Source organism: Choristoneura fumiferana, chromosome 16 (genome assembly GCF_025370935.1).
Source record: "Choristoneura fumiferana chromosome 16, NRCan_CFum_1, whole genome shotgun sequence".
Lineage (NCBI taxonomy): Eukaryota > Metazoa > Arthropoda > Insecta > Lepidoptera > Tortricidae > Choristoneura > Choristoneura fumiferana.
The window spans coordinates 20012594-20068054 of NC_133487.1; the positions used below are offsets into that span (position 1 = coordinate 20012594).

The 55461-nt window shown below is 37.6% G+C and overlaps 3 protein-coding genes and 1 non-coding gene across 7 annotated transcripts; 2 read left to right on the forward strand and 2 right to left on the reverse strand.

Annotated features, from left to right (window-relative positions):
• Positions 1-1011: 1011 nt before the first annotated feature.
• On the forward strand, positions 1012-5879 carry LOC141436029 (uncharacterized). The gene is made up of 4 exons (XM_074098865.1): positions 1012-1412; positions 1507-1557; positions 1641-2042; positions 3631-5879. The coding sequence occupies exons 1-4, from the start codon at positions 1338-1340 to the stop codon at positions 3877-3879; spliced, it is 777 nt and encodes a 258-aa protein (XP_073954966.1). The 5' UTR covers positions 1012-1337; the 3' UTR covers positions 3880-5879.
• Positions 5880-10910: 5031 nt separating this feature from the next.
• On the forward strand, positions 10911-17285 carry LOC141436105 (uncharacterized). Of its 2 annotated transcripts, none has more exons than XM_074098958.1 (3): positions 10911-10983; positions 13016-13088; positions 16412-17285. In XM_074098958.1, the coding sequence occupies exons 2-3, from the start codon at positions 13016-13018 to the stop codon at positions 17161-17163; spliced, it is 825 nt and encodes a 274-aa protein (XP_073955059.1). In that variant the 5' UTR covers positions 10911-10983; the 3' UTR covers positions 17164-17285. The 2 variants fall into 2 exon arrangements, with proteins under 2 accessions (XP_073955059.1, XP_073955058.1); XM_074098957.1 differs by lacking the exon at positions 10911-10983 and adding an exon at positions 12433-12476 and having other exon boundaries at positions 16412-17212.
• Positions 17286-17307: 22 nt separating this feature from the next.
• On the reverse strand, positions 17308-27269 carry LOC141436106 (uncharacterized). 3 transcript variants are annotated; one of them, XM_074098961.1, is made up of 4 exons: positions 27161-27269; positions 21520-21653; positions 20574-20732; positions 17308-18472 (listed from the first exon to the last, which is right to left on the reverse strand). In XM_074098961.1, the coding sequence occupies exons 1-4, from the start codon at positions 27161-27163 to the stop codon at positions 18271-18273; spliced, it is 498 nt and encodes a 165-aa protein (XP_073955062.1). In that variant the 5' UTR covers positions 27164-27269; the 3' UTR covers positions 17308-18270. The 3 variants fall into 3 exon arrangements, with proteins under 3 accessions (XP_073955062.1, XP_073955060.1, XP_073955061.1); XM_074098959.1 differs by lacking the exon at positions 27161-27269 and adding an exon at positions 24894-25011; XM_074098960.1 differs by lacking the exon at positions 27161-27269 and adding an exon at positions 24894-25010 and having other exon boundaries at positions 20598-20732.
• Positions 27270-40569: 13300 nt separating this feature from the next.
• Positions 40570-40642, reverse strand: TRNAA-AGC (transfer RNA alanine (anticodon AGC)). Its single transcript has one exon. It is a non-coding gene; the product is annotated as a tRNA-Ala (tRNA).
• Between the last annotated feature and the right edge of the window lie 14819 nt (positions 40643-55461).

A 55461-nucleotide genomic window follows, 5' to 3' on the forward strand; every position in this document is an offset into this window, starting at 1 on the left:
AGCGGTCTCACTTCTCTTTGCAGCCCTGTTTTTAGTTTTTATGTGGTTTGAGCTGGGAAGCAAATCCAGTAAAGTAAAAGAATACCTGTGACTATTAATAGCTATACGTATGGATGGATATATACATCAATGGTACTAGTTAGGAAATGCAGACGGCGCTTCAAACAGTCTGCATGAATGAGACGAGAGAGGGCTCTCTTTTCCCCGTATATTATACTACTCTTTGCGTCGAACTTTGACTGGAATACTTTTTTTTTAAATAATGCAATGCTGCCAACAGCTCGTAACCTGATATCGCCATTTTTCACACTTGAATAGCCTAATGTAATGTAGCCAAATTCGAACGGAGATAGCTTAAAAAGTAGCTTGTGTTATTCCATTTCAAGTGTTAAACTTCATTACTGCAAGGGGCTGTTTTACCTCTAATTGTTAAATTTTATGAGTCAGTTAAATGTGATGGGTGCCGTCTTTGTTTACCCAGACAACACAAACAGATAATGGCATCACAAAATATGTATCACATAAAATATCGAAGGTTTCGAAGCTTTGCTTGCCATTTGGGCCTTTAGGTCTTTAGGCTTGTTTTGTGATTATTTAGTTCAATTACTATAAGGACCTTGTCCTTCAAGTAGCCTAAAAGGAGAACAGTCACCATTTAAAGTATTGTCGCCGATTTCCATTCAGAGCAGTCTAATTGGCATAAATTGTCTACGTTGGCAACACTGAAACAAAAGCGTTTTTTTGTACTAAAAGTTTTGGTGTTCAATACAAACAAAGACAACCTTATTTTCGCTTATGTATAGAGATGTATAGGAAACAAAAAAAATTATACTTAAGATACTTAAATGAGAATGGAGCAGCACAACACAAGTTTTAATAAAACAAAAAAAAGATTTATAGGCACAAAAATTAAATGAATAAAATAATTAATAAGCGAAAAAAACGCCTCTGTAACGTTCCATTCAACGCAATCATATTTATGTATTATTATAAAGTAATGGAAAATATTATCTCAACATTATTTAGTGACAACGGTTAATTAAAATAATAAACAAATTTCCAACATTTAAGAGGAATAAAAATAGTCAACCACTAGTAGATATTGTGCAGCTTTTTCCTCTGGGTTTTTCTACCCAAACTGAAGTTGTCAACTAACGTAAAATGAAGCGCAATAAAATAAATAAATAAACCTCCTTTGCTTGCGCAGTCGGGTACGTGTAAAAAAAAACATAACATAACCTATAAATATGCTGTAAAGGGCAATTTTTCAAATAAAATAAGTATTGTAGATAAAATAAAAACTTGTTTCGTAAAGAATAGTATTATAATTGGCCAACATGGATGATACGACTGCTAACTTAACAAATAGTGAACGGCCAGAATTTATTCCCGCGGATTTTGGAATATCGGCTGTAAGTTTATTTTTTATATTGTTACCTATAAAAATGTCTTTGATAAATACTCATTATGTGTAAAGTGCTGATTAAATTCTTTATTTATTTGTAGATGGGACAACCTGGTAATTTGGAGAAGTCGCCGGGAAATGAAGTTGAAAAAGTAAGGTTAAAAAAACAAATGCTATTTTCCATCATTTCCATATTACTCTATTACTCTATCATTAAAATTCCAACTATTTTCAGGAATGTCCGCTATGCAAGTCCGTCATACGCTACTTCTTTGTAAATTTCAATGAGAAAGTCCTTCTATGTGACAACCAAGACTGTGAATATCCATTTGGCTACGAAGACCTGGAATTTGTTAAACAGGATGACCAATGGGACAGTAACGATGAATTAGAGAGCATCACGACTATAATGAGTCGACCGACACAAGCTGGCTCTATAATATCAACACATGCTTGGTCGGACATAGACAAGCTCAACAAAGCATATGATTCCGAAGACAGTCAGCAAGAACTGCCAATAAAAGAATTAGAGAGTAAAGAGGAGAAGGAACTCAAGCTACAGGAGTACTTGCGAGCCAAGGAGGCTGAGCTGCAGACAAAAAGGAACATTCAGCAGATCAAGAAGTTGAACAATCAGGTCAGTCTCGTCTGTGTGTCTCAATCTGATTTAAAGTTGAAACAATGTATGCCATGTTTTTATTGATTTTCTTTAACTTCACCTGGTGGCTCGGCTCATTGAGCGAAACTACCTGGTAATCATCCTTTTTCAAATTCAAATTGTAAAATTAACAACCTTGATGAGTGACACAAGAGAAACATCGTAAAAACTCACTTTTTAACTTTCTTTTTTAAATTAGAAATATTTTTGTTACTGTTTTTAAGAAAACATCCTAAATTAAGAATTAATTTAAGAACCTTTATATTGTCTTACTGCACATAATTCTTTTTTTAAATATCAAATAGCTGGCAAACGAGCATGTGGGTCACCTGATGATATGTGATCACTGCCGCCCATGGACACCTAAAGCATTATTAGGACTGCGGGTGCGTTGCCGGCCTAAAAGGGGGGCTAATAGAGGAGGGGGGAAGGGGAGAGGAGTTGGGCCTTGATCTTAATTCTTGATTATCTTTTTAACAATATGAGCATGGCAACTAATTATAGTCTTTTGGAGAAATTACATTACAATTACGTTTCACCTGTTAAATCAATGGTTCTTGTTCAAGTCCAAAAAAACACCATAATTTGGTAATTATGTGTATTGAGCTCTGTAGCAAATCAAAGTAAAGTTACAGTCAATGGTATCAAACTACCCTCGCTTAGCCAACCTTATTGTCTAAATAAGGCAGACAAGTACCTGCATATTTGATACACAACAGTTCTTAACCCGTCGAGCGATTTAGGCACACGTGTGTGCCTAAGGAAACCTGTCTGAAAATGCGCTAGGTGCACTCAGTGAGTGTGTCTATCGCAGTTCCGGACAAATTTCGCTAGGCGCTTTTTGCACCCCCAAATCGCTCGACGGGTTAACCTTTCAGTTATAGCAACCATTAGATTTTTTTTCCCCTGCTACGGACCATTTATAGTTCAGAAAATACAGTTTTGATTAAAATTTATAGTATCCATAGTACAAGCTTTGCTTAGTTTGGAACTAGGTCAATTGGTACCAAGTGTCTCATGCTGATATTTTTTTTATAATTCCAGTTAATGTCTTCACTGTGACTGTCTTTTTGAACAGAACCCTTACAGGATCATTTGTGCGTTTGTCTGTCAATCCGTCCGTCTGTCACAGTCGATTTGCTCCGAATTTACTGGACCAAATCAGGTGAAATTGACAGATGTGCAAAGTAAATAAATATTTTTTTAAATAAGGGTCATTTTTGGGTGACAAATTAGGATTAAAAAAAAAGTTTTGCAAACCTTACTGTGTCATACATAATTTTTCTGTATTTCCAACATTCTCAAGATCATCATCATAGACATCATATTAGCCATAGGATGCATCATTCTCAACATATAATGGACCAAAGATATGGTCAATTTTAAAACTATCAAAGTAGTCTCAATTTGGTGAAGTCACATTAGTTTACAATAAAAGAAAGAAAGAAAGTAAATACATTTATTTAACGCCATAAAAACAAACATAGAATAAATACAAGACTGTATGTGTATACAAGACATACATGCAAACATATAATTAAACTAACAAACTTTTTTTTCTTAACAGCTGCAAAAAACCTATGACGAAGACAACTTCTCCTGCATCACGAATGAAAAATGGATAAAGCACCTCATGGTCCTCCAGGGTCTCTCCGGAGTGCCACTACTCAAAAAGCAGGAGATTGCCCGTTTACGGAGGGATGAAGCTGAGCTAGGTTCCAATGAACTGACCATCGGTATTAACAGTGGACAGAGTGAATCGTCGATTACGATCGAGATATTGAATAGAGATACATCAAAGTCTGAAGCTGCTTAGGTTTACTAATTAACATGATCTTGATCCCTGTCCCCTGTAGAATAGAATAGAATAGAAATCATTTATTTGTGACAAAGTAGCGTAGCATAACAAAAAGATATTAGAAATTTAAAAAAGTTGTATGTCACAAAATGGTCCCATATTGCCAGCAAAAGTGCCGGTCTGCCGAACGGCGCTGTACTGCCTTTGGTTTGATTTTTGGTTTTGGTTTATACAAAGTGCAAAATCCACAAGTCCACTTCAACATTTTGAATACCATGATGCCATCCTTTTGGATACCCTCTAGTCCATGGGTTACACAGTTTTGGTGTCCAAGGAATACAGTGGACAGAGAATGTGTTACACACCGAAAATCAAAATACCGAAAGTGTGAAGTTTTGATAGACGAGCGCGATGAAATTTATACACTTCTGTCTTATCAAATGCGAGGTATCTTCTATTGGGAGCACAGGGAGACGCGTGTACGTATCTTGGCTATTTATTGCGGACTGACGTCGCGTCTATCGTCACATACCCGAAATATTATTATAATCGAAAACACTACAAACACTACAAAATGTAGGTGAGCATTTCTATAAAAGTTTGTACATTCGCAAGACTCCGATTTGGGTAAAAATTTCCATAGAGTTTTGGTAACAAAAAAGGAAATTTCCATATAAACCAATTGGGACATTTTGAGAGACTACGACTCAGTATCGTTCACTCTACATACCTGCCTGCCTACCTGCAATTTTTTTTTCTGCAAAGTCGCAAATCAAATGTACAAACAAGTACAAACTCTTTTAGAAATGCTCAGGTAGGATCTACAGGTTTGTTTAAACTACTTTACTGCAAGGGTTCCCAATCTCTTTTATGCTGGGACTCTATTTACATGTCGTATTGTTTTGCGACATCTTTGTAAAATAAAATATTTGCGAATTACTAGATGCTCGTATGACCTAGCTGTAAAAATATGAAAGTTAGTTAGATAACCGTTGGGGGAGAAAAGTCCTGTAGTAAAGGCCACAGACCGGAAGACGAAGCGTTGGCAGGCCCCCCACTAGGTGGAACCATTGGATGCAAGTGGCGAGTTGATGTTGTGAAATCCATTTTGATCGTAAAACGGCAGTGTGGTGTTACAATGTCCGGTTAATCACTTTCGGTGATTTTAATTGGATGCTTTGTTTGTAGTAAGTATACCTTAAATTGTAAATTATATGAAAGTTGTACATATTTAGTGAATAAGATTTTTTTCCCTGTGATAAATAATATATTTTCTATGATTTTAATATTTGTTTTCTTTGGGATGTTTGTTTTTGTTTGGGACGCTAACGCAGACGCTTACATTTAAAATTATAATAAACTAGGCTTCATCCGCTTAAAAGCTTTAAACTCATAAAAGGCTGTAAAATCGATACCAATGTCGGTCTGCCTGCCTGTAAGTGGCATCGTAGCTCTCAAACGGACGGACTGATTTCAAAGCGATTTATGTATGTATGTAAATACTTTATTGTACATAAAACACAAAAATAATACAAAAAGAAAACAAAACAAAAGAGTACAAAGGCGAACTTATCCCTAAAAGGGATCTTTTCAAGGTAACCTAAACAGGAAAGGAAAACTTAAAGATAGGCGATTTGTTTATATGAAACTGCGTTGCCTTGTAGTGGTTATTAGTTATGTCTCATTAGAATAGGTGCAGCAAATTTTGTGATAATGAAATTTTAAATTACAATTTTTGGGCTCAAATTTTCTAAGTTGGTTAAGTTTTTTATTGCTAACTGTATAAGTTGCTCTGCTTGTTTACGTGTGTGTAATGTGTATTATCTAAGCACGTAATGTAATAACTGCAAATTAGGAAGAAAGTAACTACGCTGGCAGTTTACTTCAATAGTATGTAATGCTGACTAACAGCTAGTTTAGGGTTGCCATAAGTGTGGGGACGCAGACCGGGACATTTAAAAAAAAAGTAAAGGTAGAAAAAAAAGGAACTTTTATGACAACAAATAGGTAACTTTAAAGGTTTAGTCCTTGCCTAAACACAAAACAACTCATTCAATGCCGGCACCCGGCCAGTCGGGTTCTCTGTTCGTAGGCGCTTTTCGCTACAAAATGGAAAATGCACGTTGTCGGCTATGTTATAGCTTAGCTAGTTAGTCGTGTTTATTATAGATATATATCGTCGATGAGATTGCCATTTCTGTTATGGTGCATTTTTTCATGATACAGGGTGTCCCAAAGTACCACTTTCAAATTGACACCAGAGGTAGGCCAGCGCTAGGTTGTTGGTTCCTCTTGAGCTGGCCTATTCTGGTGTCACTGTGACGTGGTATTCTGGGACCCCTGTATTGATTTTGGCACATATGGCTTTTAAATTGAAATCCATACTTATATCAAAAAAATGCACATAATGGAATCGTCAATCTCACCGACGATATTATTATTTACGAAGTCCAGTCCCCTAGAAAATAACTATGATTTTTAAACCGGGACAATTTGCTTATCGGCCGGGACGCCGGGACACCATGCTTCAAACCGGGACATTTCCCGGCGTACCGGGACGTATGGCAACCCTATGCTAGTTGAATGAGTAGAGAAATGTTACCAAGATTCTTCGTTTTTTTATTATGAAAGGGTAACCGACCATGGGATCTGCCTTTGGTCTCACCTGCATGGTGAAATAGGGCTACAATTGATAAAATAACTAGCAACCCTGAGAACAGAATTTACTTATTAAGGGCAACTCATAGCCTAGCAACTAAAATCTTTAAAAATAAAGATTAGCTAGGAATATCATGTAACTAATTGTAAAATTGTTATGAAATAAACAGTTATAATTTAAATTTATTATTTAATTTAGGGGTCAATCACGGGTCAGTTTAATGTAAAAGAACCGGCCAAGTGCGAGTCGTATTCGCGCACGACGGGTTCCGTACAATTAGCTATTATATTATAACATTAGACAGCAAAAAACGGCAAAAAATGCGTTTATTGTATGGGAGCCCCCTTTAATATTTATTTTATTTTAATTTAATTATTTATTTTTAAAGTAAACTAAATATTCTGTGAATATTTGAAGCGTCTACATGTTGCCGTTATTTATCGAGCAAATTTTAGTATAATATTTATTTTATTCTGTTTTTAGTATTTGTTGTAAGCGGCAACAGAAATACTCTGTGAAAACTTCAACTGTCTAGCTATCACGGTTCACAGACAGACGAACAGTATCTTACTAATAGAGTCCCGTAAAAACTGATGATCAAGGGTCCCAGCAAGCCCTAAACTCGACTTAGAGAAAAATACCTTCCATCAGTAGTTACACACGAACACGCCAGAAAATCATTATCAAAGAGGGAAACGACCGTTCAAGATTAAACAGCGAAGCAGGCAGGGGTACAGTTACGATTTTATTTACAAGGGTCGGTAAGACGTGTCGGATATTTTTCACACGCTCCGCTGTGGGCCCTATTTCACGCTGACAGGTGCGATTCATCATCCCAGCCTATATACGTCCCAATGCTGGGCACAGGCCTCCTCTCAGAACAAGAGGGCTTGGGCCATAGTTCCCACGCGGGCCCAGTGCGGATTGGGAACTTCGCACGCACCATTGAATCGCTTCGCAGGTTTGTGCAGGTCCTCACGATGTTTTCCTTCACCGCAAAATCGTGTAAATTTCAAATGTAATTCCGCACATGAATTTCGAAAAACTCAGAGGTGCGACCCACGACCCTCTGCTTGAGAGGCGATAGGTCAAACCACGGCTAGTTTAGACAGGTGCGATTACTACTTTCATATGGAGCCGTTTTGAAAATCACCATCATTATCGTATAGGTGATATAGGCCTCCTCTCAGAATGAGAAGGCTTGGGCCGTAGTTCCCATGCCAGTGCGGATTGGGAACCACACACACCATTGAATTGCTTTGTAGGTTGGTGCAGGTATTCTCACAATGTTTTCCTTCACCGTATAAAGCTCATGGTAAATTGCAATAATTCGAATCAAAAATATATGTATGTATACACGTCATTAATTTTAAGTGCATAAAGTCGTGTACTTACAAATATTTTTGTTACTGGTAGCCGTTCCATATCTTTTCACTTGACTGTAGCTTCCTAGGTACCTAGTACCTACCTACCTAACGCAAACCTAATACAGCTTTAGGTACTCTCATATCAAGATTCAACGACATTAACAAAATGTCGACTAGGAAAAGAAGATCTTGTGTCACAATAAGTATTTAATTACTACTTAAATAGATTATGCGACTGTTGTGTTGTGTATTTTCTTTTGTAATTTTCCAAATTTCTGATTTTGTTTGTAAATTTTAATGAAGTTTAATGTACCTCACGTTGGTGGAATAGGGGCCAATGACTGTACCGAGGCAAGTACTAACTAATATGCGCAGTTTATAAAAACCGGGCCCACGCGAGATGGAAAGTTGCGTGATTGGGCCGGGAAAAACTGATCCAATACTACCCATTGAGGTGTTCTGCGGAAGGTAAGTACGTGAGGCAGTACCACTACCATGAGTTACAGTGACCATACTCGATAGCGACGGCGTAAATGATTTGTAAGTATGGAGAATTGTAAAGTACCACTACCATGAGTTTACAGTGACCGTACTCGATAGCGACGGCGTAAATTATTAGTAAGTATGGAGAATTGTAAATTACCACTAACATGAGTTAGTGACCGTAGGTACCTACTCGATAGCGACGGCGTAAATTATTAGTAAGTATGGAGAATTGTAAAGTACCACTACCATGAGTTTACAGTGACCGTACTCGATAGCGACGGCGTAAATGATTTGTAAGTATGGAGAATTGTAAAGTACCACTACCATGAGTTACAGTGACCGTACTCGGTAGCGACGGCGTAAATTATTAGTAAGTATGGAGAATTGTAAATTACCACTAACATGAGTTAGTGACCGTAGGTACCTACTCGATAGCGACGGCGTAAATTATTAGTAAGTATGGAGAATTGTAAAGTACCACTACCATGAGTTTACAGTGACCGTACTCGATAGCGACGGCGTAAATTATTTTTGTATGGAGAATTGTACTGTGCCTCTACAAATAATTTACGCCGTTGCTATCGAGTACGGTCACTGCAAACTCATGGTAGTGGTACTTACTGTTTTTCTTGTGATTGCTCGAGAGTGGACTGATATTTCCTGGGTAACCTACGTGCTGGAAGTGACTTGGAGTCAAATGAAACAGCAGACGTACTATATAATAATAACGACATTATTATTGCTCAAGTTACAATATTAGTAGGAAGTGGGATGATTAGTTATGAGTGAGAATTGCGAAAGTTTAAAACAATTGACTGAAAATATTATTATGAAAATATAGATATAAGTATGTAGGTAGGTACAGTCCAGACAATGTTTAGCAAAAAAAGCTGTTAAAATAGATTTTACCTAGTGATTTTTTGAAAAATCTGTAAATACATTTGTCTCTTTCTAAAACGCTTTTCTAGCAGTAGGTAAGATGCTACTTCCGACCGTAAAAGCTCGTGGTAAATTTCAAATGTAATGTGTTCTTGTGTGCGTGACCTCAACTCTTGTGGCACTGCCTATCTATTGCACAGGGATATCCACAGCTATCGAGTGTCGGCTATCGGCAGCTGACAGATGTGGAGCGGAGCAGGAAGCGGGCAGGACGCGGGCCGAACTTGACTTTCCCTCGGACGTCGGCTGCGCGTGCGGCTCGATTGATCATATTTTCTTATTTGATTAAATTATTGCTTAGATTAAAGTTTGCTCAGTTGACTTGGCATTCTTTTTCAAAATATTCTTAAAAATTATTTTCTATTCTATTCTATACATAGCGAAATTGATCATCAAATTTTCCACCTTGTTACATGCTTCAGTTTCCTTATCGTATGTACCTATTCTATTTTTACTTACGGCGCAATGTGTTAATTAAATAGTATAAGCTTAGCTAAAATTAGTTAATAGGAATATACCTAACTAGGCAAAAATACTCATTTAAATCAGCTAAGTACACTCAACCAGATGAAAAAAAAACATGTGCTACAAAGAACTAAAAGAATTTCCTTGCTCACCCGCGAGCTTACGATAGCTAAGCTTATGCAAAATATGCGTGTTCATGCAGTTGCATATTTTGCATAAGCTTAGCTATCGTACGGTCGCGGGTGAGCAAGGAAATTATTTTAGTTCATTGATATGGACCTCCGCAAAGTAACGCCTGATTCAATAAATTATGAGCTACAAAGCCTACAAATGTGTTGTAGGTACCTAATATAGCAACAAATCGTATGCTGCTTCTTCGCAAAGTCTATTATGCCTGCTTACTTAGTTGGATAAGGCATGAAAGTAGTTTTGATTTGACTATGGAGCGCCTTTGTTATTTTATCAAAAGAGCGATTATATAAAAGGCACTATGAATGTCGGACTTTTGCGATAAAAGCTAGCTTTATCGTTATTTGGAATGAAGTCATACTCTTAATCGGCTTCAAAAAAGGAAGAGGTTCTAGGTAGGTATGTTTCACTACACTGTAGAGTTACCGATTTCTCATTTCTCCGTCAATCTGTGAATAGATGTTCAACATTTTTTACAGGAAAAAGTAGGTGGGTACACACGATCTCAGGGAAATTGAGGGAACTCTTCAAATATTGTATTTATCTGTGTAGTAATCGAAATTTCAATTCAACTACGTAATACAGTTGAGGAAACTGAATCACATACGGGTGGAACCTTATCACACTAAACTTCCCTCAAATTTCCCTCTGATTTCTTCGGCATGTATGGGATGTCACCATGACATTAGTAGCGCAAAGGTTCCGCCCGGGCTCGAATCGTGATTCAGTTTCTTTGACTGTAGGTACGTTCACGTGAGCAAAACCAGGCTAGGTCATTATAGAACCAATGGCTACCTTCCGAGTAGCATTACAAAGGTTAATCCTGGAGTAGTCCATCACATAATTGTTTCTAGTTCACCGTAGGCTAAATTCTCATACTTTCTTCTTAGCTTGCAAGGCGTTACCGGTAGTGCATTCGGCGTAAGCAGGCGGCGCGCGCGCAACTTATAAAGCGGGCTCGCGCGCCGGCCACTTTCATTGCCGAGCGTACCGGCGATGCTGTAACGTGATCTTGAGGTAAGTTGACACTACACACACACACACATACAGTCAAGTGCAAAAATGTGTATCTATTCGAACCACTCAATAACCTAACTAATAAAAGTTGGAAAACCTGACTTGTCAGTTTAAATAAAACAAATTCAAATCGGTCCGCCCGTTTAAGAAGTGCCACAGACAAAAGACACACATAGCGATCAAACTATATATAACAAACTTTGCGTAGGGGCAAAAAATGTATTAAATTAATCCATCCGTAGATTAGATCATAGCTTAATAGCGGTTGCATTCTAATCGGTCCACCCGTTTCAGAGCTACGGTGCCATACAGACAGACAGACAGACATAGCGGTCAAACTTAAAACACCCCTCTTCTTGCGTCGGGGGTTAAAAACATGTACATAGAGAGAAAATGACAAGGTAAGCAATGGGCGACCTTAACACTTAAGAGCGATCTCTTCCAGGTCAGTATGGGAAAGTCTGAAACTATAAGACATACGAAGATCTATTCTTCAACCATGTCATCGATTTTGATAACAAGAAAAACTGCATTCATACATTTAAAAAAACTGTACTCAGCTCGAAAATCAAAGCCAGACGTTTCGAAAAATAAAACGTGCATTATTAAAGAATATGAAATACATTGCAGTTTATTCATTATATTACCTCGCGAACTGTGCATAAAATATAATAGTTCTGTCAGACCACATTTTTTAGGGTTCCGTAGCCAAAGCGGCAAAAACGGAACACTTATAGTTTCGCCATGTCTGCTGTCTGTCCGTCCGCGGCTTTGCTCAGGGACTATCAATGCTAGAAAGCTGTAATACCGTGTTTCAACTAGCCAAATAGAAATAAAATAATACCTAGTCATAAGTTTTATTTTTCAAAACAACGGGTTCGATTCCCGTTCTGAGTACATTTTTTTTAATCTATGTACGAATGCAGTTTTTTTTTACTAAAATCGATGACATGGTTCCAAAGAACAGATCTTCGTATGTCTTATAGTTTCATACTTTCCCATACTGACCTGGAAGAGATCGCTCTTAAGCGTTAAGGCCGCCCATTGCTTACCTTGTAATTTTCTCTCTATGTACATGTTTTTAACCCCCGACGCAAGAAGAGGGGTGTTTTAAGTTTGGCCGCTATGTCTGTCTGTCTGTCTGTATGGCACCGTAGCTCTGAAACGGGTGGTCCGATTTGAATGCAACCGCTATTAAGCTATGATCGTAGCTCTAACGGATGGACTAATTTCAATGCATTTTTTAACCCCCTACGCAAAAGGGGTGTTATATACAGTCCTGCCTCCTCCTTTTCCACGGCAACACCTTCACTTTCTTCCTGTTTCACACGCTGCTACGTTTTTGCCCTCGTTATTGTTCCACATTATCTTATTAGAGTGTTTAGTTCTTTGGATTTAAGTTATCTTCCGTTTTCTAGAAATAAAATAAAATGTTAGTGTTAAAATAAAATAAAATGCTGGCTCGTGCTGAGGCACCGACCGACTTCAGACTGGTAAAAATTATTTTCATGGTTTTTAGTGTAAATAATCTAAGATACAATAGTTTAATATCAACTGCTCGTCACCTTTTACGAAAGATTGCTTTTTCCGATGCAGAGACGTTCATTATTGAGGAGTCCTGGTGCTTCACCACCCGTTTTACCATATGCATTACGAGGAGCATAAATTGCTTAGCAACTGTGTTAAAGTAATTAAAATTCAACCCGTGAAATACTTGTTATTGAGTAGTAACTCCGATGGTCAACTGTGGTCTTCATCATCAGTTCCACTTCACCAAATCATGATTTTTCAAGAGCAAATGCACGAGTTACTACTAAATATAATCCAAGTTACTACAGGTGTCCCTATGGAACATTTGAAGAGTTCCCTCGGTTTCCTTAAGATCCAATCATCAGATCCTGATTTGCTTATGGGACCTAATTGAAGACATTCCTAGACGAACGCAAAAAAATAATCAAATCGGTTAATACTGACGGAGTTCTGAGGTAACAAACATAAAAATAATTTAACTTAAGCAATTGATATTTTTCAGATGCAGTGGCTAATCGGGATTTGCGTGTTGACGGCGGCGGTGGACGGTGGAGGTGGCGCCACTGGCACTGCTGGTAAGCTTCATTATATTATTTAATCTTCATCATCAGCCGGAACTGCCGGAAGACACTCTTGAACAAATGCCTCTATCCTAGCCTAGAACGCCACAATCAACAACAACTCGCTGTTTGCGTCTCGCAAAACTACAACTTTTTTATGGTTGGAAAATGCGTCTTACGTAGATGTATTTACCCTGTGTATCGAATGTGTGTTAAAAATGTCTCTCTCCTTATGAATCCAGTCCTGTTTGAGAAAATACCGTCCTAACTGCAAGCCCACAAATGGGCCCGCTCATCGTGAGTCCACCTAGTGGGAGGATTGCCAACACCCCGTCTTCTGGTTCGTGATCAGTGGTTGCGCTTCTGTGTTCCGGCATTTAGAGTGAGACAGCCTTAATTACTGACATGTGATCTTCTTTCTTAATCAAGTGTGGGAAAGAATCTGAAAAAAACCGGCCAAGACGTGTCGCAGACGCTCAAGACAGAATTTCGTAGCCATTACAAAAAAATCAAGTAATATTTTTCTAAGGATTTCGTATGGTGTACGGAATCTTCTAAGTTTAGGTATATTTTATACCTTAGGCGGCTATTTACTCTTAAACTACTAATAATTCTCAAGCAATCTTTGCCGCTATAATTTTCCTTTTAAATTTGATATGTTTACTACCATCCTGAATTTTTTCAAATTTTTCCACCCAACAGTTTAGATTTTAGAGCTCTTTAAAGTTGAATATTTCGCAAACAGAGCACTGAATTGAAAATCATCTTAGCAACCCTCCAATGGTTTTAAAAGACCTATCCAACGATACCCCACACTTAGGGTTAGTCAATAAGAAAAAAATCACACGGGAGGTACCCTAAAATAGTTTTTTTTTTAATATTCTACCACTTTGTCGGCGTGACATATGTATATTCTTGCCAAATTACAGCTTTCTAGTACCTACTAACTTCAACAACAAAATTGCTAGAAAATCTGCTTTCAAATAAAAAAAGCATCCATTGTGTGCGGGGGGAGGGGGGTTTAGAAAAAGCCTGGCGGCCGGTAACACACTGTATATTTAAGTGCTGAGAGAGATCATGTTTGCGTAATACGTTCATTACACGAGTTGTCTAATTTACCATCGTAACTGTTTTTGCTCGCCGTAGATGACCATAGCAGATTATTTCAATTTTATGACAGTTAATCTTTGTCAGCGGCTTGGCTCGCGTGAACTTAAGCTCCGACAGTCCACGCTTTTGATTTTTAACCACCGACGCAAAAAGAGGGGTGTTATAACTTTGACCGCTATGTGTCTCTGTCTGTGGCACCGTTGCTCGTAAACGGGTGGACCGATTTGAATGCGGTTCTTTTTATTTGAAAGCAGCTTTTCTGGCGATGGTTATTAGATATGTTTTTTCAAAATCGGTTCAGCCGTTTTTGAGGTATTGAACTTTGAAGTGACAAAGTTGGGGGTTTTTAACTTTTTGTTGGTTAGGTTAGGTTAGGTTAGGTTACTTCATGAGAATTCGAAAACTTTAATTGTGATTTTACGCCAGTGCAATTTTTGAAATATTTACACAATAATAGGGCAAGGTCCGCCTTTAGGCCTTTAATCTCATGTCCAGATTTTTTTTTAATTCGACTGGATGGAAAACGAGCAAGTGGGTCTCCTAATGGTAAGAGATACCGCCCATAAACATCTGCAGCACCAACCAGGGGTATTGCAGACGCGTTGCCAACCTAGAGGCCTAAGATGGGAGACCTCGCGTGCCAGTAATTTCACCGGCTGTCTTACTCTCCACGCCGAAACACAACAGTGCAAGCACTGCTGCTTCACGGCAGGATTAGCGAGCAAGATGGTGGTAGCAATCCGGGCGGACCTTGCACAAGGTCCTACCACCTGCATTTACCATCAAATCTGAAAGTAAATGTCGACAAGGAAAATTTATTCTTGTTTTACAACATAATTATGATTAAAAGATACAAATAATTGATTGTTACTCGACATGTCTCACTGACAAGGCCACGTTGGTAAGATAGCGGCCTGGTCTTTCTGGTTCAGATATTTCTTTCAAAAGTTTATTTATTTATTTATTCCTCTTAATGGCGGCCATAAGGCTTGGGCCAATGTCAGTTAAATTAAAGATAAATATATTCTTCTTATGCATGTTGTACGGTGATTGTAGTTTTTGCAACTTGATAGCAAAATTCCAGAAACCACGCGGAGACCACTTGCGCATTAAAAAATGTCAGACACGAGAGCAATATAGAATTTTGTGATCACTGTTCACTGTTAAGTTTAATCGACGCATAAAACACTATCAAAATTATACTTCAACTAGCCAAAGAAGCAGAAATACCAAAATTAGATATCGTCTACATCCGCCATGTTCGAATGCTACAAATCGAATCCTTTCAAAAGTTAACGGTCCCCTAAACACAAGCGTCGAAAGACAATTTACAACCATGACGTGTTAGTGTTAGCATGTGTTCTGGTCATTTCCTTAAACCGAATTTGCCACAGTCACGGTAAAAGCTCAGAACAAATATAGTTTATTTATAACCAGTAAACTCACGATGTTAAGTAAAAACGAAAGTTGCGTTTTACGATACCGCTTTCGCGTCGACCTGTGATATACCTTGGATAATAATCACTTAAGTATGGAAATAAAATATTGAATAATTATTACGAAATCGAGTTTTAGGTACAGAGACATTTTTAATTGATTTTTAAAAGTCATTATTTAATTAATTTTATGCAAAATTGTGACAAGGTTTTCGGATTACGGCACGACGAATACAGCACATTTAAAGGTTCTACTATTAGTATTATTACTTACCTACTTAGTTTTTGGTAAAAAATCATTTTTAAATTAATACAAGCTTTTTTTGCTGACTGTAATTTTTGTTGACTGTACTTGCATCGTCACCCAAACTACATTTGCATAACAAATTTCAAGTCGATGCCATTAACCGTTGGAGAGTTCCGTCCTGCAGAGACGATCCTGGCCAAACTACCAGGATGTCACTACTAGATTATTGTATTGTCACGCGATTTACATATGTGTTCCAAATTTCAAGACAATCCGACTAATGCAAGTTGATCGAATTTAACTTGCAAGATTTGATTACAGACAAACATCGGGACAGGTGAAACTAATAGTAAAAATACATTAGGCCCCTAATTTTTTCGGGTTTTTGTCAGTAAAATATAATTATAAACACAGTCAAAAAAGCCAATCACTTAAACTCAATATAATAGATTATCTGTTGGGTAACAAAATAACGGCGATAAAAACGATTCTAAAATCTCTTACAGCACATTTTAACTTACTTGTGAACTTATTTTCACTTCCAGATCTATCTCAATTCTGGACAGATGACTACAAAGTGTTCGAACAGATATACGGGAAGACTTCAGACAGAGAGCTCTACGGTTCCACTTTACCGCCTAACCTGTCCTTTGGCATTGACTTAAGCGTCTTGAAGAAACAGGCAACAGAGAAAAAAGAAAGATACGTGGACACTGGCGACGCAGACGTCCTAGAATCTCAATCTAACCTTTACTCCTTCGGAGACAACTTCAACCAACTCCTAACAAAACAGAGTTTAGACGCTTTTGAAAAATCGAGACCCACTAAACCGTCTTTTAAATTCATACCATACAATGACTTTAAACCTATCAGCCAAACCAGTGACCCTGAGACTTACAATTACTATAAGGCTTTAGAATTGCTTGAAAAAAAGAAGAAGGTCGAAGCACTCAAGGGTTTAGCAAGTTACGATCATCCTTCCAAATATGGGACCGCGAATCCTGAAGACACAGAGGCCTACAAAAGTATACAAGACATATTAGAGGCACATGAAAGTAACAAAGGTAACAGTAAGAAACAGAACAGTGAACACGAGAATCTCGCTAAATACGTCAGTTATGGGGTTTCTAAAAGCAGCAGGAAGAAGCCAGGTTCTAGTTCGAGGTATATCCATACCAATGACTTGCCGAAACCCAGATGTGTGTCCGGGAGGTGCCGGAAAAGGACCAGTAGCTCTGTAAGGGTCAGGTCAGGGCCTATAGTTAGAAAAATAAAGCATACCATTATTAGCGATTAGTTCGATATTGGCGCAAAATTTTCAATGGAGTTGAAGTTACCCACCTGCAAAAGATTGTGTACAGCCAGTATTGTTATTTATTATGTAAGGGGTTGTGTAATTTATTCGTTATTTTATTATAAATGTTGTAATTGAAACAAATGAAAGATTTAGAGTAGCTTTAATCATACTTAACAATAAATCTTAAATAAAGTATTTTAACCTTTTTGAACCGTAATTTTCTTAACAAAAATTGGTTAAAAAGTTGCATTTTCACTCACAGCTACGGTATTGTGTAGTAAATAAACACACATGTGCGTCCTCGTGTGCTTAAGTAGTAGACAATGCCGTAAAAATATTTGCTACGAAATGCAGCGGTTTAGACATAATTGGATTGATTTTAGATGCATGCAAGAGCAGAGCTTTTACCTCTAGGGCTTTTGCTTACTGCTTTTCATAATAATAAGTTAATACAAGACATTTGTCTCGTCAGAACATTTGAACTTGGTAGAGTCTAAGTGGTAAAGGTAACAGCCGTGGTTTTGATAGTCGAGTCATCCTCTAGAATCGCCTTCTGTATTGGTATATTAAGATTTGACATTCCATATAAATAAAAATGGTTAGATTTGATTCCTTGCTTTCATTGCTTACATCTATGTTAAGCATTTTTACAGGCTTATAATTAACTTCATCTTTGGTAGGCATGCAGTGTATTGAGGATAGATATTGCAAGTTAAATTTTATCCTCTTTCAATAGTAAAAATATATTTACATTACAATTAATAGTGAAAGACAACATGATAGAACAAGCATGGGAAACTATAGCTTCGAAAATGATGCATGTGTTAATTTATCAGTCATTTTGATGTCTTGCGAAAGATTAAGTAGGTACAGGTAGGTACTCAGATTTCTGTTGCTTTACTTGCTTTGTTACCTACTTGAAGAAAATCTTTTATCAAGCTAATACTGACTATCAAGTCTTTCTCCATTTGAGTCGATAATAAAGATGAATCACCAAATCTTGATGCCAAAAAGCAAAACTCCAATCTTTCTGCACGCATATTTTAAGATTTCGATGAACCTGCTGTTATCAAGGACATATTGAAGCCAGTTGAAATCCACGGCTGTTTAGTATATGAAGTTGGGGTTGGTCTCGCTCTGCCTGCTTTGGGTCTGGTTCTGGTGCTGCTGGGCCACTGGGTTGGAGAGGCGGCTTTTCCGCTTGTTCTCCTGGATGCTTTGCAGCAGGAAGGGCGGCGCGGTGGACTGTCGCTGCTGCCGGCTGTCGATTTCCCGGGCTAGTTCCTCTACGAACTGCCCACCCGTCTGCCTGGAGGAATACACGGGTTAATTACTAAGGAATTTCGAATCGAAATCAGTTTTGAGATAAATGCTTTTAAGATTGCTTCCTGTAGTTAATTAATTTTAATATAGTTAGAGTGATTAGGGATGAGAGCAGGATTTACTCTACCGGATTCAGTCAGAAGGCTACCATATCGCACCAGTAGTAGTGAGGTTAGCGTTATTTTGTTTAAACGTTGAAACATAAAGTAATAAATTATTTACTAAGTGAATGGTCAGTCCGCAATCAAAAGTGTGGGGTTTGTGATTGTGTACGATCGATTATAAATTACTGAGGGTGTAGAGGATTGGTCCTGCTTACTTCTACCCCTCCGGCGTCTTACGTCAAAGTCGTAAAATGTCCAGGTGTCCAGGTTGTAGAATGACCAGGTAGTACAATGTCAAGATCGTAAAATAACCAGGTGGTAGAATGTCAAGATCGTAAAATAACCAGGTAGTAGAATGTCAAGGTCGTAAAATAACCAGGTAGTTGTATAAAGTAATACATTTATTGCATAAATAATTTGAATTTGAAGCAAAAATAACGAGCAGCGAACTAAAGCAAATATTAAGAATGCATAACTTTGTCTAAATTTGTATGATGTAAAAAGTAACACTTTTACTCTTAGATAATTTCATATTTTGCAATTAGTTTGTCTGAATTAATAAATGTAAACATATTTGAAATTCACAATGCCATACAACATGTAATAAAAGTAAAGAACTGATGCCTTCAATCTTATATAGAATTTACCTATATCGACAAGATTTCGCCAGAAAAGAAGAACACCAAACGATATAAGATGTTAAGTGTTCCATTGATCACCTCTCGATTAATAACCACTACGATTTTAATTCATGCTAGCAATTAGAATAATTTACTATTGAAGATTATCAGATAACAATGTAAATTTTGTCATTCAATTACGGCATCATCGAAGATAACTCAAGATTACACCACAAATGGGTTAACACAAGCCAAACATTTGTGGTTTACAAGGCGATTTATCATCCTAAGAATGTTATCAATGTGGATTTTATTATCTATGATTAGAATGCATGTGCTGGATAATCGTGCGTGGTTTTGTTATTTGGGCGATAATTGAACATTGGATTAGATTGGTATTGTGGGTAAATTCTCTCAGACTGTCAGATAAATGAGGGTACTAGTTTGTTTGACGTAGAATACTTGATCATGGTAACGATTTTGTATAGAAACATGTATTTAATTTCTTATTCATCCATTTACTGCTCTTTGTGTCCTATTTAAAGGTGACCGTTCATTTCACCGTCTTTCATTACGGCGGTTTTAATTTCGTAGATGTGTTCGCAGATGTTTCATTTGTCAGAGAATGTTTGGCATAATTTCATGCAACTTGCTCATTTTGCCTGCTTTTTTATTTGTCCATAAAGCGGCAGAGGTATTTGCAATAGGTGTTTATACAAACATTTGCGTTTGTAAGAAGCAGCTTATACCGGGCATCCGAGGGCATTACGCATTTCCATGGTGTAACATAGAGATATTTACAGTACAATACAAATATTCTTTATTGAACACCATAAATCATTACAACGAGTTTACATGAAAGACAACAAAGAGTAAGGCAGTCAAGACTAGTAGAAGCTAAATTCAGGAAAACGCTTTGACTGATTTTAATAGCTACTATCGTCGACATAGTTGAAGTGGAAGGGGACATAGGTAGTGCCACGAGAGTTGAGGGGAATGATTATACACAACAGTTACAAAAAGAACTGATTACACAAAAGTAGAATGAATTTAATGAATGAGTAAATGTCAAAATCCGGCTGTCATTACACCTGTTATAATAATAAATATCCAGGGCATCCAAGCACTTATTATGCATTTTCATGGTGATACATAGAGACGTACAACACAATACAAATATTCTTTATTGAACGCCATAATAGTACCTAAACACAACGAGTTTACAAAAAAGACAGACAAGACTTTTGTAGAAGTGGGATTCGGGAAAAGCTTTTACTGATTTAATAGCTACTACCATCGACCTAGTTAAAGTAGAATAGGATACAAATGAAGCACAAGCATTCAAAGAGAAAGAGACCATTACCCAGCAGTTGGCGGCGTTACGTACCGCTCGGTGCCGCGGCCGCTCTCCACGTCGCCGTCGCTTGGCACGTACATGGAGTAGCCTCGCCGGGAGAGCTCCTCGTCTGGCGAGATCGTCGGGTTCTGGAACGCGTGGTTTTCGTCATCCATCTTGAGCTTCCTGGAATACGGGAATATGGGTTGGTGAAGCAGTTAAATAAATAAATAAAATAAATAAATATCAAGGGACAATTCACACCAATTGACCTAGTCCCAAAGTAAGCTTAGCAAAGCTTGTGTTATGGGTACTAAGCAACAGATAAATAAAATTATATAGATAGAAACAACTTAAATACATATTAAACACCCAAGACCCGAGAACAAACATTCGTATTTTTCATACAAATATCTGCCCCGACACGGGATTCGAACCCGGGACCTTAAGCTTCGTAGTCAGGTTCTCTAACCACTAGACTAGGCCGTCTGCTGGACAAGATCAGTTTTCACAATAAAAAGCGAAAGTTGCAGCGACAGAGCAAGGTTAAGGGTTGCCGTTAGTTGATAAGGATCTTGGGAAAGTAATGATTTAATAAATCGATTATTTAAGATCAATTTTGTTATAAACTAAATCATTTATAGATTGGAAGATTAGAACTGTTAGGCAACAATAAGAGACATTATCAGCATGGTTTGGTGATAATGATAAGCAAATCGAACAATTTAATTGGAGACAATTCAGCGTTATTCGATTCAGGAAATGTTATTGTATGAAAATGATGTGGAAAACTCTCTTTTAAGCTTCGCAGTTCGCGTCAGTTTTGAAGGCACCTACAGTATACAAGGAAGAATAGTTTTTCCTCGACTTTTTACCAATGCTTACTACTTACTATTTAAGGATACAGAGAATTTACTAACGATACTGTTAAAATTAATACAACGGCAGATATATTTGAAGAAGAGATACTGACTGCACTCTAACAGATGGCGTCTGACGAAGCTGCTTCTTGACTGATGCCAGCTGCACCCACAGCACGACCAGCAGCAACATCAGCAGCAGGATCGCCGCTCCGAACACCGACAGTATTATTATTAACTCTATCTCCTGGAAAACAAGGATTTCGGGTCAAAGCTGGTGCTTAGTACACTAAAGAAAATCTCGTATTCCATCTATAATATTACCCAGGATACTGTCAGTTTTGGATTAAGTAAACCACGTAATCAATGAACTAAAAGAATTTCCTTGCTCACCCGCGACCTTACGATAGCTAAGCTTAAGTCTAACAACTGGTAGCATGGTGTACGGTTGTGTCACTCTGAAGATGAGCTCTGGTTGAGTTCGAAACGCGTTAGTGTAGTGTGGTGGTGGTGATGGATGGGTTTGTGTGATTTGTGTGTGTTCTTACAGTGTGGAGGTGGAGGAACTGCATGAACACGCATATTTTGCATAAGCTTAGCTATCGTAAGGTCGCGGGTGAGCAAGGAAATTCTTTTAGTTCATTGATATGGACCTCCGCAAAGTAACGCCTGATTCAATAAATCACGTAATCAATGTTGTTTAAGATCGGAAAACAAAGTATTCGTTGTAAGTAGATAAATCAACGCCTTTTATTATTGTAATAGCAAATACATTTTATAAACAGAAAGGTTCCGCTCTTGTGTCGATCTTACTAACAAATTTACACATACACAATACGCAATACTCAATGACACATACCTACTATATTACTATCTATAATATCGTACTTAATAACATTGTTGTGTATTTCCTTTCTTTCTTTTAATTTAATCACTAGTTTAGCCGTAAGTACATTTGATCTGTTAAACTGTTGTTTGTGAATTTGGATCTTCGTTTGATATACTTATTATAAAAGATTTGGACTGTATACTGTCTACAAATAAAATTAAAAAGAACACTCAGAGGTTATTGATGAAGCTACAGCTTGTATACCAGTATCTATTAAAGTACCTACCAGTTAAATCTGGTCCTAAACTGTGGCAATTTTAAAAGAGGAAGAAATATAAAGGACGAGAAGGCAGTTCTAGTTTCTATTAGAAACAGGCTATCAATACCATATTTTAAAACAATGATTTCACAGATGTTTATCGACATTGCATGTAACATTTTAATGCATTTGTGGCTTGTTGTGATAAAATCATAAACATGAATTTTGTATTACAGATGACTATCTTATTAGTGATTTTGATGGTATCAAGGAATAAGTAATTAAAATAAGATAATGGTTTGGGATCTCTGAATTTGAAAGTTCAATGTTTACAAAATCGGAAAAAAGTGTTTTTTCAAAGGCGCGTTCAGGATTTTTTTGTCTATTCTAAGAAATTACGAATTCACTTTATTGTTTTAGTTTGAAACTGAATTTCGTAAGTTCCGATAGTAGAAAAAGCGGATGTCGACATGGTGTTTTCAACAGATAAACGTATATTGATGACGTAAATTTATGTACGATTATTAGAATACTTTGAGCGATAATAACAACTATTGTTTCGAGTTTCTACAGCTTTGAATTACCGAATTATTGCTGGTATTTTTTTTTTATTCAATGATCATGCTCAGAAATTGTACCTACTATTTAATAAATCAATTCATAAAGATTTCAGATAAAAGTACTTACCTATCCTAAATACATATTAATTACTTATATAATCAATTTACTTATTTTGTACAATTAAGAGTTAATATACATAAAAAACAACAAAAAGAATTAACCTAAGAAATCTTAACTAACTATAACTATCAGCAATATACAGTCAAAAAGAATAAAAAAAAAAAAAACTAACGTAAAAATCCCCTCCCTGCATCGCACCCGGTTCAAAAGTCCCCATTATCCCGGCAGCATTGCCCCTCTGTACAGCAATGGACACCTGTTGAACCAGCCACGATCCAGACCGGGGATCGCGCCCCCTATCCCTGAGACGAAGACCCAAGTCCCTAAATAATCAAGGGCCTCCGAACCCCAGGGCTCCGCTGTCTCCACCGCAACCGGCACAAAATCGTACACCGGCTCCAAGGCAGAATACTTCGTATTCGTATATTAATTTGAAATGTAGGAGGCGTGACTTATGGTAGTAGTGGAAGATATAACATGCCTGTTGGTGTACTATAGAAGCTATTAAGATTTTCGAGAGGGCTTGTCGGGAGCCCACTTGGCGCGTATAGTCAAAAAAGCTGTCTCCAATCCCGTACGGTGCACTTCACAAGTAAACCATATTTATCTCATGCGATAAACTTGTTTAACACCAAAACGAGTGTTAGAGAAGGATCGAGATTAGAGTGGAATGCGTCGTCCGGGATGGCGTGATAAGCTGATAACAGTATATCTCGAGGATCCGATGTTCACTTCACATACTCCATCCGTAGTCTTTCATCATGATCTACTTTTTACATTGTCGTGGGATGTTTCGTATAAATATATTCTACAGGTTGCCCGCGAGGAACTTTAAACACCTATTAGCGTATTCCTGACCACATTTATAAAGCTAAAAATGTCGTATAAAGTACGCTGGATTCTGCTTGGTTTTGTGATACTGTATTGTTATTAAACCTCAATAAAACTTAATTTCAAGTCCAGGCAAGTCCCCAAATTTATTTGCAGAGTAATTAAAAACAAATAAAGGTATATACGAGGTCAAGCTAAAAAAACCATATTATAATACCCATAATAATAAAAATCATATATTATGTATTGACGAGCTTCTGCCCGCGACTCGGTCTGCTATCCTGCTTCCCAGGGTCTCAAAACTAACTGCATAAGTACTTAATTTCATCTAAGAAAATATCGCAAAGAGGTACCGTAGGTACCTAACAGACAGTTACTATAGAATATTTTAATTATTATACCTCGTATTCATCATCATCATCATAATTTGACGACCGGATGGCCAAGTGGTTAGAGAAGCTGACAACGAAGCTTGAGGTTCCGGGTTCGATTCCTTGCTTTTACTTTCGCTACAAAATAATGGAATAAGAGAAAATGCAGGTGGCAGGACCTTGTGCAAGGTCCACCCGGATTGCTACCACTATCTTGCTCGCTAGTCATGCCGTGAAACAGCAGTGCTTGCACTGTTGTGTTTCGGCGTGGAGAGTAAGACAGCCGGTGAAATTACTGGCACTTGAGGTATCCCATCTTAGGCCTCTAGGTTGGCAACGCATCTGCAATATCCCTGGTGTTGCAGATTTTTATGGGCGGTGTTGATCTCTTACCATCAGGAGACCCACTTGCTCGTTTGCCAACCAGTCAAATAAATAAAAAATGAATCCAACGGAATTTAGAATAAAACATCTCTTCATGTTCGATAGATAACATAATATATGTTAGGTACCTACCTCCTCACTAAGTCCAACAGCTATCCTGTGTATTATGTTTTCACTTATATTATCGAACTTTTTAACAGGTGGATTTATAAACATTTTTACAAACAATCGGACAATCTTACTAACTACACCTTCTAGAAAAAGTAATATTATGTCGTAAATTGAATACTGGCGTCCATTTATCTAGCGACATCGTATCGTTAACAATTGTAATTAAATAATACTTAACACATTGATGAATTCCCTAGTTTGTAACTTACTCAAAATTATGAAGAATTTTTGCTATTACATTAGTTATTCTGTGCTATTACTTACAAAACAATAATCATTTTCATTTTTAGCAAATCGTTATAAAATGTGTTAATTTTTATTCTGGGAATCCGAAACCAATGTTGATGTATTTTGGCACACATACAGACTTGATGGATACGGAAATGACTAAGAGCTACCTTTATCTTTCATCACTACATTAGTTCATCATCATCATCATCATATCGGCTGTAGGACGTCCACTGTTGGACATAGGTCTCCCACATTGAGATAGTTTCTGTGTAACGTAATTAAGTAAATGGAAAATTTTGTGTTTTTTTTTTAGCAGTATACTTCTATTATTGGGGGGAGGCCTTTGCTCAGCAGTGGGAAAGAATAGGCTGACAATAATATTATTATTAATAATTATTATTATTCTTTTAATTATTAACCCTAATACATATCGGCTACCTTTTATTCCGGAAATACTTAATATACCTACTCAAACAGAACGCTAGGAAGAGCTAGTAAAATATATTTACTAGCTAAACATACTTCCATACTAATATTATGTTGTATGTTTGTCCGTCTTTCACGTCGAAATCGAGCGACGGATCGACGATCGATTGGCATAGAGATAGTTTATGTTCCGGATGTTCCCGAAGGAACAGCGCGCGATAACCGATTTCACGCGGACGAAGCCACGGGCAAAAGCTAATTTATTTATAATTTAATAAATTAAATCTATTATTACAGGTTGATATCTAATGCGATGGAAAAGTAAATTAGGTTTTCACAAATGTTATTTAAGTAGGTACATTAGTAGGAACATATTTAGGTACAATTCCCAACACAAAAAATGGGTATTTCCAAGCTAGCATTCTTGAGCACTTAAATCCATTAAGTAATTAACAATAATAGCCGTGCACTGAAAAAAAGATAGCTGAGCTAGTTAGGCTACTTGACGTTTAGCCAAAGTTTACTAATTAGGAACCAAAATAATGCTAATATTGCAAAACTGTTTTTGTAAGACATCACCTAACTTTTAGCTACCTTAGTACTTTTACCTTTTAACTTAGTACCTTAGTTTTTTAGTCACCGATTAAGTATGTTACAAGCAACAATTTTTTTTGTTACTGTCAGCAAATTTTTTTTTTCAGAGTGCTGGCCTAGTTGTTTGACCTATGGCCCCTCAAGCAGAGGATCGTGGGTTCAAACCCCGGCTCGCATCTCTGACTTTTTCGAAATTCATGTGCGAAATTACATTTGAAATTTACTACGGCTTGATGAGCAAAACTGTACAAAACTGAATAGAAATTCAATGGTGAGTGAGAAGTTCCCAATCAGCATTGGACCAGCGTGGGAACTACGGCCCAAGTACTCTCATAATAGTCAATACCTGGACGACCGAGCTTTGCTCGGGCTAAAACTCGATACTAAGCGTTTTCCCTCAGATAAGACCAAGGTAGATCAATTTGTCATCCCCGAAAACCCCCACATACCAGATTTCATCAAAATCCCCGAAATATATATATTGTTGTATATTATACAACAATTGCTCTTTTAAAGGTACCTAAAAGATAGAAAGAGATTTCAATTTAGGTACTAGTATAAGTAGTTATAGAAGTTTATTTTGCCACTAACATAATGCTATGGACAACGAGGATTCTCTTACGTGGTCTGAAATAAATCACTATTATTTTTTATTTTAATAGGCTGGAAATCATCAGGATGATATACTACACTATAATAATAATCATAATAATATTTATTTCAAATCTCAAAGCTTCATATTAACAAAATAACAATATTTAATAATAATCATCACATCACTTCTAGGAAAGTAGTAAGTACCTGCGCAAAGTACAAAACACTAACACAAATGATGTCTGTAGAATTGTAGATCACAATTTCATGTCAACCCGCCACCCTACGAACTTGTATAAGTATAACCTCTTGTCATCTAGGTACATTATTAGAAACTCTCCCGCTTTAATTGTCTAATTAATTAGACTGAATTAATCACTTACCATGTTTTAAGTATTCCGTATCATGGTGCGTCGCCGGCGAAGTCTGACCTCACACTAAACATTTTTATCAGCACTTGATAACACCCTGATATCTGGATGATAACTGGCAACTACGACATCAAGAGCCGTCAATTGTTTTGTCAATTGCTCATGTTGGAAGCATGCAAAACATAGCGGTATTTATAAATTGTTTACTATGTTTACAGAGTACCTACCCACTATTATTTTCGTGAAGTTTATACTTGCTTTAAATAAACTTAAGTCTGAGCGAAGCGTCTATGTTTCAGGTTGTAAATTGCTTAGTTTGTCTTCCGAATTTCGTGAACCAATTTTCGTGAAATTTAATCAGTTTACAGTGTATGTGTTTTATAAATGGACTATAGCTATTGCCGGCGACTCCGTCCGCGTAAAATTAGATTCATCACTATCCCGCAGGAACTATGCAATTGTTCGGGATAATAAAATCCTATGTCCTTCCCCGGGAGTCAAACTATTGTGTACCGAATTTTATCTAAATCGGTTCAGCGGTTTAGACATGAAGAGGTCACAAACTAACTGACTTACAAACTTTCGCATTTATAATACTAGTGGTTTTTTTTGTAGTTTAAACTTTGGAAATATTTCGAAATGGCGGAGACAAAAATAAATTACATTTTCAACCCGCTCTTTTTTCTCTCTCTCGCTTCTTTCTTCACAGGGTATAAGATGAGGGTAGAAAGAGTTGGTGAATGCGAACGCAAACGTCAGAGCGTAAAGCTGAGTTTCGAGTTTCGAAAAATCGTGCAAGTTGCATTACATTGCGGCGCTCGATTGGCCACTACAAACTCGTTGGCTTTACGGCCTCGCAATGTAATGCAACTTGCACGATTTTTCTTCAAGTCTAAACTCGTCTTCAGATAATACAGCCTCTGGTTGTACCGTAAAGGTAATTGCGCTTTATATCACGTAGAAAATAATCTCTAAACATCTAACACATAAAAATAAATGTGAGGATGATCATTTTCCATACACTCTAACATACAAGAACATGACTAATTGCAATGAAATTATATCTTTATAATCACTAGTGACTACACCGCGATACAAATAATTCAGGAAGTGACTGATTACTAGGAAAATACTGGCCAAATGTAAATCCTATAACCACTTTAAGATCTTTTTGGAAACAGGTATCCTAACCCTGCCGTCGCTTTATGTTTTTGAAATAATCATGTACTTATGTAAGGAAGAACATATGTGATTTTCCCACTAACGTCGATAAGCCAAAGGCTACTAGAAACACAGGGAAGCTTAAAGATCCATCTTACAGACTAGCTAAAACCAAAAAGTCGTTTCTGGGAAATTGCATACGTTTTTATAATAAAATTCCAAAAAATATTATAAATGAAACAGATACAAAATTCAGATCTATTGTCAAGAAGACATTTATATCTAAGGCGTGTTATAAAGTTATATCATGGAGGGATATTTGGAAATAATTCCGATCCGCGTTAGCGATCACTTCAAATAGCGAACCTACTGTGTTAAAAATAAAGTTGTGTTAAATACTTGTGATGTACAGATACTCGTATCGTTTAATGATATTGTAAATCTGTTTAAAAAAATATACCTCGTTGAGTTTTTTGCCGGATTCTTCTCAACAGAGGTTTTTCCGGACCGGTGGTAGTTTTTTTTTTTGACATTCACAAGTGCTTGTTATAAGCCGTGGTGGCCTAGTGGTTTGTCCTATCGCCTCTCAAGCAGAGGTCGTGGGTTCAAACCCGGCTTTCACCTGCTGAGTTTTCGTAATTCATGTGCGGAATTACATTTGAAATTTACCACGAGCTTTGCGGTGAAGGAAAACATCGTGGGGAAACCGGCACAAACCTGCAAAGCAATTCAATGGTGCGTGTGAAGTTCTCAATCCGCACTGGCCCGCGTGGGAACTATGGCCCAAGCCCTCTTGTTCTGAGAGGAGGCCTGTGCCCAGCAGTGGGACGTATATAGGCTGGGATGGAAGTGCTTGTTATAGCCTAAATTGAATAAAGATATTTTGACTTTGACTTTGACTCGGTTGCTCGCGTGAGAAAAAAAACAGCCATGAATTGCTCTTGCAATAGCGACGCTGTGTATGTCTGGCAGCCACAGTTGCCTGAAGCATTTCATCATCATCATCATCATCATCATCATGTCAGCCGAAAGACGTCCACTGCTGGACATAGCAACATCATCATCATCATCAGCTGGAAGACGTGCTGTTGAACAAATACTTCCCCCTTAAAACGCTGTAATGAACGACAACTTTCCACTCTCATACAAGAGATGGAGGCACAGAGTACTTTTTATTAGGGTGCCGTATCCAAAGGGCTCCAACGGAACCCTATTACTGAGACTCGCGCTGTCTGTCTGTCGGTCCGTCCGTGAAATTTTCACAGATTATCAGATTGGTAGATTGTGGCCGCCATAACAACAAATAGGTACAAAAATAAAATTAATATTTAAGGGGGCTCCCATACAACAAACGTGATTTTAGCCGTTTTTTGCTAATGTCTAATGTTGTATAGATAATGGTACGGAACCCTTCGTGCGCGAGTCCGACTCGCACTTGGCCGGTTTTTATGCGTATACAAACGTGTGTTCAGGCAGCTCCTCCAGTCATTCTAGTATTATGATGAGTATCTACCTGGGCGACCGAGGGTTTTATTAAAACATTTTATTATATATATGTGGGAATGAGGGTGGATGAATGTTAGAATGAGTTGATGTAAACGAGCGACCGAATGACTGAAGGCTTATTGTGGAATGAATGAGACGAGCGAGTGAGTGAAAGGGATTTGATTTGAGTTTTGATCGGGTGAGCCTACGTGCTAGTTGTGATTTTTGTTGTTTCTCCTGCTATCAGTGTATTCCATATTTAATTTTTTTTAATAAACTTTTTTACTTTTTGTTTTAAAAGTTTGTTTGCCTTCAAGCGATCCCACATATATATATCCTACTAATATTATAAATGTGAAAGTTTGTGAGTGAGTGAGTATGGTTTGTTACTTTTTCACGCTTAAACGGCTGGACGGATTTGGATGAAATTTGGCGGAAAGTTAGTTTATAACCTGGATAAAACATAGGATACTTTTTATCCCGATATTCCCACGGGATAGGGATAAAATCTCGAAATAACGACAGCTAGGCTTAGAGTCATGAAATTTGGTATGTAGGGTAGTTGGGACGTCTGGAATAAAACATAGGTGACTTTTTGACCCGATATTCCCACGGGATACCTAGGGATAAAATCTTGAAATAACAACCGCTGGGCTTTGAGCCAATGAAATTTTGTATGTAGGTAGCTGAACCTTTGGAATAACACATAGGCTACTTTTTATTCGATATTCCCACGGATAGGGATAAATCTCGAAATAACAACCGCTGGGTTTAGAGTCATGAAATTTGGTATGTAGATAGTTGGATGTCTGAAATAAACACATAGGCAAACTTTTTGACTCGATATTCCCACGGGATACCTAGGGATAAAATCTTGAAATAACAACCACTGGGCTTAGAGCCATGAAATTTGGTATGTAGGTAGCTGGATCTCTGGAATAACACATAGGCTACTATTTATTCCCGATATTCCCACGGGATAGGGATAAAATCTCGAAATAATAACCGCTGGGCTAAAGAGTCATGAAATTTGGTATGTTGGTAACTGGACATCTGGAATAACACATACGCTACTTTTTATTCCGATATTTCCACGGGATAGTTTTGTAACTAAGGGACCCCATACATCCGTGTATTATTGTTATTATTATTTTGTAATTTTTTCTTTAATTGTATACTTACTGTAGTTTTTAAGTATTTTTTTTGTACTTATTTTATTTTGAAAAAATGACTTTCTGCCAAGCTTCTTGCGGCGCATTCTCTTGGCAATGATGGTCTTTCCGAAAGTGCTGGTATTTAAAAAAATGACGTGTAAAAGTGCCCATTGCGGCCTATTTACGGATAAATGATATGAATTTGAATTAGGATAGGGAAAAATTTTTGAAATTTTAGCACTGGGTTTAGAGTCTTGAACTTTGTACAGTTATTTCCACACAACCTCATGAAGACCACGATATAAATTTGGAAATTTCCAGGGGAATTTTGTAAAATCCCGAAAATTTCAATTGCAACTACCAGACCGAATAGTTACGCGTGCGAAGCCGCGGGTAAAAGCTAGTATATATATATACAAGAATTGCTCGTTTAATATTATGATGATGATTGTAGTCGGCACACGCTGAACGTTTATAAACACCTCATGAGTTAGACATTAAGTGTCACATTGATCTGGTTCGATCACGTTCAATCCATAACATTGTTTATCGGAGCTGTCGACAGTCCTTTATAATGTTTTCATTGGTAGTGATTCAACCGACGGTTGACTGTAAATATGATCCGTAGGTACAGTCAACTGTATTAATAGCTGCCACAGCGGAGCGTGCCAAAATATCTGATACTTGCTGACACATACCAGCGGGCCATAGAAATAGTCGTATCAGATATTTATGTACGCTTGTTGTGTCAGATATTAATGAAAATGACTGTACCTATGTAGTCGAGGTCGAAGATATCTTGTCACTTTAGTACCTTGTTGCTGTCAATTCATGTTTGAACTTTTATATAAAACTATCGGAATGTAGAAATGACAAGGTAGGTACTAAAGTGTAAAGATACTTTTGACCTCGACTGTACAATAGTGACGTACCTCTCGTCTGCCGTGTGACGGATCCGTCCAGGCCACGCCCCCAAAGTAATCCGTACCTTATGGTTACGTTATTAGAGTCCAATTTTCTTCGGATCTATTATGGCCCTCCCCAATGTAATTTGAAACTTAAAAAACCGGCCAAGAGCGTGTCGGACACACCCAAAATAGGGTTCCGTAGCCATTACGAAAAAAATAAGTAATATTTTTCTAAGGATTTCGTATTTTATACGGAATCTTCCAAGTTTAGGTATATTTTATACCTTAGCCTGCTATTTACTCTTAAACAACTAATAATTCTCAAGCAAACTTAACCGTTATAGTTTTCCTTGAAAGTTTGATATACTTACTACCATTCTGAATTTTTTCAAATTTTTCCAACCATCGGTTTAGATTTTAGAGGGGGGGGAGGGACGCTCGATTTTAATAAAAAAATGCACTTTAAAGTTGAATATTTCGCAAACAAATCACTAAATCGAAAAATCGTTTAAGCAACCCCCTGATGGTTTTAAAAGACCTATCCAAGGATACCCCACACTATAGGGTTGGATGAGAAAAAAAAAAACACTCCCACTGTAGTCTATGGGAGGTACCCTAAAAAAATTTTTGTTTTAATTTTTAATTACACCATTTTGTCGGCATAGTTTACTTATATGTCCGTGCAAAATTACAGCTTTCTAGCCGGACGGACGGACGGACGGACCGACAGACAGACAGACAGACATGGCGAAACTATAAGAGTTCCGTTTTTGCCATTTTGGCTCCGGAACCCTAAAAACCCAATTAGCGTCTTAATTTCACCTTTCTTTTTCCATAGCACAAAATACCTACTAGAGTACCGAAGGTTAACCTACTGTAAAGGTTTGCTTTATACCGGGTGGGCTCTGTAACAGGAGCAAAAAATTAAAACACAGGTTTGGCTACTCAAATGGAACTACTTCAGTTCTGCAACTTTCAAAAATTAAGTACCTACCTACTACTACTTTATCTCTTTAATCCTTGTCTCTTCAATTCTCTTATGTCCTTACATTTTATACTAATAATTTATTTAAAAAAAAAAACAAGTAAGTAATTTTATCATTATGTTTACCTATTCCAAACAAATTAAATGGTATTTTCAATGTACGGCATCCAATAGCCTAAATTACATCGCCTGTCACGTAACAAAATGACGGATTTCGCAATTTTTTTTTTTTCGACTGGATGGCAAACGAGCAAGTGGGTCTCCTGATGGTAAGAGATCACCACCGCCCATAAACACCTGCAACACCAGGGGTATTGCAGATGCGCTGCCAACCTAGAGGCCTAAGATGGGATACCTCAAGTGCCAGTGATTTCACCGGCTGTCTTACTCTCCACACCGAAACACAACAGTGCAAGCACTGCTGCTTCACGGCAGGATTAGCGAGCAAGATGGTGGTAGCAATCCGGGCGGACCATGCACAAGGTCCTACCACCTGCAAAACAAGCAATACATTGCTTGTCCAATTAAACATTGAACTATAATAAAAAAATCACAATACAAGTTATTTTCAAAAGTCGCAGAACTAAATTAGCTCAAAATGAAGAGTGGAAGCTGTGGTTTAATTTTTTGCTCCTGTTACAGGGCCCACCTTGTATATAGTTTCCAGCAAGTAATTTAGCCTATACTATAGATAGGGTCTGGTCTAGGGTTGTTTTTTATAAAGAAAGGGTGTTTTATAGTAAATTAAGACACTCGCGTATTCACAGATTACTTTATACTCGTATACATCCTTCCGCTAATAAATTCTATAAAAAGCGAACTGTGCGGCTAAACAATCTGGAATTTTGTCTAAAAACAATTAATCAATTTATCAATGTTTAACAAGATATATAATTATTTAGGATAAGATTATGTCGTATATATAAATCGTGCCTAACGTCCGGTAGATTTCGCGCTGTATCGTCATACTCAAAAATGTATTTTAAAATTATATGCGCGGAAAGCTATATTTAGGTAACTATTGTTTTACGAATTACAGATAATCATTTTCCTGTTTGATTAATGCCAGTGGATTATGAAAATCTGTGCTGATTTACAAACGTAATTATCTGACATAAGAATTCAATACAGTGGAAATTTTCAGTAGAAAATTAAGAAGGGGTTCGTGATGTCACATTAAAAAAATAAAAAGTGTACAAAGGCATGGATTCACACAAAACTTTAACGGTTTAACGGGTTTTAATCTTCATCATTTTTAAGCAAAAATATATATTATTTTATAAGACGTATATTAATTAGAATTAGAATTTGAATTCGAAGAAGATCCACCGATTGCCCGCAACTCTCACGATATAGTGAGTCCACCAACACCTACTAACGCTTCCGATCATGGTCACCACACTTTTCTCCCCCAACTCTTCTTCGAGCGATGTGGCCCGCTTTGCATATCCTCTGCCGGTCGGTGACTTCAGTTCTTCAGCGAATTTCCGTATTCTGGATTCTATCGCGCAAAGAAGCTCCGGGTACATCCATAGCTGGTTACGTGACTCTGAGCCTTTCCAAGAGGCTAACAGTCAAGGACCATGCCGCAGAGCCATAGGCTAATACTGCCAACCATCGACTTTATAACCAACACACACTGGTTGGTTATAAAGTCGATGCTGCCAACACACACTGGTTGAAGATCTAAGTGAATCATCATCATTCGAAGAATTGCGAAACTGAAGTAGCAGTGGGCAGGGCACATTGCTTGCAGGACTGATGGCCGATGGGGTCAGTAGGTTCTCGAATGGCGTCCGCGGACCGGGAGATGGGCTGTCGGTAGGCCTCCAACAAGATGGAGGTACGACCTGGTTAAGATCGCGAGATCGCGGTGGATGCGGATAGCACAAGACCGGTCTGAGTGGATAGCCTTGGGGGCAGTGGCGGCCTTAGGGGGTGGCGAACAGGGCAATCGCCCGGGGCCTCGCTCTTGCAGGGGCCTCGCGCAACAACCCAAGCAAATTTTAAAAAATATAGATTTTTTTAACTATGTTTTCGCATCACATCACGCTCGCAATGGGTAAGGCCGCCGCTGCTTGGGGGAGGCCTATGTCCAGCAGTGAACGTCTTTCTAACTGAATACTACGGTATTATAACTCTCTTGGTAATATAGTAAACTCGTAGAATTTCAATTGAACTGTTCACAAAAGCAGTCGCAGGTGAAGGTTAGTGAAAAAAATAAAAACATTGTAGCTTCGTGCCAATAGCGCACGTTTTAAAATTAAGTCATCTATGGTCCTGACTGATGAGTCCTTCGGGACTGACAGCTCCGACTGATAAACATCATGTGGACTGACGCATAATCAGTAATCACTGATGACCGAACCACTCCAATTACATTGAACTTTAAGTTCATTGATATCTTGGAATGCGAGGCCGGTTATTTCTACCTATTTTATGGGGTTCTCTATCGTTTGCCCGAATTTTATATTCCATAATTTTTATTTGCCATACATAAAGTAATTTATTTCTGAAATAGTATTTTCTTCAGAGTTGATATTAAACTAACCTACCTACTGCATTCTATAAGATGACATTTTAAAAAATCCTGAAAACAGCACGGTTCTATATATTTTATGGCAAACGTTGGTATGGCAAGTGAAATTCGGGCAAGTAAAGGTATACGATTTTATGGCAACAGTTTTGATTAATTTGGAAATAAATATGTCGAAACGATTTTGATTTGCCTGATTGTATGTAAACAAATAAAATCCTTAAAATTCTTAAAAATAGAAGTACTTATATAATATGTATGTACGTAAACTCTTTACTGCATAAATAAAAAAAATAAGTATTTTTTTTTACAAATTGCCGTCCTGGCGTGGATAGTGCAATTTCTCAATTCTATACCATACTTTAATATCGTGTATCTACACTACATACGCGTAGTTTTATTGCGAATGGTTATTTTAAGTTGTACAAATAGTATTAAGCAAATGAACAAGACATGAATGTATAAATAAATAAATATTATTTTAATTTCATGCTTCTTCTTCAACCCCTAGTCACCCAATGCTGAGTTTAGGCCATGTTTAGGCAAGGGCATGCGAAAACCGAGTCATTTTAAAAACCGGTTTTTTCGGTATCTTTTAGGCATACCTTAACTTTATACCTAATATTTGTTATATTTAAACAAAGTTGGAATAAAAATTATATTATGTGAAATTATCCTAGCGTTAATTATCCTAGTGGTCACGTGGATTTGTAGCATCGTCCACGAGAAGGTACGGCATTTTCACGTAGTGACTTATCAAAAATAATAGAATTAGAACCACTTACTTACATTGAAATCATTAAAAAAAAATTGATAACAAAATAATAACATAGTCCGTGAAAGCACCCATACCAACAACAATGCACTCGTCTCATATTTAGACGCATGTTCAAACGCCTCCCGTGGCGATATGATCACGCGCCGGTCAAGTTGCGCGCGCAACTATAATATACTATAATGACACTCGCCGCTCGGGTGACAGCTCCGAGTAACTGCCATCAACGGCCATTGTTGCTGCTGTTCGCTGCATTCCTTTAATCTTACTAATAGTATAAGGGTCAGTAAATCAACTTTTTACCAATTTAATTCCTGGGCCGCCATGCTAGCAAAAAATTATTTGTCTGATTTTTTTTTATCGAATGACGTCAAAATGACATTATGATTATGACACGGTTCTGTAGTGGCCTATACATATAGTAATTAAATTGGTTGGCTGTGTACAGTCAAGGGCATTGTACGTTACCAAGACGTCATAAATATTTAAACATAAGGTTGATGTTACATATATTTGACGCTATATGGCTGCATAGATATTTTTGCCCTCGACTGTACAGTCTTAGCTATATTCGTTAAATTCCGATAAGTCGTTTTTGAGATCTTGAACTTAAAACGACAATTCGTGTCACCTAGTAGCATAGTTTTAGTGCTAGTTCTAGTCTTAGTTTTAGGTGGTACTTTTTGGAGCCAAAATAAACTTTTCTTTCTTTCTTTAATTATTTTTCAACTTTTTTAATGTGTCGGAATTTCCACGTAATATATTTTTTACAAAAACTTATATCTGTCGATGAGAGTTGACGTAAGACTATAAATTGCCCGTATATATCAACATTTTGTAACCGCCCACTACTTATAGAAAAGGTGTTAAGTGCAATTAGAACCCGTAATCATCCTCAAGCCAAGAGTTCAAGGATAAATGGCATCCATTGTTAAGTCAACACCCATATTTTACTGTTCACAACATTATCTTTACCGGTGGCACATCCCCGCACTATTTACCGCCTCATACTAAATGTATGCGCTTTTCGCTACTAGCGACGCTTCCACCGGTATTGGTAAGTTGGTAAATCTGTCAAGGTGCAAAATGACATTTGGCGGAGACGATTGTCTTTTGTTTTGTCTTTGGTTCAACATAGCTGCAGTAATTTAAAGCCCGTGTTAGCGTCGCGATTTAGAAATCCTGTTAGGAAATTTGAATGAGGATGGCTGAGAAAAGGTTAGGGCGAAATATGTGTAAGGTCGAGGTCAGGGACATTTTGATACTTTTTCCGATTGCCTGAAGGAGGGATATGTTTTTCGAGCGTGTGTAGGTCATCATCATCATCATCATCAGCCGGAACACGACCACTGCTGAACAAAGGCCCTTAGAACGACAATTCGCTACTTACATCCACTGGTTACTTGTAACTGTCACGATGTGTCGTCTGTCCATCTAGTCAATCTAGTGGTATATATGTCCTAGGAATATCGTAAATGGCGGCGTTTCATGATATGTTTCATGTTTTGCAGGTGGTAGGATTTGCAAGGTCCGCCCGGATTGCTACCACCATTTTGCTCGCAATCCTGCCGTGAAGGAACAGTGCTGGCACTGTTGTGGTTCGGCGTGGAGGTAAGACAGCCGGTGAAATTATACTGGCACTTGAAGGTACCATCTTAGCCTCTAGGTTGGCAACACATCTACAATACCCTGGCGTGCAGATGTTTATGGGCGGTAGTGATCTCTACCATCAGCAGACCCACTTGCTCGTTTGCCATCCAGTCGAATAAAAAAAAATGTCTAATGGGCAGGCATATCGCGATGTGCCTGAGAAACTATAGGGCATATCGATTAGCTGGGCCGTAGCCTACGGGACAGGGGTTGCGACCCCCGCTCCGGGTCGTACCTGGTTCAGCAGGTAGCGCTGGCCATACAGCGGGGAAATGCGGCTGGCATTATGGGCACATGTTTAGGTTTGTAGTTTATATTGTAGGTTTAAGTTGATTTTTATTTTGTTTATTTTAATTTTCTGCTGACATTGTTGGTGTAATTCAAGCTAAACTAATAAACTGATTTCAATGTTTAATATCCCAAATGAAAGCTCATAACATTAAACTTTGAGGATCAATAAATTATCAATTTTTTATTAGCTTAGTTTTGTGAGTAGAACCGAACCTTCAATTTAAAGCCCCAGGGCTCAGAGAAACCATGTAGGGTTTTCCTAATTTTAAGCTTTAGTGAACATTTTACTGTTTACGAGTATTTTTACAAGCTTTTATTTAGTTTCACCTGTCCCGTTGTCTGTCTGTCTGTCTGTAGTCAAATCTTGCAAGTAAAATTCGACCAACTTTTAGTAGTCGGATTGACTTGAAATTTGGCATACTTTTGTAAATCACGTGACAATACTGCAATAACCTAGTAGTGACATCCTGGTAGTCCTCCTGGTTAATAGCATCGACTTGAAATTTGGTATGCAAATGTAGTTTGAGTGAAAATGCAAGTACAGTCTACATAAAGTAAAGTCAGGCTTGTATTAAAAATGATTTATTTTATGGTTAGGTTATTATTATAACACAATGTGTAGATTCGTGATCAAATAAACAATAATGATTCGTTTTAACCATTAATTAAAATTACTTGTCCAATTAATAATCTTGGAACATTAATCTTAATAAGCCTCAAGCACACAATTAACGCTTGTTCTCATTAAATCATTAATAACTCACTCTTGCGCAGCAATATAACTGTCAATACGCCTGTTGTTATTTTAAACCTGCATTTTAATTTTGGAATTAGAGATGCAACGGATATCCGGCCAGTATCCGGTATTCGGCCTATCCGGCCACTATTTTACTATTCGGCGGATGGGATTACAGTTATGATTAAAAACTGGTACTTATTTATGAATTTATCAATGATTGACATCAGTTTATTATTCTAAGGGGCTGTTTCACCACCCATTGATTAATTTTAACTGGCGGATAAATATGATACCGTCTCGCGACTATTCAAACAATACAAACAGAAACGACATATTCGTGTCAGTTAAATCAATGGGAGGTGAAACAGACCCTTAGTTAATTAATTAAACTCTACAAGTTGCAACCTGTGCCCTATTTCTCGAAGCTACAAGTTACAATTTACAAGCGGTAGTCTTTGTTTAACAGTATGCATTGAAAAGAGACTATCGCTTGTAAATTGTAACTTGTAGCTTCGTGGAATGTGCCACTGCACGGAGTGTCATGCACATGTTCGAATTAGCTTAATTTTATTGTACGTAAAACTAGTCCGAATATCCGGCCAACGGTCCCGCCGAATATCCGGTATCCGGCCAAACCACTATCCGTTTCATCTCTATTTAGAATTCATTTTTGAACCCTATTTTTAACCCCCGACACAAAGAGGGGTGTTATAAGTTTGACCGCTATGTGTGTTCTGTGTGTCTGCATGTCCTGTGTGCTGTGGTGTATCTGTCTGTCTGTCGCGGTTTTTTAAATTGAAAGCAGGTTTTCTAGCGATGGTTCTTAGACATGTTTTATCAAAATCGGTATTGGCGTTTTTGAGATTTTGAACTTTGAAGTGACAAAGTCGGGGGTTTTCCAACTTTTAGCTGGTTAGGTTATAGCCATAAGCTTATCTGTCTTGCACGAGCAAAAAATGGCCGCAAGTGGGTTTAAATTAGGAAACTATTAATACATTCCTATAGGTATACCTATAGGATTCACTTTTATCTAAACTGTGACCCGCGCACCGAGGTTTCCGTACAAATTTGTAGGTGTCTATGAATATCCAGTGTTAGCAGAGCCCTCTCCTAAGCCAAATGCACGCAGTGTGGGGTCATTTTTATATGGTACCTGACAAGACAGACAGACATGCTGTGATGTAGTTCTGTACAAAACTATTAGATCGATCAATAGATCAAGTTGTAAAAAGATCGAGTTCTAAAAATAGAACAAAATGCATAAATCAATGATAAATGATTATTATGTATGAGTCACTAAGGTACTCGAATTAAATTAATTATATTATTATTATTATAATATAAATCGCCACGCGAGGTTAAAATTAGATCACTTACTTACAAACTGCATGAAAATCAGTTCAGCCAATTAAATAACGATTAACCTTATTCTGAATACGAAAATAACGACGCCCTCAAGGCGTTTCTTCTTAAATAATAACTAAATGTATTCGTATTTGATAATGCGATAAACGTGTGTAATAAAAATGTTGTTAACTAAATTAGATTATCTCGTAAGTACGTGACATTATGATTAGGTACGTATGATTAAATAATTAAGTCATGTATTGTATGAAATTAAATTTGACGGTGATAAGAAAAAAACATTAAGACTTCAAATTAAAAAAAATGCAAAAATTCAAGTGTGATTATTATAATATGAAGTGGTTAAGAAAAAGATACAAAAAGAAAATAACTTGGAGGTGCGGGGTATCGATCCCCGTACCTCTCGCATGCTAAGCGAGCGCTCTACCATCTGAGCTACACCCCCGATGTGAATATGTGTGAAATTAGTCATTATAAGGAGACTCAGTCAAGGTAAGACTTGCAGTAGAGAAAGGAGGACAATAAAGTGGGTGATAGACGTACGAACTTAAAGTTACGGGTTTTAAAGTTTGCGAGCCACGAGCAAGATTTCAAACCGGTTGGATCGCCGACGGTTTTAAAGTACGCGTACTTATGGTGACACACAGGCGAAAAAGGTGTCAGCCATTACGCGTACTTGCTCGTACGTCTGTCACCCACTTAAATTGTTGTGCTTTGAACACCAACTGGTACAGTGCGATTACTTGGAGTTAACACTTGACAGATGGGCGTGCCTTCAGTCAATTTTCAACTTTGACGTCATACAAATAAAATAGTTTTTACATAATCTGTAAACGTGGGTAGCGGTATACTAAAAATGGCTTTATTTGTATAATGTCTAAGTTGAAAATTGACTGAAGGCACGCCCATCTGTCAAGTGTTAACTCGAATTAATCAAACTGTAACTTTACTTCCAGTCTTGCCTATAGTAAATAGGAACGCGTATGTTAGCTGTAAATTTCAGAAACCAAAATGGTATCTAAATATCAGGTGCACTGCAAGCAGCAACCTAATTGGCCTATTTTTCTGACCTAAAACCATCATCATCATCATCCTAGCCTATATACGTCCCACTGCTGGGCATAGGACTCCTCTCAGAATGAGAGAGCTTGGGCCGTAGTTCCCACGCGGGCCCAGTGTGGATTGGGAACTTAACACACACCATTGAATTGCTTCGCAGGTTTGTGCAGGTTTCTTCACAATGTTTTCTTTCACCGAAAGCTCGTGGTAAATTTCAAATGTAATTTCGCACATGAATTTCGAAAAACTCAGAGATGCGAACCGGGGTTTGAACCCACGATCCTCTGCTTGAGAGGCCATAGGTCAAACCACTAAGCCACCACGACCTAAAACATTTCCACTACTGTAGTAATACTATGAAGATTATTTTCTAAAAATAAAAGAAGGTCACCGATTCCTTCCGATTGAAGAGGAAGTAAATTAGTCAAATCAAAACGATTAAATAATTATGAATCTTAACAAATATTTGTTTTAATTACTATCTTTGCTGAAGTAAATTTTAGTGTGTAATAAAAATAAAATGATAAAACTATACGATGCGCAAGTGATGGAGTGTAACTCTTGTTGCTATTATTTTTGCCAGGCGTTTAACTGATGTATATGAGAGAAAAATGTGCTAACCTATACTGTTTATCTTAACAATTTCCAGCTTGATGGAAAATAATTCTTCGAAAAGTTCTAATCCGATTGACCTATAATCTAATCGGATAGTTGTTCAATAATAACAATTTGATATCAGATTGCCTACACACTGATAACCTAACCTTCTTGAAATATATATAACTAGAAAAGTATAAAGCCGTGGTGGCCTAGTGGTTTGACCTATCGCCTCTCAAGCAGAGGGTCGTGGGTTCAAACCCCGGCTCGCACCTCTGAGTTTTTCGAAATTCATGTGCGGAATTACATTTGAAATTTACCACGAGCTTTGCGGTGAAGGAAAACATCGTGAGGAAACCTGCACAAACCTGCGAAGCAATTCAATGGTGCGTGTGAAGTTCCCAATTCGCACTGGGCCCGCGTGGTAACTATGGCCCAAGCCCTCTTGTTCCGAGAGGAGGCCTGTGCCCAGCAGTGGGACGTATATAGGCTGGGATGGAGAAAAGTTTAAATCCCCCGATATTGTTATTGCCTGAGATACAGGAATTATCCAAGTTCAGGCATACGATTTTAGGTGAAATATTGTATTTTAATGTTATTTTGTGCCGAGATTAATTCAATAAACTTTATTAAGTATTATTATTTCGAACGGCCAGCGACATCGAGGCAGATCGAGAAGGAGATGGCGGGACGATTTGGACACGTACGCAAAGGACTGGCCTGACGTATACGTCATAACGGGAGTTGTGGAGATAAAGAGGGGAGGCCTTTGCTCAATAGTGGTACATTATACAGGCTACTTAAAAAAAAAGAAAAAAGAAAATTACTTATTTCGAAATTCTTTATTTCAAGATTTTTGTGTTATAAAAATATGGGTGTCACACCTGCAAATAAAACTGTAAGTATTTTTTTTATTATTTTATTTTATTTAGAAATGGCTGAACCGGCTTCAATGAAACAGAAATATTGCAAGCATATTCGCTTCGAAAACAGTCCATCCGTACCTACGATGCCACAGACACTGGCAAATTTATATTACCCCTCCTTTTGCGGAAACCTCAAGCCTCGTAGTAACAGAATGAAAAGAATGAAAGAAAGAAAAAAAATATTTTCACTACCTATCACAAAAGATACACAATTAGAAACAAATAACCAAGAAATGATATGAAAATAGTACATTAAACAAAATTTTAGCTAACAAAAACCGGCCAAGAGCGTGTCGGTCACGCCCATGATAGGGCCATTACGAAAAAATCAAATAATGTTTTTCTAAGGATTTCGTATTGTGTACGGAATCTTCCAAGTTTAGGTATATTTTATACCTTAGGCTGCTATTTACTCTTAGGTAAACTACTAATAATTCTCAAGTAATCTTAGCCGCTATACTTTTCCTTGTAAATTTGATATATACTACCGTTTTGAATTTTTTCAATTTTTCTACCCAACACTAGATTTTAGAGGGGGGGACGCTCGATTTTAATGAAAATTTGCACTTTAAACTTGAATATTTCGCAAACAAATCACTGAATAGAAAAATCGTGTTAGCAACCCCCCAATGGTTTTAAAAGACCTATCCAACGATACACCTCCACACTACAGGGTTAGTCGTGAAAAAAAAATCACCCCTCTTTACGTCTATAGGAGGTACCCTAATTTTTTTTATTTTACCACTGTCGGCGTGACTGATAAGTATATTCGTGCCAAATTACAGCTTTCGAGCACTAACGGCTAGCAATAGTTAGTATTCTTTGCTAACGGTCTCTGAGCTTAGCCGCTGACGGACAGACAGACAGACGGACAGACATGGCGAAACTATAAGGGTTCCTAGTTGACTACGGAACCCTAAAAAGCAAAAGCTTTACCGCTTAGGTACAAACATCTACTTTAATAGAGTACCGGGAATGATCTCCTTAGGCATGTAATGCATGTCGGTAAATCGATGAATAATCAAGATAATGGCTGTGATTATTGCACAGTTATGTTAATCACGAGCGCATCCGCATTGTAAACTAGTGAATCTTCATGTCTTGTACATTTTCTGTATGTAGGTAGAATTGATTGTCTAAACGGTCCTATTGAGATACTCCGCCATGAAAGTCCTTTCATTTCGCCATGTTTTTTTTTACAAATGTTTCATTTTACCAAATGCATTTTCCGAGTGTTTTGAAACTGTCTACTATTCAGGTTTTATTTAAGATTGTGTAGAACTTTATCTTTTAAAATGCATTTGGCCAAATGAAACATTTCTGAAAAGAAGCACTTGCAAAAACATGTTTTGGTTTGACATTGGTGAACTCAGAAAAGCAACCATAGAAATAAAAACTGGACACACACACACACACCCACACATACACAAACTTTTGCATTTATAATATTAGCAGGAGTAGGATTAGGAAGATTTAAAATAACATATTTTATTAGTGTAATAATAACTCGAGTTATTTCGACGCACGCGCACGATTCCCAATACCAAACAAGCAAACATTACAATATAATTAAACAAATAAAACCGATGTGAAACCATTAGCAGCTTCAATCAAATCAAATTAAAACCTTCTTGAAACTACAATAGCGCCAAACATAAATAAAACTTAAGGTCGCTTAATTTGTAAAACATCTTGCCACTTTGTTACTTACTTTTTATTATTAACAATTAAAACACAATGGTAGTAGGTATACGTTCGTCACGATTTGTTACGACTTAGGAGTATTCTTCACTCAAGATCTGTACCTATATACTTAGTATTGGATTTATATGATAATATCGATTATCAATTTTAGGCAATTAGAAACACGGCCGGCAAAAAAGGGTTCCTAAATTAAAAATGTATCGAATTTTCCTACAAAATTGTACGGAACCCGCTCGGTGTGCGAGTCCGACTCGCACTTGGGCGGTTTTTTAAAACTTATCAGCGATTGACCTCCATCTCTCCGAAGGCCGGAGATGCAGCTGGTTCGGTATCAGCCTATATATTGACTCTGGACTTGAATAGCTCTAAAGTGTATACATATATCCAGAAAAAACAGACGACAGAAGCGACTTCTATTTCTGAGAGTATTGGCGGAGCGCCTCGATTGTCCGCTCGTGAAGTATTGGGTGGGGGTTGTGATTGGAAGGGACAAATAGGAAATTACAACCTTGATTCCTATCTACGTCTCAGATATCCTCCCAAGACAGCCGCCAATTTTTTTTTTGTGTCTTAGTTTTAGTTAACAATTTCTACTAACATACTATGTAAGTGCTTTTATAACTAACAACCTAATATGGATCTCATGGTCTGAAATAAACGTTTTTTTTTTTTTGTACGAATTATTAAATATGAACTGAAGCACTTTATGCGAGTGATCGTAATATTAACAACGGGTCAATGTTCACATAATTGTTGAAAATCTTAAATGTTAGTGTCATAAGTCATAAATGTTATGTAATTTTTGTCATAATGTATTGTTTGTCATAACTCTTTTTTCTCTGAATTGATTGATATGAAACAAACCTAACCTCACCTATAGAGTTCTGCAGGCTGACCATTGAAGTAAACATTTCTGAAAATTTCATTATTTCCGTGGAAAAAAATTATGACGAAGTAACAAAAATTATGACAAACTTTGCATTCTGACTTTCAAAAATTATGTGACTAGATACGCACCCATTAACAACACAAGGAGCGCCTGGTCTTCTATTAGCTTCATGATTTACGACCTTGACATTCTACTACTTGGTTGTTTTACGACCTTGACATTCTACTACCTGGTTATTTTACGACCTTGACATTCTACTACCTGGTTATTTTACGATCTTGACATTCTACTACCTGGTTATTTTACGATCTTGACATTGTACTACCTGGTCATTCTACAACCTGGACACCTGGACATTTTACGACCCCTGATTTCGACGGATCAATCAAAAAATATGATTTAAAAATGTCCGCAGTGACGTAACGAAGCGGGCGCCGCCGTGCCAGTGCCAATGACAAATCAAACAATTACATAATTGTTATAAATACTTCTGGTTGTACAAATAAACGTGGCCTTTGGTGCCAATGTCCGGATTTCTAAACGCAGTATAGTCAGAACTGCTAATGAAAAAAATATATCAGGGGTTCTCTTTTTTGCCGAACGAAAGTATTTTTATGGACGAACAATTATGTTTTTGATACCCTACTGTAAGTAATTCGGGATTGTTATAACTTATAAAGTTCCAACTTTATAGCAATCCCGAATTACTTAATCTTTTTTTTATGCATATAAAATAGTTGGGAAATTAATAATTTCGGAAAAAGAAGATTCTTTAGGAAATGCCAGGATCCCGATATCAGGTCTTAGACGGGAAAGCCTCTGCTTAGGACAGAACAGCTGATGCTCGAATAGATTGAATAATGCATAAGGGGCGTCCATTAACTAAGTGAGGTCTTAAAGGGGGAGGGGGTCAAGTAAAATCTTTCCAAATCTCACTTGGGGAGAGGGGGGGGGGGGGGTTTAACAAATATCACGTTTTTTTTTTCAACAGAAAACCGTGTAAAATTGCGTGAAAGTAAAGTTTATTAATGTAAGTTAAAATATTTATTATTTAATTTTATCACAGTGATTTTAAACTACGGCAGTACTCTCAAATCACAAATACTAGTCTTTGCTAGTCGTAAATAAAATCAATAGAACAAATTATTTTGTTGTATTTTTCTTTTAAATACAACGGGTTTACAGCCAAACACATTTCAAAAAATCTCAAGTGAGATTTGGGGAGGGGGAGGGAGTTAAGGAAAATCTTACGAAATCTCACCAGGGAGTCAAAAAATCCTAAAAATGTCTCACGTAATTAATGGACACCCCTAATGTGTATTGGGTATGATGTGAAAAGCAGAATAATCTACTTTTTATTGCGATATGCCCATGGATTTAGAACTTACGCTTGGCCGTATCAGATCTCAAATTTCGGTAGTTAAACCAATTTTCAAAAAAGGTGACCTACCATCCTGATAATTATAGGCCTATTACACTCATTCCTGTTATTAGCAAGAATATTTGAAAAGATCATGCACAGTAGAATGGACAATTTTATTACAAAAAATAACATTCTTGTAACGGAACAGTATGGATTCCGCAGAAATTGCTCAACATCTTTGGCTTGCTTTGACCTCGTCAAGTATATTACTGAATGTGTGGATAAAAAAATTCAACAGCAACACTGTTTCTTGACATGTCGAAGGCATTCGATTGCGTAAATTACAGGGTGCTGTTAAACAAAATAGAGCGTTACGGTATCCGTGGCAAAGCAAGTGATTGGTTGGCAGCTATCTCAGTTATAGGGTTCAGTGTGTTGAAATCTCAGAAACGGACGGTAGCCAAAACTTCCTGTAGTTAAGACTTACACGTCAGAATATAGGCACAACCCAATGGCGTTCCCCAGGAAGCATACTTGGTCCGCTCTCTCTTTTTGTTGTATGTCAATGACCTCCCGAGCGTCACCAATGATAAATATGTTCTTTTCGCCGATGATACCACAGTAATTGTGAGGGCTGACCTTGGGATTTCTCTTGCGAACAAAGTCAAATCAACGCTATCGAATTATTAAAATGGCTTTCTAATAATGATTGAAGGTAAATTTAGCCAAGACCAAAATAGTCCAATTCCAACGCATAATGCTGGGGCGGCTCCGCTAAGTGTTACATTCATGAACGAAAAGATCGAAAGTGTCAATAAGACTTGTTCCTTGGTATAAAAATTGATAATTTATTAAACTGGAAGAACACATAAAATTTGTCTGTGACAAGATTAACCGCTTTGTGTTTGCATTGAAACGGCTGAGACAAATTGTCTCACAGAAGGCAGCTGTCACCGCATACTATGGGTATATCTTCTCGACTCTTAACTATGGCCTAATAATATGGGGTAACTCGACTGATGTCGAGAAGGCATTTAAAGCGCAAAAGAAGTGCATTCGGGCCATTTGTAATGCACGGGTCAGGGTCAGCTGCAAACCTCTCTTCAAGTCATTACGGATATTGCCTCTAACCTGTATGTATATCAGGGATATATGCATGTTCGTTAAGAGAACCCTCTGCTATTTAGAATGCAGGCACAGATCGCAAACCGACCAGTTAGGCACAAAATTAACACAAGCTTGTCACTCCGCTTTGTCGCCTTGCTTACAGCAGAAAAAATGTTTATTCAATGTGCATACGGATTTTTAACAAGCTGCCATCGCAATTCAAAGAAATGAATGCTTCTAAATTTAAGAAAAGGATCACGGACTGGTTATTACAAATTGTTTTTATACGCTGAACGAATATTTTATGTATAATGAAGAAGGTTAATTATTGTTACACTTATAACTTGACTTCTCATTTTTTATATTATTAATTTTTTTCTCTTTGTTTTAATATTTTAATTATTGCACGAATTTATTGTTGTTAAATTAATTGCTATTACTGATTGACATTTAATTATATTTTCGGGTTTTAAGTTTAATATATATTTGACATGTAATTTTGTTAGGATAATCCATATGCTTATAATAATAATAATAATAATAATAATAGTACAGTTTCAGCAATTAGATATAAGCATGCTGTCTAAATGTTTACATGCTTAGGCTAAAGTAGAATGTATTGGACATCATTTTTTTAATTTACCACCTTTCATTGTAAAGACTACATTCTGGTAAACAAATAAATGATTTATGATTTATGATTTATGATTTATCATGCTGAGGGTGGCCATGTTCATCTTTTCGACACTTTATTTAATGCTAGTGCTTATGGCCTAGTGGTTTGACCTATCGCCTCTCAAGCAGAGGGTCGTGGGTTCAAACCCCGGCTCGCACCTCTGAGTTGTTCGAAATTCATGTGCGGAATTACATTTGATATTTACCACGAGCTTTGCGGTGAAGGAAAACATCGTGAGGAAACCTGCACAACCCTGCGAAGGAATTCAATGTGTGAAGTTCCCAATCCGCACTGGGCCCGCGTGGGAACTATGGTCCAAGCCCTCTTGTTCTGAGAGGAGGCCTGTGCCCAGCATTTGGGACGTATATAGGCTGGGATGGATGGAGTGTCTATGGAAGATAATCTGTAATGAGGGCTATCGCGAATGAATTCGCCGCTAGAGGCGCTAGTGTAGCGTGAGGTCTCCGAAATGTCAAATCTCATAGTTTTGGGTGAGCTACGCGGGTTTAATTATAATTAGAAATTTTTGTGAATATTTTTGCAATATCTGAAATTAATTATGGCAAAATGCGTTCCGGGCAATGAATGTCTGTGTTTTGAGACAGTTTTGTCTTTCGGAACCTTTGTCCTCTCTTTTTTCCGAACAAACAGGGACTATGCAACAATGTGGCATGCTCTTATTTATATGGTACGGTTCTAAGGTGTATTAAATATGATTTAAATCTAAACTTTGTTATCACGCCCGTAATAACAGACTTTCAAAACCATACTTAAAAACTCACGCAAACAGTGCGCCATCTAGTGAGACAAAAAACGATAGCCTCATTGCTCAAGTGTTTTATTGAGCTTCACTTGCAACTATATACCTACTTATGTAACGGAATTTTCCAACTTGATATTCACCCACTTTGATTGATGTATTGATACAAACCTTGGCAATTACGCGTAGTTCTGATGACAATCTGTACATACATAGCTGATCTGATGATGGAGCCGAAAGACACTATAGAACTCTAGGAAGAAAAAAACCGGTCAAGAGCGTGTCAGACACGCCCAAAATAGGGTTCCGAAGCCATTACAAAAAAATTAGTGATATTTTTCTATGAATTTCGTATTTTATACGGAATCTTCCATAGTTTAGATATATTTTATACTTTAGGCTGCTATTTACTCTTAAACTACTAATAATTCCCAAGCAAACTTAACCGTTATAGTTTTCCTTGAAAGTTTGATATACTTACTACCATCCTGAATTTTTTCAAATTTTTCCACCCACCGGTTTAGATTTTAGAGGGGGGGGACGCTCGATTTTAATGAAAATTTGCACTTTAAAGTTGAATATTTCGCAAACAAATCGCTGAATTAGCAAACCCCTAATGGTTTTAAAATACCTATCCAACGATACCACACACTATAGGGTTGGATGAAAAGAAAAAATCACCCCCACTACGTCTATGGGAGGTACCCTAAAAATTTTTTTTTAGTTTTTATTGTAACATTTTGTCGGCATAGTTTATGTAGTAGCTTTCTAGCATTGATAGTCCCTGAGCAAAGCCGCGGACGGACGGACAGACAGACATGGCGAAACTATAAGGGTTCCGTTTTTGCCATTTTGGCTCCGGAACCCTAAAAATGTAACCGAACTGTGATTGGGTTTGTTTAAATAATCTTAGGGTGTGAATTGGGAACTTCACACACCATAAAAATTGTAAGGCTCGAATCAAATACTAATCGTCAAATAGCCTCAAGCACCTGTCAGGTTCACTGCATAGTCCATCACACTTCAAATACCAAGCACATAATTAATATATATAATTAGAGACGTTAATTTAGCCCTGATTGACAGCTATTGTTGTGTTTAATTACTATTTTGTACCGAAAGAGACCTCGCCTCGAGTGGTTGTGGGAACTTAGATGGCCACCATAGCTGCCTCAAAGTATAACATTAAACTATATACCTAAGTACTCATAAGTATTTCATCAATAGGAAACTAGTTTGTTTATTTGTTCTTGCGTGGTTCAGGGTTTTAGAAGAAAATCTTATTAATATGATGACATATTAAATACTGTATAGATTCAGGCGTTACTTTGCGGAGGTCCATGTTAAAATAAATGGAATATCTGTCTTGCTCCTCCGCCAAGTAGTGAGGCTAAGTCGTGCGAAACAGCTACGTTTGAGTTGGAAAAAATGGTTTTTCATGCAATTTAACCCGCCCTCCCTCCACATAAAAAACGTAATTAACCAACGCAAACGTAACTGAACCCACCACCAAAAGAACCACCACCACAGCAACCATAAACAAAATCTCGGATACGTGTTTCGCTTCTCTCCGAAGCATCATCAGCGGTTGTTGACCCTACGACGCTTGGTCGAAGAATTTTTGATTTTTTATGTGGAGGGAGGGCGGGTTAAATTGCATGAAAAAACATTTTTTCCAACTCAAACGTAGCTGTTTCGCACGACTTGGCCTCACTACTTGGCGGAGGAGCAAGACAGATATTCCATTTATTTTGATGACATATTAGTTATTAATGTATTACATTAACTTTCAGTAGCTTCTATATTTAACTTTATTATTACGATGAGCCTTATATACCTAAATAGGCTCAGTGCTGCTTAGCAAACTATGGAGACGAGAGATCCTTGGTATTTTTCTACGGGATCGAATCAAAAATGAGGAGATACGTAGAAGAACGAGGGCCACCAAGATAGTCAAGCGAATTAGCTCGTTGAAGTGGCAATGGGCAGGGCATATAGCGCGGAGGACAGATGGCCGTTAGGGCCGAAAAGTTCTCAAAATGGAGACTGCGGTACTGCAAGTGCAGGACGTCCATCAACGAGGGATGGATGACGTGGTTAAAGCCGCGGGTTCACTGTGCAACGTTCAACGGAAGCAACGGGGGGTGCATGGGAGAGACCTATGTCCAACAGTGGACGTCCTACGGCTGAGATGACGATGATTACGATGAGCGATGCAACAGTGCTTCACATAAATGTAGACACACCTGCTCGGTATCATCAGAAGGATCACAGATATAGATTACACTAGATTACGCAAATGCATTTACTTCGCGTGTCCGAACCCCGACCAAACGTCGGGGTTGGCCTCATACAAAGACTGACCGCTAACTGACTAATCATGACTAGTGACTGACTCGAGCCCCACGGCGCGGGCGGGCGGCGCATTTGAATCGATTTTGCGCGGACATCGGGGAATTCAATTCGCTAATTTGATCTTGAGACGTTACAGTAGATATAGAAAAGTGACACGGTTGGTTTTCATACAGATTGAGGTGTTTGCGTTATCTAGTGTAATCTATATCTGTGAGAAGGATGCTGCAATGATTTAATGCAATAACAACTTAGAACCTAGGATTTTTCTGCGATTGTATATAATTGCTTCTAGCCAGTTAGCTCGTTTCATATGCGGATGTGTGTTTTTGTTTAGCATAGTGGATCGAAGCGGGCGCCAAGATAATGTTTCGTTCGCTGTCGTCTAGAAACTTTAACAGGGGTACGTGGAGCCATAAGTTTGAGAAACTCTGACCTATCGCTTTCCCGTGAGTGGGCGCCAAGAAATTTATTTTTAAATACATTGCATTTAATTTTGTATATCACTACTAGCTTTTGCATGTGGTTTCGCCCGCGTGGAATTCGGTTACCGCGCGCTGTTCCCTCGGGAAGCCTATTGTTACTTTCTGGCCCATAAACTATCTCTATGCCGGACAAATATACAAACACACACATTCGCATTTGTAATATTAGTATGAATGTACATGTCTACTTCATCATCATCATTATCATAACATCAGACATAGGACGTCCACTGTTGGACATAGACCTCCCCCATAGACTTCCAGTTGCTTCGGTTGGAACCGGCTTGCATCCACCGTGAATCCGCGGCTTTAACCAGGTCATCATTCCATCTCGTTGGTGGACGTCCTACGCTGCGCTTGCCGATCCGCGGTCTCCATTCGAGAACTTTTCAGCCTCATAATTAAATACCATAAGCGGCACTTATCACGCTAAAACACGAGTAATATTTACCTCGACGTTTCGATCACACTACAGTGGTCACGAATGGACAACCTCAACCTTTTCGGCCTTCTTAATTTAATAAATAAAACTGAACTATAGAAAGTAGAGCTTTAGTTGAATAATTATGTTCTAAATTACGTTTCTTCATTAGTGAATTGAACCATAAGGAATGTAGGCCGAGGGCACCGGGTTATCATACAATCTCATACATGCCTTTTTCTACTTTTGACATTCCGCCTATTGTGCATTTCGTTAATCTTCTATTATTATCTGTAGAATCTTGAGATTGACGTTAAAATAACCATATTTGTAACGTAATATACTGTGTCTATTAAGAAAGAAAAGTTTACCTACCGATAGTTTTGTAAAGAAAAACTTTAAATTGAAAATACAAACTGAAATATAGATGCACAGAAAAAACAGAAAAATAAGACCATCACTGGGAATCGAAACCAGGTCCTCGGTAATCCGTACCGCGTGCTATACCGCTACACCACTGATGGTCAACGGTACCGACACGAATTTCCCTATGCACCTCATATCTCAGCTTGTGTTTCTTACTTAGTCACTTAAGCAGCTTTTTTCAATTTCGGTTTTACGGGATGACCGTAAAAGTAAAAATTTGGAATTGAAATAAAAAATACAAAAAGATTCCAAAAAACCAATCTTAAGAAAAACTTTAATTTATTTCACTTGAACTATAGTGTTTACCCGCAGCTTTGCTCGTGAATTGAAGTATCGGGATTTCGCTAAATTCCCGCGGGAATCCCCAAAAATTACGTCGTTGCCTTCATTGTCGTAGCAAGGAAACAGTATCAAATTTCATACGAGTATTTTTATCCCGTACGAATATCGGGATAAAAAGTAGCTGATGCGTTATTCCAAATGTCTAGATTCGCTCCCATTGTCTGTATTTCCAGATAGGTAGGTGAGGTACAGTCAGCTGCGTTAATATCTGCCACAGCAGAGCGTTTAAATTGTCCTACCGGCCGCGCGGCCCTAGAAATATAGTCGTATCAGATATTGGTACTGGGACTGTACAACCAAGGGTTTAACGCTAGATAGAGTATACAGTGTGTTACCGGCAGCCGAGTTTTTTTTAAGGGAGGTTAAAGTAACGTATTTCTGTAACTTCACCATGACATTAATTTTATTAATAAACTAAATTCGACTTGGTTAACTTTAAAAAGCCGTGGTGGCCTAGTGGTTTGACCTATCGCCTCTCAAACAGAGGGTCGTGGGTTCAAACCCCGGCTCGCACCTCTAAGTTTTTCGAAATTCATGTGCGGAATTACATTTTGAAATTTACCACGAGCTTTGCGGTGAAGGAAAACATCGTGAGGAAATCTGCACAAACCTGCGAAGCAATTCAGTGGTGCGTGTGAAGTTCCCAATCCGCACTGGGCCCGCGTGGGAACTATAGCCCAAGCCCTCTTGTTCTGAGAGGAGGCCTTGTGCCCAGCAGTGGGACGTATATAGGCTGGGATGATGGGATGATAACTTTATAGCAAAATTATAATTGCCAGCAATGTACAGCAAAGTTAATTGACAAGTGTAAATGATAGCCGACAGATACTTTGATTATTACTTGTTAATTTACTTTGCTGTACATTGTTGGTAAATAATTTAGTAAGAAAGTTAATAACAGACCAGACAGAACTTTAGTAATTTAGTTGATTAATTAAATTAATGTCATAGTTAAGTTATAGAAATACATTACTTCAAAAGAAGCGTGGTTGCCGGTAGCACACTGTGTGTTAGGTTGTTACTGAAGCAGTAAGATACAAATTTGTCCTCATCTTAATTTTTCATCGGATGATATAGGGGTCAATCACGGATCATAATTATGTTAAAAAAAACTTGTTTTCATGTAAAGCAATGTAACGGTACAAAAATTATCTGTTTATTTTAATTCACTAAGAGGCATTACATATTAATGTTTTTAAAGCAGGTAAACATCCATATTATTATGTCGTCGACGTTGCAAGCTGTTTAGTGCCATTGTTTTTAATCTATTATAGATTCTTGAGACGTGATTAGGCTTATTCTTGTGCCGAACGTATTTTGTTAAGTCTTCAACTTGAGTGATCTTTCTACAGTTATGACCATGACACTGAAAAAAAAAGTAGTTTACTAAGACTTTTAAGTCCCTAAACGCCTAAACCCTATTTTATTACACCTATTCTTAAATACACGCTCTTTCTGGCGTCAGTACCTACAGTCTATCATTTTAGTTTTTAGGGTTCCGTTTCAAAGGTTAGAAACGGGACCCTATTACTAAGATTCCGCTGTCCGTCCGTCCGTCTGTCTGTCCGTCTGTCACCAGGCTGTATCTCATGAACCGTGATAGTTAGATAGTTGAAGTTTATACAGATGTATTTCTGTTGCCGCTATAACAACAAATAAATATGTATTAAATAACTTAACCCAACCAACAAAAAGTTGTCGAAGGAAAACCCCCGACTTTGTCACTTCAATGTTCAATATCTCAAAAACGGCTAAAGCTCGCTAAAAACCTGATTTTTTTATTCAAAAAAACCGCATTCGAATCGGTCCACCCGTTTAAGAGCTACGGTGCCACAAACAGACACACACACAGACACACATCGCGATCAAACTTAACCCCTCTTTTTGCGTCGGGGGTTAATAAGCCGTGGTTTCTAAATCTCGGGATCGCATTTCTGGGTTTTGCGAAAGTCAGTGATAAAGAAAAAAAGGAGAAATTTATTCACTCTCACACAGACACACACATACAACAAAATTTACACAATTGCATAGAATAAAAGATGTATGCTACACAAACACACATTAAACTCAATTTTGTCTTTAAGCACACTTTTTATCTGTCCCTAACTGATGTTCCTCTCATCCACTCAAAGGTTGACTATCAAAGATCCCTTAAAG

Excerpts from the sequence above, each read along its gene's own strand:
- LOC141436029 (XM_074098865.1), top strand. The coding sequence starts at position 1,338 with ATGGATGATACGACTGCTAACTTAACAAATAGTGAACGGCCAGAATTT. Across the intron at positions 1,413-1,506 it reads CGGATTTTGGAATATCGGCT|ATGGGACAACCTGGTAATTT; the intron begins GTAAGTTTATTT and ends ATTTATTTGTAG. Across the intron at positions 1,558-1,640 it reads CGGGAAATGAAGTTGAAAAA|GAATGTCCGCTATGCAAGTC; the intron begins GTAAGGTTAAAA and ends AACTATTTTCAG.
- LOC141436105 (XM_074098957.1), top strand. The coding sequence starts at position 12,438 with ATGCTGGCTCGTGCTGAGGCACCGACCGACTTCAGACTG. Across the intron at positions 12,477-13,015 it reads CACCGACCGACTTCAGACTG|ATGCAGTGGCTAATCGGGAT; the intron begins GTAAAAATTATT and ends GATATTTTTCAG. Across the intron at positions 13,089-16,411 it reads TGGCGCCACTGGCACTGCTG|ATCTATCTCAATTCTGGACA; the intron begins GTAAGCTTCATT and ends TTTCACTTCCAG.
- LOC141436106 (XM_074098959.1), bottom strand. The coding sequence starts at position 24,977 with ATGTTTATAAATCCACCTGTTAAAAAGTTCGATAATATAAGTGAAAAC. Across the intron at positions 21,654-24,893 it reads CTGTTGGACTTAGTGAGGAG|GAGATAGAGTTAATAATAAT; the intron begins GTAGGTACCTAA and ends CTTGTTTTCCAG. Across the intron at positions 20,733-21,519 it reads ACGCCATCTGTTAGAGTGCA|GAAGCTCAAGATGGATGACG; the intron begins GTCAGTATCTCT and ends CCCGTATTCCAG.